This window comes from Arvicanthis niloticus, chromosome 30 (assembly GCF_011762505.2).
Source record: "Arvicanthis niloticus isolate mArvNil1 chromosome 30, mArvNil1.pat.X, whole genome shotgun sequence".
Classification (NCBI taxonomy): domain Eukaryota; kingdom Metazoa; phylum Chordata; class Mammalia; order Rodentia; family Muridae; genus Arvicanthis; species Arvicanthis niloticus.
The window spans coordinates 2,938,001-3,010,089 of NC_133438.1; the positions used below are offsets into that span (position 1 = coordinate 2,938,001).

General features: G+C 38.9%; 1 protein-coding gene across 1 annotated transcript; it reads right to left on the reverse strand.

The window, feature by feature from the left end:
• Nucleotides 1–5,912: 5,912 nt before the first annotated feature.
• LOC143440641 (NACHT, LRR and PYD domains-containing protein 4F-like) lies at nucleotides 5,913–29,790 on the reverse strand. The gene is given in 10 exon segments (XM_076927430.1): nucleotides 5,913–6,389; nucleotides 10,325–10,367; nucleotides 10,370–10,494; nucleotides 11,693–11,863; nucleotides 13,777–13,947; nucleotides 17,214–17,381; nucleotides 19,982–20,146; nucleotides 20,585–20,743; nucleotides 24,214–25,816; nucleotides 29,492–29,790. Coding segments are annotated over 10 exon segments (3,039 nt in total). The 5' UTR covers nucleotides 29,769–29,790; the 3' UTR covers nucleotides 5,913–6,232.
• Nucleotides 29,791–72,089: the final 42,299 nt, after the last annotated feature.

Below are 72,089 nucleotides of genomic sequence, written 5' to 3' on the forward strand. Positions count from 1 at the left end.
CTCAAGAACCATGAGTACTTGAAGTATAGATTTGTAGACAGAACACTCCCAAGAGATGTGCCGTACAAGACATTTAAGCAATATAATAATTATTGTTATAATGCCTCTCACTATAGCATAAGACATTATCCAGAAGGGCTCAAAAAAACTTTTTGTTGTTTCGTATCTTTTCCACAAATCCCATATCAAAAGCAAGAATAGATCCCATTGAACTTGCCTATCCTTTCTCTGAGTAGGGACCGAACAGCTGTATTAGCAATAACCTTCAATTTTGGGGAATCTCTGTGTGTCTATTGGGAAACAGCTGAAAGTTAAGTAACCCATTCCTGCAGTTGCTATTATTGTTTATAAGCATGAGATTTCTAGTTGGGGCAACATCTGATAATGCAGTATAACTAACTCCACTAAGACTTTTTAAAAAATATGTATGTATAAATTTGTTGGAAGTTTCCATGGAAATGAGTATCTATATAGTGTTTTGAAAGACCACTAGTGTTTGCTATCCCTCTCCATATTCCCTCCTCTACTGTACCTCTCACCACACCAATTTAACTATTTTCCATTATTTCCTTTAATATTTTTACCATAGTATTTTTTCTCTACTCTCTTGAAAATCTCCCATACCAAATTCATTACTGCTAAGGTTATTGCATGCTAAACACACATCCAAAGAACCAAAGTTACCATCCATAAATGAGAGAAAACTGGCAAAATTGTTTTTCTGCATCAGCATTAACAGGCTCAAGAGGGTTTTCAACTCCATTAGTTTATGTATGAGTTTCCTAATTTTGCTTAACAGCTGAAAATATTCCATCATGAAATTATACAACGTTTTCATGATCTCTTCATCAGCTGATGGATACTTAGGGTATTTCTCCTTTAAGGCTATTTTGAACTGAATAGTAATGAAAGTAAACAGTTCATATTTCATAATTATAGCAGAATTTTTGGAGAAAACCATGTACCTGACTATGAATATGGAATGATGTGCCTAAGCTTGAAGTAGCCTTTAGTGAGTGATTGTTATCTCAACTTTTATGGAGTTACTCTTTTGAAGGAGTCTCAGAGCCTTTGCATAACTTAGTCTGGAGTTGGCATGGCAAACCAGAATGTCTGTGGCTGAGAACTGCTCTGGTGATGGGTCTGATAAGACAACTCCTAGATCAGATTAGAAGTTTTGGTAAGCAGAAACTGACTTGCTAAAGATGCCTTTTTGTGTAACAATATAAAGAGCTTCTAGAATCCTCTCAGGGTTCAGTCCTAAAGAGAAGCTAATCCCCTGCTCCTGAGAAGGCTAAATTAATCATGCAGTGGTTCTCTTTTCTGCAATCATTTATCTTGAGTAAGCTAGAACACTAACAGGGAACCAAAACCAATTTCTCTCAACATTTTCACAGTACATGCAAAAATATGTTACAGATTGTCCCTCAGTTTATCAAGACCCTTCCCAAGTATCCATGATTTTAATATCAGAAATTAACTACCTGAATAGCACAATTCTGTCCAGAAGTAACTGGACTGTCCAGAAGTAACAAAAGCCTCTCAACTGTATTCTCTCCAACACAACCAGATCCTATTTAATAGTCATTCCCCAATTAACCTATACAACTAATCTATATTTCACTGCTCCTCTCAAGAATTCTCAGACTCCAGACAGGTACTTCTGCCAATCAACAGCCTAAGATTTCCTATCTAATGACTATTCTGGAGGGTGGGATCTCTCTCTTTTCCTGATCCTCTTCCCACTTCTCTGCTCTTTGTACTCTTCTTCCCAGCTACAAGGACCATAAACAATATAGTTTCAAATATACACCCAAGAACATGTTGTTCTTAACTCCTTAACTTCATTTCTGTCCTCAGGAAATCTATCCATCTATCCTAACAGATTTCCAATCAACTACCAACTGCCCTAGCAAATACAGGGACCTGCCCAGCTATTTCATAAGAAACAACATCCTGTTTCCTTAGAATCTCCATGCTTCACAGAGTACACTGCCCTATCAGATGGCCCCACAGAACATGAACATCAACTCACACAGTCTGCTCTTCCTGGCTTTGACAAACAAGCCAGATTCTTTTGGTCTCTTAACAACAATGCCCCAATGCCAGCAGTAAGAGAGACTGAAGGCCACTTCCCCAACACTCAGCAATCCTGTAATAAAACAAAAAGGTAGGAATGTAGGGATTCTAGGCAGCTGGAGCATGGTGAGCATAAAAAGCATTGCCCTTCTTTTCTAGTCCCTCTGCCTTGTTAAAAAAATATATACATTCTTAAAACTAGGCAACGAAATCTATTCCTTTATTTGGCCACTTCCTCCTCCTCAGGCTATCAAGTTCCAATTATTAAAGTATTTAAGTATAACAATCAAAAGCCCCCTTTGGCTCACCTTATTAATGTGCCCAGATAAAAGTAATCCTTCACCCTAACACCAGGTTTTAACCCATTTTACCTTTATAAAATGGCATCTGCCTACGGGCCACTTCTGTCTTCTCTCTATCCAGAGACAGTCCTTTGTCTCCCCCCAACTCCTGCCCTCAGAACAAATATACCTCCTCCCTCTTTTTTCCTTCATCTTTTCTCTCAACTTCTATCTATATTTGTGTCTTCTTCCCTTCCCTCTGTCCCTCTGAAGCAAATAAATCTCCTTTGTGCTGAGAACTTGGTATTAGGTGTCCTGAGATGATTCTTTTCCCAACACATAGCACTTAGAAGGAAGAGTCAGGTGTATTACCAATCAGGCACCTCCATGGCCAGCTGAAGGTCCTCATCAACAGCAGGGCCATTAGGCACCTCCATGGCCAGGCCAAGGAGCATGACATCAATTGGACTATCATGCATCTCCTTGGTCAGTCCTAAGGAATCTGTGACAACAGGACTAGTCAACACTAGCTGCTCAGAGGTGAAACATTTCCATTGTCAGCCAGTGTTGCATGTCCTCCTATGGATGCACCACATACCCGATCAAAAGCTGTGCTTCTCCTCACACCTCTCTTTCTTCCCTTCCTCCACACAGAGGTGGCTTCTGTGTTCCCAAACTTCTCATTTTAATAAACCCAAGACCAGTCACATGCTGTAATTTTGTCAGATTTCACCACTAGATCCAACAAAGGGGATCTCTGTTGAGTCTGAGGTAAGCTTTGTCTAGAAATTACTTTCCAGGAAAACCAGAGGTAAACCTTGTCTTAAAAACAAATGAACAACAACAATAAACAAACACACACACAAACAAAACCAAATGAGAAAAAAGAAAAATAAACCTGAACACTTTAGAAAATAGATACAAAAATTTAGTATCTGTACTCTACATGCCAGGATAAAAATCATAAGAGTTAATATAGAAACATTCTCATTTATTACTTCTTTGTATATTTTGTACAATGTGTTTTTTGATCATATTCACCTTTGACAACTCCTCCCAGATAGTGTTTCCCTTCTCTACTGCTGTGAAGCAGTTTTCTCAAAGATTAATAATCTGCCACCTGGGAGAGAAACTTCATGAAACACAGGATATGAAAGCAGCCTGAAAACAAAAAGATCTTTTAGGACAGGATTTTTACAAGGAAGTGACACAAGAAAGTGTTCTGTGGGGAAGCTGAGACACTCCACTCTGTAGCAGCTCCTTAAGATAGAAAGTAACTTACTCAAAATAGCTCCAGAAAGACCAAATACATTAGTGTCCCCTTCCCCCACTGAAGAGTAACAGTAAAGACTATGCAGAGTCCAGCCCCTGACTCTCAGCCCTCAAGCTTTAGAGACCATGCCAGCAGCTTGGAGACAGACACATGCAGAACTGCCTAGAAGAAACAGAGACCAGCTGGGTGTTAGGAAAGGACACTCCAAGCTGTAAGATGCCTGCAGGCTGGTCAATGTGATCCAGGTTTTTAGCTTTGGGTTATGAGCTCCCACCCATGCTGGGGTGAGCTTTGAGATGTAACAGACTTTGCATCATATCTGCTTCACTGAGTAACCCCAATAAAACTCACTGGCTCAGCCCATGTTGGACTCAGGTGGTACATTCTTTGTGTCATCGGTCCCTATCTGGGGTGAATAGAACTAGTTTCTGTCTCTCTAGGATTGGGATAACCCAACATGTTGTCATTAAACTGTGTCTAGTTTTTGAATAGATTTATGTACTATTTCTGCTGTTTCTCCATACTTTCCACCTTAGAAGTGGCCACACCTTTAAAGTAATTTAACTCTCTCTCAGGAGGTATTAGTTGCCAATAGATCCTACTGGACCTCTCCTGGTGGGAATTCATGCCTCCCTCCCTTAAGTTGGGTATTTTTTCTTGAGACAGGATCTCATGTAGACTACACTAGCCTTAAACTCCTTATGCACTCAAGAATAACCTCGAACTTCTGAGTTGTGTGCCTCTTTCTCCAGAGTACTGGCATCACAGATGTGTGATACCATACCTGGTCACATGAATTTGTTTTTGTATATTTTGTGTGTGTGTGTGTGTGTGTGTGGTCAGAGGCCTACTTTTGGGAGGCAGTTTTCTCTTTCCACCAAAGGAATGCCAGAGAGGGAGTTAAGGTGATCCATCGTAGTGGCAAGAGTACTTCACCATTGAGCCATCTCACCAACCCCCTTTAAACATTCAATATCATCAATAAAATGGTATTAATTTATGCATATATATTTCATATTTATTTTGCTTTTACTGTGGCCACATACGGATAGATACATTCTCATGTGCATATGTACATTTAAACATGTTGTATATGGTTTTTTCCCACTCACTAGCTGTGCTGATAGACATATACAAATAGCTATAGGGCCAGACCAACAATATTGACAACTGGAAGACACAATGTCATCAACATAACTGAAAATACTTAATGTTATGTCGTTGAAGGACTTGGTTAAGTATGTATGAATGGTGATGTAGGATCATCCACTATCTTATGACAGGTTTAGTTGTGGAATTTATAGAGAGAGCCATAGTACAGGCTGTGATTTAAAAGACTATTTGCTCTTTAGATTGGTAGGCAGAAAAAATAATTTCTATAAAAATGTGCTTTTTATATGTACAACACTTATGTAGGCCAAATTAAAATGAAATCCCAACATGGAGAGTGGAGTTGGGCATGAAATTCCATCCCTATTTAAGGAGCTGTAATTGTTAGCTGCAGAAAGAAAGGCCAATGTTATTTAAGTACAGCCGCACTCTACTAAAAAACCACACATTCAAGAATCCTTGCATAACACATATTGGCATTTATGGAAAAGATACAGATGACACAAAGTTGAAAAAGAAAGATGGTTGTGGGAAAAGATAAAAGCGGGGGAGGGTGAATATGATCAAAACACATGGTATGAAATTCTCAAAGAAATAATAAAAATGTAAAAATGTGCTTTTTAAATTCATTCATCCAGAAACAGAAGAGAAAAGTTCAATTTAGGTTACTAAAAGGACTAAGACTCAAATCATATACCTTTCTCGGGATCTCAGTAACGCTATCATCTTTCTAAGTCATGACAGATGAAAGGTTAGAAATGATCCAGCAGTTAAACTCACATACTTTTCTTGCAGGACATAAGTTCAGTTCTAAATAACCCATGACAGACAGCTCATAACTGCCTGAAACTACAGCTCCAAGGGATCCGAGGTCCACTTGTGGCCTTTGCAGGTACCTATGGCTCAACCTATGCTCAGGTATACATACACACACACACACACACACACACAAAACCTATGTGTGCATTAATATTTTCAATTAGAAGTCAGTAGATGTGGAAAATGACTATGTTATTCTTTAATACAAAACAAAAAAAAACAAAAAACAAAACAGCAGCAGTTTCCGTTATCTGAGTATACAATATATGTCCCACTGCTGAAGGCTTCCAATGTATAGCCAAATAAAGTTTCCCCCAAAACTTTTTGGGTACCATTATTGCCTGGACCTACACTGTAGTTCCAGTAATCCAACAAAAGGCAAAATTCTTGTTGTGAAATTCTAGGGCATTACTTAAAGATACTTAATATTTTATTGAGTGTTAAGAAACTTGTGTGGGAAAAATCATTATAAGGTAGTCATTATAGCACCAATATTTTTGAATGGCCTTTATGAACTGTAGTTCAAACAAAAAGCCACATCTATCTTGCAAAACACCTATGAGGTACAAAGAAATCATTATCTCATTGGAATGTTAGTGATCTGTAATTTTTTTTATACACTGGAACAAAATAAAGATCCTCCTCTCTTTCTTTCGGGAGTTGTTTGAGGTCAGAATACATTCACGTTTCTTGCATCAGAATTTCCACCCTTGTTTTCTGCTTCTGCTTCTGCTTCCACATTACTTCTGGCGGTCAAGAAGTGATTTTTCTTTTTCTCAGGGAGCAGAAATGTCTGGAATTCATTATCAAAGTCAGCAATTCTCAGTCTAGAAAGATGTAAAAAAAATAAACAGCATTAATTAATTCACTCTTCTATGATTTAAAGGTTTTTTAAAAATGTGTGTGTGTGTGTGTGTGTGTGCCTGTGTGAGTTTATTATGTTTACCAGGTGTGTGCAGGTGCCTGTCGAAGTCAGAAGGCGCCAGATCCCCTGGAACCAGTGTTATGTAACAGTTGTAAGCTGCCATGTTGGGTGCTAGAAATTAAAGGTAAGTCCTCTACAAGAACAGCAAGTACTCTTAACTAAGGAGCCACTTCTCTAGACTCTCACCTTTCCTTTTGTGTTTTTCAACTTCGCATTTTCCCTCCATAATTATTTCTAAGGCCAAGTTCAGGAGATGCTGATGTTCCCTCTGATGGGGTGAAATAACTATGCTACGAGATGCTGTGCTGATACATGTTTAGGATCCAGACTCTTCAAGTAAAAACTTATTTAGGGGCTGGAGAGATCACTCAGTGCTTAAGAGCACTGGCTGCACTTGTAGAGGACACAGGTTTAATTTCCCACTACAGCTTACAACCATCTGTATCTTCAGTTCCAAGGCATCTCATACCATCTTTGGCCTCTAAGCCAGAGTATACATGCAGGCAAATTAGCCATACACATAAAATTTTAAAAATTGAGGAAAGAAATTTAATTTGTTTTCTTGTGTGTATGTGTGTTCGTGTGTATCTCTGTGTGCACATGTAAGTGTGCATGTGTGCATGTGTGTGCCTGCCAGAGGTCAATAACAAGACTTTTCAATTATCTTCCACCTTAAGTTTTGAGACATTGTCTTTCAACAAACTTGCCATTCATGGGCTGGTTGGCCAATAACCTTATGGGAACCTCCTTCTTCCTAAGGTTATAGACATATGAGACTACAATCAATATTTTTTAGGTGGATGCTGAAGATCTGAACTCAGGTCCTTCTATTTCTGCTCTAAGAATGTTACTTAACTGAGTCTCTTAGCAGTTTGTGTCTTGGCTATCTCTGTGCTTTGAATTGTACACCCCAACTGTCTGACTATGGTCTATTCAGTTTGATATCAACATCCAGAATGGTGGTAAGATTCCAATGATACCACCTAAACCTTAGGGTTTTGCACACAAGACTTGAAAAAGGATTGAGGATTTTTTTTTTATTAAAGCTCAAAACAATAATTTTTTTTCATAATTTTTCTGTCTGGTCTTAGCCCTTTAGCTAACTGTTCTCATACATGTACATCCACACACATAATCACAGTCACAAAAACCAGACAGACACACATGCGTATGCGCACACAAACACACACACACACACAGACACACACACACACTCTCTGCTTCCTCTCTCCGTTTTTGTTCTGTATTAATTCCTTTTTTATTATTGAAATAAAATACCATGACTAACCAACATTCAGGATGAAGGGCCTATTTGCCTAAAAACCCCTACAGTTCCAGCAGGGTATGAGTCTATCACCATGGTGGCAGAGAAAAGTGAGAGGAGGAGCAGGAAGCTGAATCACATTTTGAAACACAAGCATGATGTGGAGATAACTCACTGCAAATGGAATGAAGTGAATCTTTGCAACTTCAAAACCTGTCCCATGATATACATTCTCCAGCAAGGCCACACCTCCAAAACATACCCAAATAGCAGTATCTACTGCAGATCAAATATTCAAACATCTGAAACTATGAGAGAAAGTGTTTTTATTCAAACCATCACATTATGTATATTTTTATGTTTCAAGTAGTTTTGTCCTGTAGGAATGAATTATGATCCTAGGACATATATTAATTGTAGAATATGTCTTTCTGAGACTTTCCATGGTGGAGTAAGAGGGAACCAGAGAAACTTACTTGGTTTTATAATATCTATCACATTATCTGATTTTTTAAAATTTCTGATGTCAAATAATGCCTGTTACTTTGTAGATCAAATCTGAGGAAATGATACCTTGCCCCAGGGTACAGAGTAAACAGGACTGAATTGGAAACAAATACAAAGCTAGAAGGCTCAGAAAATTCCATAACTCACCTCTTTCTACTTCCTTATGCATCTACTCCAGCTTGGTACCCAAACTCCAACCAAGACAACTTAAGGAAGAAATCTTGCAAGTACTCAATATATCGAGAGGGTGGGGGAAGTGGGGGGGGGAAGATGGGAAGGGGAATTTGCAAGACTGAATCTTAAGGAAGTGAGCATGTGTTTTCTTCCAGGAGAGACAACTAAAGTCATGAATATTATAATCCAACATCTAGTAGACATATTCAACCTGCAACTCTTGGATCACTTGCAGAAGATTGCAGCTCTGAAAAGGCCTAGCACAAAAGAATAAGTTGATTCATAACAATACAATTTTTTTTTGTAAACCAACTGCACAGCTTTTGAGTTTGTGTGTGTGTGTGTGCGTGTGTGTGTGTGTGTTTCATGTTGGAATGTCAAAAGCATGTTGGAATGTCAAAAGTTTGGACATTCTGATAAGGTTTCCCTTTCCTAGAAATGAGTGGTTAATAACTACTTAAAATGATGCTGACCTTGAGGGCCAGGGAAGATTGCTTTCCCACTGAAGTGTTTGCTACACAAGCATGAGAACCTGAGGCTAATTCCTAACACCCACATAAAAAGCTGGAAATAGTAACATGTGACTGTACTCCACAAACCAGTGAAGAAGAGACTAACAGGTCCCTAGCACTTGATGGCTAAACAGCACTACAGAATTTGTTACTCTCAGCTTCCAGTGAGAGATCTCATCTCAAAAATAATTGAGATGGATAGCATCTGACAATGGATGGCCACTGAAGGTTGTCCTCTGGTCTTCACACTTGTGTACACAATCCATACACACATGTACATCTGAACTCACATACTTTCACAAAAAATACCTTGATCTCATATGGATATGAAGACCATAGGGGAAAAAATAAACCACAGAGATAAAGATTTTTAAAAAGTATATTATATAGTGTATATCATACTTATAAAATACCTTATGCTCATATAAAGTAGCCTGAATGACATGTATATTTACAAGCAGACCACCCTAGTTCCCTTGCCCTAAATGTCCTCAGGTAGCCCCAGGTTGGCAAAAATTAGATCACCTAACAAAGACAATTTTATATGACAATGTTAAATGTTAATATGTCATCTCATATAATTGATGAGTACTGTGTTGGAAGAAAAAAGTGAATAACTGGACATGCCTACATATTGTAGATCTAAACAATCTTAAGTCAGAACTATCTGCATAAACACAGTTATATTTACAAGCGTATTTATCTTTATAATTGTACTTAGTATCACCAGTACTTAGGCACTCACCAGTCACAGGGCAAGGAAGGGTTTTATACTTAATCTAATATTCACGCAACATATACCCTCAGGCAGTGAGAAAATGCTATTTGAATTTATTTTTAATTACATTTTAATAAACTTTTATAGAATTCCCTCCCTAAACACCACTTAACTCTCCATAGCCCTTCAATGAAAGGTGGAGTTTCTTGATATGGTATGCTTACTGGTGCTACAGTTGCAGGATTATTATAGGTACAACTAAACACCTTATTGTTGAGTTACTTGCATTTACTGTGTGTATTCGGGCAGAGGCCAGAGGCCAACCTCAGTATCATTCTGGATTTTTGAGATGAGGTTACTCATTGCTTCTGGAACTCACCATTATAACTAGACTGGATGCCCAGTGAACAGTAAGATCCTTGTATTTACCACTCCAGTACTGGATTACAATGGGAAACCCCATGCCTACATTTTAAATGTAGATTCTGGGGATGCAACTCTCATCCTTATGCTTATGTAACAAGTACTCTGTGAACTGAGACATCCTCCCAGCTATTATTTCTATCTTCAATGATTATATTATTAGCTGCATATTTCAGATCGCATTTCATTCCATCTTATCCCTAAGGACTCATCTTATCAAGGGGAAGAGTCCAGCTCACCCAAGTGCATGAAGGGAACACTTTTGCTGTTTCAACACATCTTAGATAAAACCATCTGACTGATTTCATAGGCATTCCCCGTCAGGGTAAACTTCTTCAGGGTCTTACACTGGATATAAGCGAAAGAGAGGTCGTCCCTACTGGCATCAGTTATCTCACAGGTTTCCAACCTATAACAAAAAGGAACAGTTCTATATCAGGGTAAGAAGAAACATATGTGGGAGGTGACTGACTCACTTAGACTATGCTCACTCCATACCCTCTGCTGACAGTCTCTCAAAAGCCAAGTGTTCACAATAAACTTTTCCTTCATTGGCAGATGTGACCACAATAGTTTATTCTCAGTATCAGTGTCTATTGTGAACTAATAGTTCCACTAATAGACTTCTGTTCCAGCCCTTGAACATGGGATAAAATTGGACCTTGCACTGGGAAATACAGTGAAACAAGGGTTGAGAAATTCTAAGCCTACACCTCAAGCACCTTGAAACCTTTGATTTGAACCATTGAGATTCATTCTGCCATGAACTACACTACATACAACCAAAATTCATGTGTTGAAGTTCTAATCTCTAGTGTCCTATGGGACTGAGTTTTGAGATAGAGTCTTTAGACAGGCAGCTAAGTTAAAGTGAGGACTACCAGGTGGGATCTAATCTTATAATTTTGAAGAAACAGGGAGTAAATAACCATTTTCTCATCATTGAAAAAAGCCTGGAATATACTCCTTATATAGGTCCTCTAAAGGAACCATCCCTGTTGATACATGTCACTTTTAGCCTCTCCAATTGTATTTATCAATAAATCCATATTATATAATCCACTAAATCTATTTCTGTCTTGGCAGACAAAGCAGTTGTCATATCCCTAAGTCCAAGTAAGTCAAGGAAATATGGTCTTGTCACTCTTGTTATCTCCAGTGGACATCCATCCATGCATGCATGCATCCAACTATTTATGCATGCATTCAATATCCATTAATGTCCCCATTCTAGTAAGAGCTATCTATCTATGCAGGCTTCCATCCATGAAGACAGGCATACATCTATACTTGCAACCATCAATCACCCACCCACCACTGCTAACAGCTATATATTGGAATCATATTTTTATTTTATGTACATTTGCTTTTGCCTTCATGTATGTCTGTATGAAGGTAGTGGGTCCCCTGAAACTAATCACAGACAGTTGTGAACTGCCATGTGGTTATAAGGAATTGAACCTGAATCCTCTGGAAAAGCAGCCAATGCTCTTAACTACTGACCCATTTCTCCTCCCCCCCTATGTAGTTTTAATTTACTTTTCTGCACATTAATTGCCCTCTTTTTGCCATCCTCAAAACACAGCTACAAACTTGATAACACCCACCTTAGCTCCTCTAAGTGGCAGTTGGGATGTTTTATAGCATCACACAGCAGCTTCACACCAGTGTCTTTTAGCTTATTGTTTGAAAGATGTAGGCACTTCAGGTTCTGGTTGTTCCTCACAACTTCAGCCAGGTCCTGGCAGCTGCTACTGGTGATTCGACAATGGCTCAAACTTCAAGAGAAAAGTCACAATACAGTGGTTACTCTCTGATCTGAAGAGGAAACATTTCACAATGCTCAATGATGCCTAAAAGTGAAGACAGCACTCAGTATTTCAGAAACATCTTCTTCTCAGTGATCCATGGACAACAATAACTGAGTATACTAGGCATAGTCAGATATTTAAAATAGCGTATAAGATCAACTACACTACACTGTAATGGAAGTTAAAATTGGGGATTGGAAAGGTGGCTCAGACGTGAAGAGTATACTCTTCTTGCAAAAGACCCAGGTCTGGTTTCAGAAACCATGTCAGGCAGCTCACAAACATTTCTAACTCCAGTCCCAGGGGATCCAATTCCCTCCTAAAGCTTCCTCAGGCACTTGCACACACAAACACTCAGAAGCACATACACATGAGGTGAAGCAAAAATAATCATTTCAAAAGTTAAAATAATGTTATGTTAAATAATACTTTTAAGCAATAATAGAATATAGGTAACTCATAAGAAAATGGGACCCTGGCATTATGGGTAACCCAAATCATGTATAAGGCAAGGTTAGGAAGGACTACTGTACAGCTTTCAAGGTTTATACTTACATCAAGGGAAGAAAGAGGACATGGTATCTCATTCTAGACCAGTTTGGCCAAAGCAACTGAACAAGTAAAGCACAGAAAACAGAGTCCATTTTGTGTTGGCCAACTATTCCTGAGTATGGAGCCTACCTTAGACCGTGGATGATATACTAAGTTTCATTCCATTGGAGAAAACAGATTTTTGCACTCCCAACAAATTTTTAATACATATTCAGTATTTTGAGAATCAAGAAGTAGTTTACACTTTTAAACTACATTGTCTTCTTTCTTTATAGTGCTGGGGAATCATAGATACATATAATGTTTTCAAAATATATCCCATATGGCATCTTAGTGGGCTAATTTAGAAAGCCATTATAAGAGGGGAAAAACCCACTATACTTGTGTTTTCATTTTGTTCCTTATCTTCTTTTTTAGAGAGGACAAAAATGTTGAGAATTCATAACAGGCAAGGTAAGAGTTTTCTCCCAAGTCCCTCACATCTGGATTTGTCACCAAAAGCCATTTAATCCTACAATACTAATCCACTTGGCATGATCAAACCAACAACCACATTAAATTACCCCCAAATTTCTCAGATTTATAATTTGAAATCAAGAATTCTGCCATTTCTATTCCTGTAACTGTTACACTGCAATTTACTCTTTCAAAGTAGAATTTTCATGCACACTAATTAATTCACACATGTATTTTAAAGTCCCTTCTTCCATGTCTTCCCCTTTCTTTGGACTTGAAATGTCTTCTACAGGCTCCTGTATTTAAACAGTTATTCCTCATATGGAGCCAACGTTTTGGGAAGTTGTGGGATTTCTGGAATATCAGGGTCTAACTGGTAGATGTGGGTCATTGAGTGTGGGCTTAAGGATTATATCCTAGACCCTGATTTTGGTTCCACACTCTGCTTCTTGTTCCACAAAAATGAGAAGAATTTTTAATACACACTCCTACCACCATAATCCCACTTTACCATAGTTTTTCTCTAACAGTAGAGATTAGACCATTCCATAACATGACTTACGATGAACCCTGCATCCCTGTGATTTTCATCACAGTCACAGTGATTACAAAACACATCACTATCTTCTAGCACCCACTCCAAACATCTTAACCACCCCCTGTGCTTAAGTCACAATTCCTTTCTTTCTCTCAATCCTTTGTGTCTATATTCTGAAAGGCTGCCTACCATATACCAAAACCATGACACAGAGGTCAAAGTACAGATCTGTCCTAAGGAAAGGGTCTTCAGGAACAAGAGGTGAGTGACTCTACCTTGCAAAGTTTCAAGAATCCTAAACAGGGCCTCGAAGAACAAGCTCAAGGAAACCTACCATAGTGACTTCAGGACACAGTGTGGGAGAGTCAGAGCCTTACAGAGAATCTTCATTCCTTCATCCTTCAGGTCATTGGCGCTGATGTCTAGATGTCTCAGGATTTTGTTCCGCCTAAGAACATTAGAAAGGCGGTCCCAGCATTGCTCACTAAGGGAACAGTTGATCAACCTGTAGGAAGGCAGGGCATGTGAAGGAGGAAAAATGTAACATTTCTACAACTTTACACACTATAACAGGAATAAAATATTCAAACAAGAGGAGGAACTACTGGTTTATCTGTTTCTTCTGATTCATGTCAGAACTGGTATTGAAACTGGATGAATTATTGAAAATACTTATGTTTGCAAGACCTTACCTGAAACTAAACTAAATCCTTTATATTAACAGTGCCTCAATCACTGTCTCTAATGACATTTTTGAAAGCTACATGATTACTGTAATATGTAGCCGTATGAGTGTTATCTTGTGTAATGAACTGCATGAAAAGTATGTTTTGAAAAACAATGTGTATGTGCTTTAGTCTCAATTCTGTTGCTGTGATAAAAATCATCCTTACAAAATCAATTTTGGGGAGAGAAGCTCTAATTTCGTTCACTATTTCAGACTGTACTCTCTCACAGTATGAAGTCAAGAGGACAGAAACTTCAAACAGCTTGTCACATCATATTTAGAGTCAAGGGCACAGAGAATACATACATGAATGCCTAGGTTTTCCACTCTTAAATAATCCAGGACGCAAATTAATGATAATGGTGCTGCCTACCATGGCTCAGTCTTCACAGACTAATTAACATTGTGAAGACAATCCCTCAGTGACATGCTCACTGGCTCCCTGATCTAGACACTCCTTCATTGAGACTTACTTCTCAGGTGATTCTCCATGTGCCAGGTTGACAGCTAACACTAACCATCATAAGATGAAACATATAGGAATTCAGAATATAAAATCACTTGGCCTCATCCAAATTTCTAAATTATCTTTCTCTGCTGAGGTCTAAAAAGACCTTAATTTTCTTCCATGTTAGCCTACCTATTTCTTTTGACCAAAATTACAAGAGAGGCACATTCAGTATAAAATGAGGTCAACAGATTTATAGGCATTGTACTCTGTTAATGTTCCAGTTGAGAGTCCATTCTGTATTCCAAGAACAAGTTATTGACATGGTGCTATGTGCCCGTTATACAAACTCTAGTCTATTCTACAATCTTTTGAAATTTAGCACATTTATCTTTTGGCATGTAAGAGTAGCAGGGGTATGTGTACATGTGAGGTCAAAGTCACTGTGGATGTAAAAATTGACAGGTACTCAAGAGCTTTATGTAGGATAGTACAGTTTAGCATGTTTCCAAACCTGTCCAATCCTTCCCATGTACTAGTTTCAAAATCCTCGTGTCTTCTTACAATATACAATGCAATTTAAATACCAACTAACTATTCCACCATGTTGACTAGAAAAAAATAAAAAAATCTAAAAGTGTTAACTTCAAAACTAATTTTAAAAGTTAAGTGATTCTTTTTGTGTATGTGTGTGTATATGATGTGTGTAGGTAAATACTACAGTGTGCATGTGGAAAGCAGAACAGTTTTGTGGAGTTGGCTCTCTCCTTCCACTTTTATGTTGGCTGTCTTGAAGGTTAAACTTGAATTTGAAATCCTGTCTCAGCCTCCTGCACAGTTGGAACTATAGAGATGTGAAACCAACCATGACATATATGCAGGAGTGCATGTTTTTGTGGGGAGCCGACAAAAAGCAGCTATCATCCTTGCAGCCATCTTGAGCCATATACCCTGATAACAGACTTGATTACAACAGCCTACAACAGCTGAGCACACTCTGATAACATCTTGTTTTAGATACCCAGGATCTTCCCTTGGGTGACTGAGACTTAAAGGTGTGTGACTTAGGGGTGTACTTCAAGATCAGATTTAGAGACAAGGCCTAAGTGCATGACTTAAAGGCGTGGCTTAGAAGTGAGTAGGAATTAGGCATTGAGGAAGAAGACACTTGGACTAGAGAACTCGGAAGAAGAATTATTAGGTATTAGGCACTTGGCACTTGGAGGAAGAACTTCGAAGTAGTAGTAGGCACTTGAGACTCGAGATAGGCTAGTAGGAATTAGGCACTTGGAAGAGAACAGAGAATTAGGCATTAGACATTAGGCACTTAGCACTTGGAAGAAGTAACTTGGAACTTGGAAGAACTAGGGACTAGGAACTCAAGGCTTCGGACTTGGACTAAGAAGAGAGACTGAAGAATAAACAGGATTGAATCACACTCTGTCTTGTCTCCATTCTTCACATCCGTCCTCACTCTCTCTCTTGCTGAACCCTGACTCACAGACTGGAGCAGCTTGGGGCAGTGCTGGCTCTAACAGTTCAGCCCCCAAGGCTTTTAGCAGTGCGGGTTCAAACATCGACAGAGCGGTTCACAACATTTTGGCCCCCAAGCGTGGGGCAGAGTAGAGCAGCTCTCAACATGTTTTAACGATTTTATTTTTAATTGTGCTCATTTGTGAATGATATGTATGGGTCTGTCCATATGAGTGAGGGAGCATGTGGAATTTGATGCCTCAGAGCTACAGCTACAAGTATTTGTTAAGTTGGGTACTAGGAAAGAAGTGGGTTCTCTGGAAGAGTAATGTACTTGTTCTTAATCACTTAACCACCTCTCCAGGCCCCAGTGCTTTTCTATGTCTTTTAGGTTTGTGCTTTGAAACTGCTGCAATGGGACTGCATCATTGGGAAGATATCACAACCAATTAATTTGTCTATGTGTGTCTGAGAGAGTGCCATGGTCTCTGGGCAGGATTCCTACAGAAGACCTTGTTCCGGTCAGCAGGTCAACACAGAAACTATGACAGTTATAGAAAAAGAAGGCAGAACTCCCCAAGCACAATTTGGCAGCATTCTGAGCCCAAGGAATAAGAGACTGAGTAACAGTCCTAGCCCGTTATTGATGCAAACAATACTCTCATATCATACCTATCAAGAGTCACAGACATCTTAGACAGGCATCCTTTTCCCAGAGGGAATGGTCTGTCATTCACTGTTGTGGAATAAACAGTCTGGTCTGTTGAAATTAGGCTCCAGTGTCTTAGTCTGTCCCTTGCATCTCTATGGTGAGTCAGAAATGTAACAATGTGTATGTTTCATGTGTGCTCCTTTGTTTGGAGGGTGGAGGATGATGCTAATGACTTCTCTGATTGCTCTCTGCCTTGTTTTGATACTGGGACTCTGCAATATGGCTAATCCTTAAGTTTGAAAACCCACCACCAATGACAGATATTGAGTGCTGTTGTTGTCAGCAACAGAATGTACCATTTCCCACTGAGCCACTGCCCCAGCTACATAATTAGCAGATTGTAGTAAACAAAGGCAGGCTTTATACTATTTTCACAGTTCTGTCCAGGTTGCAACTCCCAAGGCCACTTACACTAAGGACTCCAGAATGCAGTTTGGGTGGCACAAAGCCTTGCACAGTGAGGATATTCCTTGTTTCAAATTGTTGGATGACAAATTAAGAACTTTCAGTGTCTTGCTGCTCATCAGGACAGGGCCAAAGATCTTGCAATCATCAGGTGAAAGTTTACAGTGTGCTACTCTGTAGGAAAAAAATAACATCATATTCGTCTCTGTCTTCATGACATTTTCTCTTGTTATTCACATGAAGGTTTGGGACCTTTTACAACTTGGCAATGTTCTTTATCAAACAACAACAAAAAATGATTTGTTTTTAATGCAAATGAGTGTTTGCCTACGTTTATGTATGCATCAAAATCTATTGCTGGTGCCTAGACACACAATAAGGGGATGTTATAGCCCCTAGAATTAGGTTGCAAGCTGTGGTGCAGAGTGTGAATGCTTTTCTACATGAGGAGCAGGGGCTCTTAACCCACCCAGCCATCTTTCCAGATGAGTTTTAAAATTATATTTATTTATTGGTGTGTCTATGTGTGTGAATCCATTACGATACCAGATGTAACATATGCTATCTCAGTAAATTGTGGTGTGCTGTTTAAACTTGCTGAAATTGAACTCTGAGAGCAAGGAGTTCTTTTCTGTACCAGGCTCCAGTATGTTTATTGCAAAAGTCCTCTAACACTCTTTGTACAGAGATGGGCTGGCCTGTCTGGATCTGTAATAATGAGTAGAGATAAAAGTCACACAGCATAGCCCAAAAGTAAAACCACTGGGTTCTTGAAAATGGTTGGATTTTAAGCCAGTACCAACCAAAGTTACTATTGTTTATGCCACAACATGATAACGGCATACATCATGAAAGAGAAGGAAGGAAGGAACTCATGGATGGAGAGAATGCTATACTCTACCTGCAACTCTCAATGCAGAACTCCGGAAAAATTGTTTCAAAAACTCCCCAGTTATTTCTGCTGGATGATCCAAAGCACCTTTCTTACTCATGCTATTTGCAGATATTATCTATCTGCTGTTTCTTCTTTTACTTGGGGTCCAAAATATACACCCTGTTCTTCATCTAAGATCAGAAGATCAGGACTTCCTCTGACTGCTTCAGTGAGGTTTTCTGAGTCAATTTCTGCTGGATGTATGCAGTCTTTAATATGATCTCCCCTTTAGTTTTCTTTCTCATTGGGCTATCTTAGACTCTTCTGATAATATTTTAGATCTGATGTTAATTTGCTAGCTATTTGTGGTTACTTTCTGCTACTTACTACTTAATTTTTTAAAATTATTCTTGCTTTACAGCTCAATAAACTTAATCATCAAAAAACAAAAGCATAGTTATCATAGCACCATACAGAATAACAGTGTCCAGGGCAGCAAAACAGTATAAAAGTGCACATATCAAGAATTACAGTCCCCCATATTCATTCCCACCCCTCCTGTCTGTCACTAGCTGAAAACCAGGAACCACTATCCTTGCCTCTAATACTACAACCCTGTCTATCACTGAACTATATGTGAAGCACATGGCATCCTTTTGAATCAAATTCATGCCACCAACAATATCTGAGATCCAGCTAGATACAATCAATAGCCATGGGTTTCTCAACCAGCTTACAGTTAGTCAGAATTTCAGCTTTTCAGGTATGAACACCTGGCATGAACGGTTAAGGAAGTACCCATCTTTCAGCTAATGAAGTCATGTAACCATAGACCTTACACTTACCAGTGAGAGTTCTAAGGTAGGTCAGAAGCCATGAAATCTGACCTGAAGCCACAGTTTCCAAAGTAGACATACCCATCTAGAAATTAACTTTCACATTCCATAATCAGTTCATTTAAGTTAATTTAATTTAGACTTCTTTTCATTTCATATGGGAGTGTTTTGTCTGCATGTGTCTGTTACCACATGTCTAACACAAGCCTGTAGATATCAGAAGGTATAAGGTCATCTGGAACTAGTGTTACAGACAGTTGGGGCTGAGAATTAAACTGTGGTCCTCAGGGAGAGCAACAAATTGTCATAACCCAGTGCTTTAAATTATTATCAATCACATTCATTTATTCACTTACATTATGTGTGCATGCTCAAGTGCATACGCTATATCATTCAAAAGACAATGTGGCAAATGTGGGACAAAAGGGAACAACTTGTGAAAGGTGGTTCTTTCCTTTCTCCATATGGGTCCTGGGATAGAACTCAGGTTGTGGAGTGGGCAGCAAGTGCCTTAATCCACTAATCCATCTCACTGACTAGCTGGGATCGGTTCTTAAAGTAAGAAAGTCTGTACATAAACAGTAGCAAATAGGACAGAAGTATACTGATGGCTTTCATACCAACTTGATACAATCTACAATCACATAGAAAGGGAGTCTCAATGATGAGTTCTCTCGATAGGGAAGACCTGTGGGCATGTTTATGGGCAATTTAAGTTAACTGATGTGGTAAGTCTCACCCACTGTGGAGTTCACCCTTCCTCAGGAAACAGAACCCTGACCTATAAATGAGTAGAGAAAGTTAGCTGAGCACTAGCATGTCTGCATTCACCCACCACTCTTTGCCCCTGATAGTGCATGTGATGTGGCTATGTTCCCAATGATTTTGCCCCCTGGCTTCCCACAGCAATGGCCTATAAGCTGGAATTTTGAATCCAGTAAAAGATATATTTTTTTTGTCTATTATTGCTTACTTTGGAGCATTTTTGTCATAGTAAGATGGATCAAAATTAATATGCCTCCTTTGAGGGTAAGTCAGTGAGCTAGGAGAACACAACGACTTACACAAGTTCTTCTATGTTGCACTCTGCCTGGTTCAAGACACCACACAATAGTTTCACCTGACTGTGGGAAAGGAAGGAGCAGCTGAGGTCCAAGTACTGCAAACGGCAGTTCTGAATCAACTCAAAGAAGACGTGATTATCACCAGAGAAGCACACATTATTTGCCCTGCAGAACAACAACAACAAAAAAGGTATCCATCAACTTCTATCCAGCCCACACTCTTGTCATTGGCAAAATCCTCTATCCCGTAATGACCACATAACTCGAATTTTGTAGCCCAGTACCACCTCATTGGTTCTCAAACTGGGCAATTTTTCTCTTCCATGTGGAACTCTAAGAAACATGTTGAGGCAAGGATGGCTGTCACATGAGGAAGCTACTGGCATCTAGAAAGCAGAGCCCTGTGCATGTTTTCATCATTGTACAATTCATGGGACAGCCCTCAGTGAAGAATGGTCACCAATAGACATTAGAGGTGTCAAGATAGTAAGATTCCACTTTAGACTATATAAGCCTTCATTTATGCAGTTATTTGAGGGATGTTGGAAAGGCTAGTCTGTTACTCTGGTGATATGACTAAATCAAAGTCTTCTTTCAACTTACACAAGTTTCTTAAGGGTGAAGCTGGGGTACTTCAGAGATTCATACAAGATTCGAATGGCTGGCTCACTGAAATGAGTGTCTTTAATTTGGAGTACTTGGATATCTTTATTCCTTCCAAACACAGAGCATATATCATTCCAAGAGACGAGTAGCTTTTCCCTGTTACAGAGGAGAAAGGAATATATTCCACTGTTAGTTAATTCAAGGGGATGGAGAGATGGCTCAGAGGTTAAGACCATTTACTCTTCTTGAAGAAGACACAAGGCCAGTTTCCAGCACCAAAGTGGTGGCTCACAACCATCTATAACACCAATTCACAGGTTATCTGACACTTCTGTTGGGCCTTGGACGAGGTAACTCCATTTAACCTGTTAGCTTCAGTCACGTAGGACACAGGTAGAGGGTGTAATTAACAAGTCTCTACCTCCAGAGATTTAAATATTAGTGAATTATCAAAAGGCCAGGGGCGTAGCTAATTAAGTTATTCCCTCCCCTTTTTCCTTCCCTATAAAATGAGACTCCCCTGGCCTTTGGGGGCGGGGGGGGGGGGGAAGTGCGTACCACTTACATCCATTAACCATGTCATGAACAATAAAGCTTTGGAAAACCAGACTCCACGTGTCGCATGGTCTCTCCGCCTGATTCCCAGCTTTTGGAACCCTGGAACCTTGCCGATGCAGCCACCGGCCCACCCACCGACAGCTGCGTGAATGTGGGACCCTCCGCTGGCGATGTGGGAAGCCCACCCGGGACCCTGATGCCAGACTGCCCTGGGACCCTGCCGCCGGACTCCCTCCCCCCGCCCACGAGATTTCTTCTCCACATTCTTCCATCCACCATGGGCACTGTACGTACACCACATACATGTAGGTAAAAACATGTATACCCATAAAATATTAACAGATGATAAAACATTCCAGAGCTTTCAAATTTCACTCTTTTACAAAAAGTTAAGTCAAGCCATTCACAGCAAATATAGATAACTGACTCGCATACTAAGTAAGGGCAGCGAGCTAAGGTCATTTCATATTTGCCATTCTTAGCCAGATATATGGCAAAGTCTGTGGGATTCTAGATGTTATAGCTTGAATGTAGAGATGCAGTTAATGTCTACTGGAAAACGGCCAGAGGATTCTGAGAACCCTATGCATTGGGGATCATGCTTGTCTGGGGCTTTCACCTATCCACCCGACTTCCACAACAGCATAAGATAACCCAGATGGCTTGGCAAAGCTGAAGTTGAAAAATCCTGCCTTACGGATAGCCTTGGTAGTTTTAGAATAAACCAATGAGGCAGGGTTCCAGAGCTACTGAGTCAAAACCTAGAGCAAGGATCTCCTCACTCAAGCTTCAGATGCCACTACTTAGTATGTATCTTGGATAATATATGTGACTTTTCTGCTAGTTTCCTCACCTCTAACAGGATAATCAGATTTGCCTTCTAGCATTGCTTACTGTGTGTGTATGTGCTACATCATTGTATTGATGTCAAAGGATAACTTGTGGGAATCAGTTTCCTACCATGTGGTCTAAGCAATTGAACTTAGGTCATCATTCTTGAGGACAGCACCTTTTTTTTTTTTTTTTTTATTTGCTAAGCCATCTTGGCAGCTCACCTTACATGTTTCTGAATATGAGTCAATTTAGAACATTTGTGTGTGTATATTTATGAGAGCATGTGTGTGCATGTATGTGATTGCATATGGTTCTTAAAAGCCATGTCTCTTGCCTCCTTAGTGCTGGGATTATAAGTACATACTGCTAGGCACATCTGGTATGTATGTATGTATGTATGTATGTATGTATGTATGTATGTGTTTATTTACTTATTTATTTATTAATGTGGACTCAGGAGATGAAACTGAAATTCTCATGCTTGTGCAGCAACTGAGCTATTCCCATATCCCTACAACACTTAACCTTTAAAATTAGCTTGTGGCTAGGGGATCAAGAAAGAGTCTGAGTGGGATGTTCATATCTCAGAAGGGCAGCAAACACACACAGGACATAGACCATGCCACTCCATGCTCACAGAATGGTGGATTAATATCATTACTGCTTTGATAACATGGAGACTATAACTAAGAGAAGGAAACTTCCCAAGGATAAATTCCAGGGTTCTTAAACAGTCAACTTAACTTACTATATTACTGTAGAAAGATCAGAGGTTTAAGGCAGCCTTGATTACAGAATGAACAGAAGGCTAAACCATGTCTCAAGAAATGTGATGCCCTAGATTCTATTAGCAAGATGAAAAAAAAATGTGTCAAGAGATTATAAATTATTGTATACATGTATTTTTGTAGTTTGATTTTTTTAAAGACAGAAAGTCATTCTTTAGACCAGTCTGACCTGAAACCCACTTTTTCTGTAACCCAGACTAGTTCAAAATTCTCAGAAAACCTCTTGCCTCAGATACCCAAGTGCCACAGCAATAAGCATGAGAAGCTCCCACCTGGGTAAGTTTGATTCCATAGATACACTTATGTATTTTAGGCCTGCCGTTTATATACTTTCTATATAAACAAAGATGACTCTGAGTTTCTGATCTGCCTCCATTACTCAAAAGTTTGGAATAAATACATGTACCACTATAATCCAGTTTTATAGGATGCTAGGGAAGAAATCCAGGGTGTGTGCAGTATAGCAGGCAATACTCTGTGAACTGAGTTACTTTCTGGGTTCCTGTCTATATGAACTAACACAGCACTGTTAACCCATGAATAAAAACTAATAACTAACAAAACATGGCTAGGCAAGAAAGCACATGCCTTTAATTCCTATACTCTGGATACAGGCAGATGGATATCTGAATTCCAGACTTTCCACAAAAACATAGTGAGATCCTGTCTCAAAACAATTAACAAAAATAAATATTAATAAGGTCAAATATCATGTCTTTAAAAGAGTCAGTCTGGGGCTCAAAATGGCATCTCTTGGACTGGAGACATTTTGGTGGTTAAGAGTGCTCATATTTCTCCTGATATTAAGAGTTTGGATCCCAGAACCACATCTGGCATTTAACTATAGCTCCAGGGGATCTGACAACTTCTTCTGGCCACTGAGGCCATCTCCACATGTGTGCATACTAACATGCAGCCACAAATACACAAAAATAAAAATGAGTCTTCAAAAAATAGAAACTGTTGTCAAACCAGGTGAATTTCTTGTTTTTCCCTTAAAAGTTCTATTTTACTTTTAATTTTTTTTAAATCATTTCATTGAAATAGAATTATATCAGTTTCCCCCTCCTATCCCTATTCTGTATCACTAACAATCAAGTTGATAGCTTTTTTATTGTTTGTTTCTACATACACATATATGAATATGTATATGTTTATGTACATGCATACACAATACAGACATATGTACAGTCACATACACATCCATATATATACATATATATGTATGTATATATACATATGTATATGTGTGTATATACACACACAGACACACACACACAACCTGTTGAGTCTGTTTTTGTGTTTGTGTGTAAGTAGATTCTAGGCTGACCACTCACCATTGGACAAACAGTATGGGTGAGTTTTGAATCTCTCTATATAAAGCATAAAAATACAGGGACAGATTCAGAAAAGTGGACTGAAAAGAAAGATAGTGAATGGACTCACATGTGCCTCTGGTCTACTTCTTCATTCAGGACATTGTAGGTTGAAAAGGATACTTTCTTCAGAGTAGAACAGTGTTTCAAGCAATAGGCAGCAACAATAAAATCAGAATAATTCTTGGCCACAAAGTTTATCTGTTGCATACAATTTATTTCTTTCACTAGAAAGGCTTCATCTTCCATCTCAAACAGACAGGAAAACAATTTCATGCCATCTATCTGTTCTTCAAGCTCTTCATTGCCTAAATGGGTTTCCAGGCACAGTTGTAACTTAGGTTGTATTTCCTTGGACAACTGGTGGCCAAAAAACACCTCTAGCTTTTCTTGTTCTGATTTCTGTAAAAGGCCAAAGATGAAACAGCCCAAAAAATTCCACTGTGGTTTTGCTTTCTTTAAAAACATAAACAAGACTGTCTCTATACTTTTAACATCCCGGCTAGGGTGGTCCACATGGCTCTTTAGCAGATAAAAGATGGCAGCACAGACTTCCTGAACAGATCGGTGGAGGAATATGTAAGAATTTTTTAACTCTCTGCTCTTTCCAAGCATTCCAATGTCTAATAGTGTGGGGATGTCAGAATCCATGATCCCATTTCTCCTGAGAGCTTCCACGCCAAACACAAATGTGTCAGTCCACATGCCCTCAGCAGCTAGAGAACATAAGCCCTGCAGCTGGTCTTGGCTTTTCTTACTTGCATATTGGGCACTTTGGGGAATGAACGAATTGAAGATGTGAGTGGTATACAGGGAGGTGGTACGTCGGCAGATGGAGACTAGATCTCTTCCCTTCTCTATCTCTTTCTTTAGACAAGTAGCCACCATCCAGCAGACCAGAGGGGCCTGACATACAGTGAACAGCTGCTCATTTTTTCTCACCAAACTGAAGGCCTCCTGGGCTCTGTTCCTATCTTGGAACAATCTGTAAAAAATTATCTTAATAGCTTCCTCATTGAATGCAAATGCTGTTTTCACATCTGTGCACTGCATCTTGTCCTCTATTTTCTCAAAAGTCTCTGGAGTAGCAGAGATGAGGAAAGAGGATTCAGGGAGCATCTTCCTCCTGAGCAAACTGCTTAGCAGTCTACTCACTGGCTGCTTCTTCATGCAGTTATCACACAGCTCTGATTCCTGTTCAGACATATCACATTCCATCACTTCAAAGCTGTCTATGATAAATAACAGTTTCTCAGGTTGGGATAGGATCTCCGCTATAGGAGCTGAGGGGCTGGGCCACTCTCTGGAGATCAGTTCAGCCAGGCTAGCTGTCTTCAACTGCTTCATATCTTGACAGCAGAAGTAGAAAGTGTAAGAGAATTTGTTTTGAAACACCAGGCCTTTCGACCAGGCCAGCATTAAATTTTTCAACATCATTGTCTTGCCAATTCCAGCCATGCCTTTTAGAAACACCATGTGTGGCTTCTTCTCAGTTCCCTTTGATATGAGAAGGCCCTCAAAAGTATTACGGTCATCCTGAATGAATGTTCCTTTAATGAAATCTTGAATAGTAGTGTTAAACGTTTTGGACAAAACATGGGTCAGCTTCTTCTTCAAATGATCTCGATATAACTTTGGGTTTCCTGAGTCAGTGAGTCCAATGGAGGAAGAATCTACAACATATCAAAGTTATGTTAAACATTCACCTATAGATTGTCTGATTTTAATTCCCTTAATATATATTTTATTTTTAATTATGTGATAGTGGGTGCCTATGGAAGTCAGAGGTATTAAATATACCCAGAGATGGCTTTACAGCTATCCATGAACAACAGTGCATGGGGGCTTGGAACTAAACTCAGGTCTTTTGCAGGAGTGGAATGTGCCCCTAGCCACTGAGTTACTTCTTCAGCTCTTGTATGATGTATGATTTTAGGAGTTTGCAAGCTGTGTGCCCAAAACAATGCTTGTTTATGGAAGAAGATTTTCACTGGCCCTGGAGCACAGTTGCATTTCTGTGTGTGTCAGGAATGTTATACTGTTAAACTGTCACGTGCTCTTTCAGAAGCTGGCATGTGAACTGTGGTTTTCCCTTTTCCCATTTCAGATGCAAGCATTTCTACGTCCAGTGCCTCCTTGAGTTCTTGTTTGGGAATGGGCTGACTCTCAACTCTTGCAACAGGAGCAAAAGAACTCAATTGTAAAAGTATCACACCCCTGAGATCAGCTAAATCATGAACCATTTCTAGGAGATTTTATGACTATATACCTCATGATATAAAATGGCCTGCAGTGAGAAATGAAGTAGGCACTAGAATAATGGAAAGCTCATCTATGGAGAGACAGCATTGGGAACACTAACTGGCTCTAATTTCCTTATATGGTTTCTGTTGAATGATGCAAGAGCACAATTTTATGATGTTCTGTGGGCCTAATTTGACAATGTAACTTCTTACCATTATTTGTTTTTGTTTTTTTTTCATTTGGGAATATCACTTCAGAGGATACTCTCTGCTCTGCATAGAAATGACAGTTGGCTGCCTTAAAGAGGATTCCACAGTCAATTTCTACAAGTAGTTTTGATGGACAAATTTTATGGTATTTTACTATGTATGTATGTATGTATGTATGCATACATGTATCTATCTATCTAACTACTTATTATTTATTACTTATTATTTATTTCTATCATTTGCTATTTATTATTTACTTTGACTTGCTACATACTTAATAAGTATATTCATTCAACCAAAAGCATGGATTTTATAGATAATACTCTGAACCAAATAATTCACAGCTGTTCTACTAGGACACTGGAAACACAAAGCAGGTGTGGCAGACTGCATGGCTTCCACAAACTCACACATGAGTGTCTGTTACCCGCTGCTACATTCTGGATCCACACGACTAACAGGCTGTAATTACACATGGTTTCCATGACAGCACAAAAATGAAAAATGGTATCACTATCATCAGGAGTTTGATGACATATTAATGAAAACAGGTTCCATCACACTGACATTAAAAATATAAAATAATGGGGCTGGAGGGATGGCTCAGGAGTTAAAAGCACTGGATAATCTGGAAGAAGTCCTGAGAATGGTTTCCAGCCCACACATTAGGTGGTTCACATTGCCTATATGACTCAGCTCCAGAGGCCCTGGCTTCTGCAGGAACTGCACTTACACATTCACATGCATATGTGCAACCTTTGAAAACAATCTTAAAATTTTTCAACATAAACAACCTCCTATATATATGGCATAAAAATAAAACAAAACAAAAGACGGTTAGAGAGGCCAAAGAGAACTAGATGGAGGACAAAAAGCAAAGGGAGAATCACAGTGCGGGAATATTGTATGCAAAACACAATGATACACACACACACACACACAAACTTAATACTGAAACATATTCTATGCCAAGTATACCAATTAAGTTTTAAAATGTGCTTAATAAAAAATAAAAGGGAGGTTGAGCAATCAGGAAAAACTCAAGAAAATCAAGTCAAATTGTATACCGTCCTAAAAGGTTTTAATTAAATTTAAGAATCAGCAAATGGGGGCTGGTAAGTTGTTTTAGGGGCATTTGTCATCAAACCTGAAGACCTAAGTTTGGCCCTTGACACCCAAATGACAGAAGCAGAATTAACTCTCAGAAGCTGTTTTCTGATCTCCACTTGTGCACTGTGGTATCTGCAATTTTGTGTATTTGTACACACAAAAAAATAAATACAAGAAAAGTCAACAGAAGCCAACAGGTTGCTTTTCTTACTGCTGAGAAAAAGAAGAACATGGAATGAAGAGCCTAAGGATAATTAGAAACAAAATCCAGCCTAACACACAGAGGAAAGATACAAAGAAATATACACAAGACATATTAAGATTAAACACATAAGGCTCAAGAGATGGCTCAATGGTGAAAAGCACCCAGAAGTCCTGGGTTTAGTTCCAAGCATTCTCATGGTAGCATCCATCTTCTGTAGGTCCAGTATCAGAAGATCTGATGTCTTCTTCTGGCCTCCAAGGGCATGGGGCACATACATACACATGCAGGTACTCTCACATACACATAATATAGTTTCTAACTGTTCTCATTTATTTTGATCATGAATTAAAGATTTAATATGTGCAACTAGAATCCCAGAACAAGGTGGCATAGAAGAGACAACCTTTAAACAAATATAAACTGAAGAGTAAAGAAAATTTTCTAGCCACAAATCTAAGATTAGCAGTAAATCCCAAACATAATGAGCACAGGAAAAAAATGAAATAAGAAAATGTACATCTAGGCTTATCATAGTAAGACCGTGGAATGTCAAAGACAAAGAAATGAATTAAGCCTTAAAGCATCCATGGTATCATATACCAGGATAAATAAAAGTGTGACTTTTAGGATCATAGTGTTTATGAAGCATGGCTTTTCTGTTCTAAGCTTTTGCTTGTTAAAGCAACAACAAAGACTGAGAAATTTTATTTCACAGTGTATTTCATAGCTGTTTCGAATACATATGTGATATGTATGTGGGAGGATAAGTGGGGAAGGACTACAGTGTACATGCATGTGGAGACCAGAGGTTCACACTGGGTGTCTTCTTCAGCTGCTCTCTGCTTTTAAAAATTTATTATTTTTTTAATTTTGGTGAATAAGTGCTTTTGTCTACATGCATGTATGTATACCAGATGTGTATACTACCCTCAGAGAATAGAAGAAGGCATTGGATACCCTGAAACTGTAGTTACAGATTACTTTGGACTACACTGTGTAGGTTCTGGAAACTGCACAGAGGTCCTCTGTAAGAGCAGGTGTTCTTAACCACCGAACAATCTTTCCAGCACCCACTCCCCATCTAATTTTTGAGCCAATTTTTTTTTTCAGCTAGCATAGAATATAACATGCCAAGCTAACTGGCCAGATTGCTACCATGTCTTGTTTTTATGTGTTTGCTGAGATAAAGTTAGATTCTCCTGTTTACCAAGCAAGTACCCTGCAAACGGAGCCTTCTTCCTAGACCCCATAAATATGATTTATTGCAAGTGTTTTCTGTTGATGGTAGCCCAAATCCACAGTGCTACCATTTCACTCTAAAGTTAATTCTTCTGTTTAGCTTTGAGGAGAATATTATTAATGTCTTGGGCAAAAATTTAACCATCTAAGTTAGGGCATGATACACTCCACTCATACATTTGAATATACAGCCTAGATCTAACATGTCTATATGAAGTTGCCTCTTTTTTCAAGGACAATAACATGACACCTGCTGGCCCTATGGTAGATGGGCATGAAAAACAGTTATCAAAACTATGACAGAAACCTCACTCTCTGTAAAGCAGCTTTGACCAACTCACCAGCAATGGCTCTTCTTGCCCTCTCAGTGAGATCTTTCCTATTGATCTTCTGGAGGATTTTAAGGGTCATATCCCATGCTTGATTCTTCCCATAACATTTCAGAAGTAAGTTGGCAAGATCTTCCTGAGATGCTTTCTTCACTTCGGTCCAAGAAATCTGTTTCAGCTTCAATTCCATAATCTCCTGTATGAGGAAGTCCTTAAACTTCATGAATTCCTGCTTTTTTAGTTCTTTCAAGTACCAGATAAGGCCAAAATCTGAAATTAAAGATGCCATCTTGTCTTCAAGAAGATAGACACAGGATCTGTGGGGAAAATCAGGCAGCAGCTGAGTTTCAAAATAGGGGAGGGGAGGTACAAACGCCTGGATAGATGGTAGAGCTGATTTGAAGTGTTTGCTTTAGAAGTGTAGGGACATAAGCTGGGACCTCAGCATTATTGTAAGAAGTAGTGTTTGCTGTCACACAATCTTCACCCTACTGCCTACAAGTTGTGCTGGGGTAGTAATGAAGAACTTGTGGAAGTGGCCAACCAATGACTGGTCCAACTTGAGACCTATAACATGAGAGGGAACCCATGCCTTCCACTGTGTTGATGACCAGGAACCAGAGGCTGGTCATCAGACATCAAGAATAGACCCAAACACAATTAGAAAAATACAAAACAAACAAACAACAAAAAACAGAAAAAGAAAAAGAAAAACTTTAGAAAGAAAAAAAAAAACAAGAAAACAGAAAAAGTCAATGAAACGATTCCTAATGATTCTGCTATATTTATAGACTGCTGTATGTCCTAATAGTCTTCAAAGGCGTCATCCAGCAACTGAGAGGGGCAGATGCAGAGACCATAGCTAAACAATAGGTCAAGCCAGGGTAACCCCACAGGAGAAGGGAAGAAGGACTGTAGAAGCCAGACGGGTCAAGGACATCATGAGAACACATCCCACAGAATCAACTAAGCAGGGCTCACAGAGGCTCATAGAGACTGAAGGGACAACCATGGACCCTGCATGGAATCTACACTAGGTTCTTTCCTTCTATGTTATGGTTGTGTAGCTTTGTTTTCTTGTGGGATCCCTAATAGTGGGAGCAGGGGCTATGTCTGACTCTTCTGTTTAAACTTGGGAAGATTTTCCTGCTAGGGAGTTGTCTCACCCAGCCTTGATATGAGGGTTAGTGCCTAGTCTTATTGCAATTTGATATGCTGCTTTTAGTTGCTATTTCTAGGAGGCTTGCTCTTCATTTATCTATTTATTTTAAAGAACAAGGAGGGAGAAATGAATATAGGGGAGAGGGGAAGTGTGTGTGATGGGGGAGGACTTAGAGAAAGAGAGGTAGGAGAACCTGAGGTCAAGATATAATAGGTGTAAAGACCACCTTACCAAGCCAAATTTGATGAGCTCCAGGTTTATTGAGAAAGTCTCCAAAATCAGGTAAAGAGTAATCAAGGAATACACCTGATGTCAATATCTGGCTTCCACACACACCCCAATCCCTATCTCGATACATACATTTGTTCACTTATCACATAGTACACTATTCATTGTAAGTGTTAAATAAGGGCAGGGAGTTTTTCAGTATGGGTTCATTTTAACTCTCACCTCATTGAAGCAATAATTAAAACAATAATGCAGTACTTTTCAGTGGTCTCAAAGATGAAGTGAGTTAATACAGTTTCTCATGTTTTAGTGACCTCCTACCATAATGTTACTTTCACTGCATCTTCATAATCGCAATTTTGCTACTTTATGAATACAAATATAAATATCTGTGTATTCCTATGATCTTTGCTGACCCCTGTGAAATAGTTATTGACCCCAGGTTAAAGACCACTGCAATAACACCTGGAAAACAACAAACTGAGATTTACTACTGGAAAAAATTACTGATGGGGCTGTTGTGAAGGTTCAGCAGTTAAGAACATTTGGTCCTCTTATAGAAGACTAAGGTTTGAATTCCAGTACCCATGGTGGTGGGTCACAGCTGTCTGTAACGTTAGCTCCAGGGGATCTGATACCCTCTTATGGTCTCTGCAGGCAGAGCACACATGTAGTGCACCTACACACACTCAGGAACAGGCATACACATAAATGTTAAAAGAATTATTGGTACCTCTCACACGGTGAGAACACATGCAACAGAATAGTATTTATGATGCTATTATGATAACAGTATTATGGTGCATGATACACTTCTGGTATAATACATATATAAATATAACCAAGCAGTTGGGTCCAGAGCATGGCCTGGGATCCTAACTACTTCTGATGCTGAACGCTGGAGGATTACAATTTCAATGCTGTCTACAAACACAGTGATGTCAAGGCAAGCCTGGAAAACTTAGCGAAACTGGGTTTCAAAGTGGGGCAAGAGAGATGGCTAAGTGGTGAGGAGCACTGGCTGCTCTTCCAAAGAACCTGATTTCACATCCTAGCATCTACATAGTGGCTTACAGTGATGGTTTGGCTAGAGGGTTAAGAGTGCCTGCTGATCTTGCAGAGGACCCAAGTTTAGTTACTAGGATCCATATCAGATGTTTCACAACCACCTGTAACTCGAGCTCAAGGGCATGTGATACCTCCTTCTGGCCTCCCTGGACACCAGGCATGTATGTTGCTCATGGACAAAACACTCATACACAGGATAAATGAATAAAGTAAGATATGATTTTTGAAGTAAAAAAAAACCAAACATAAAAAGAGGGCTGATTTATGGATCAGTAGTAGATTGCTTGTGTAGTGTGTGCACTGGACAAGATTCAGTATTTAGTACTACAAAACCAAAACAATCAGATATGACAAAACCATCCAAAGCAAAAGAAAGCTTAACATAATTATGATGTCCAAGAACACAGAACGGAGGACCCTCACCAGATATCAGATAGAAATAACAGAATCATACAGAAAATATGAAAATCTTAGCCTATATCCACCTGGCACATCTACAATCTACAGGAAACAGACTAATATGTAAGGAGTGGGAATGTACATGAAGTGTCCTTTCAACAAATGGTACTAGAACAACAGTCCACGTACAAATAAAATGAACTGGCTCCTGCAGAATGCCATCTGAAGTGTCTTCTGGTCCTCACATATACCTGTGCACACACATGCATTCACACTCATGGAAGGCCAAACATTATTCATCATTAATATGAAAATGAAAACAGTGAGATATCCTCATATACCTAAGGAAATGAGCAAGGACTATGGATGTGGATCTGATGGTACACTGTTTGCCTACTAAGCAGGCAGCTCTGGTTCTGTTCTAGCATCAAATGCACATGAATGAATGAAGTAATATAAAACCTACTGTTGGGGTCCAGGAACTGAGGAGATCCAAGACGGCAGCTCTGCCCCCAATCACACAGAACTCAGAGGAAGCAGGGCTCCCAGGAACTACTCTAACCCAGGCAGTATCTTAGGTAAGCAGATAGCAAGACCCGCCCCAAACAGGGAGTAACTAGGACCCACAAGGACCCAGGAAGTCACTCCCAGCCAGGAGCACTGGTTCCTTCCTGTATGGGCCAGAGCACTGAGCAGATCTTGGGTGGCAGCTCTGCCCCCAATCTCTAAGAACCCAGAGGAAGTGGGGATCTCAGGTGCTCTAACTCAGGCAGTATCTTAAGTAAGCAGACAGCAAAGTTCACCCCAAACAGGGAGTAACAGGGACCCACAAGGAACCAGGAAGTCACTCCCAGCCCAGAGCCCTGGTTTCTTTTTGTCTGGGCCAGAGCACTGAGCAGACCTTGGGCGGCAGCTCTGTCCCAATCTCTAAGAACCCAGAAAAATGGGGCTCTGAGAGCTCCCAGATGCTCCCCAAATGGGCAGCATCATGTCTGAGCTTGAGCACTGAGCAGATTTTGGGCCCCAGCACTTACCCCAGTAGTTACACCCACCCCACAAAGTTCTGATACAACCAAGATAATAGAAAAGACAGACTCCAGTCAGGGACAGGGCAGGTAGCACTAAGGAGATACAGATGGCAAAAGGCAAGCACAAGAACATAAGCATCAGTAACCCAAGGTACTTGGCATCATTAGAATCTAGTTCATCCCACACTTGAAAGTCCTGAATTCCCCATATCACCAGGAAAACAAGATTCAGATTTAAAATCACTTCTAATGATGATGATAGAGGACTTTAAGAAGGACATAAATAACACTCTCAAAGAATTTGAGGAGAACACGGGTAAACAGGTAGAGCCCTTAAAGAGGAAACACAAAAATCCCTTAAAGAATTACAAGAGAACACGACCAAACAGGTGAAGGAATTGAACAAAACCATCCAGGACATAAAAATGGAAGTAGAAACAATCAAGAAATCATAAAGGGAGACTACGCTAGAGATAGAAAACCTAGGAAAGAAATCAGGAGTCATAGACACAAGCATCACCAACAGAATACAAGAGATAGAAGACAGAATCTCAGGTGCAGAAGATACCATAGAAAATATCAACACAACTGTCAAAGAAAATGCAAAATGCAAAAAGTTCTTAACACAAAATATCCAGGAAATCCAGGACACAATGAGGAGACCAAACCTAAGGATAATAGGTATAGATTGAGAGTGAAGATTCCCAACTTAAACGGCCAATAAATATCATCAACAAAATTATAGAAGAAAACTTCCATAATCTAAAGAACAAGATGCCCATAAACATACAAGAAGCCTATAGAGAGCCAAATAGACTAGACCAGAAAAGAAATACCTCCTGTCACATAATAAGCAAAACACCAAGTGCACAAAACAAAGAAAGAATATTAAATGCAGTAAGGGAGAAAGGCCAAGTAACATAAAAGGCAGACCTACCAGAATTACACCAGACTTCTCACCAGATACTATAAAAGCTAGAAGATGCTGGACAGATGTCATACAGACCCTAAGAGAACACAAATGCCAGCCCAGGCTACTATACACAGCAAAACTCTCAATTACCATAGATGGAGAAATCAAGATATTCCATGACAAACCCAGCATTACAAAGGATAATAGCAGGAAAGCTCCAATACAAGGAGGGAAATTATACCCTACAAAGAGCAAGAAAGTAACCCTCTTCCAACAAATCCAAAAGAAGATAGCCACACAAAGATAACTTCACCTCTAATAACAAAAATAAGAGGAAGCAACAATCACTGTTCCTTAATATCTCTTAACACCAATGGACTCAGTTCCCCAATTAAAAGACATAGGCTAATGGAATGGATACATAAACAGGACCCAGCATTTTGCTGCATACAGGAAACTCACCTCAGTGCAAAGGCAGACTCTACCTTATAGTAAAAGGCTGGGAAACAAATTTTCAAGCAAATGATCCTAAGAAACAAGCTGGAGTAGCGATTCTAAAATCTCCAGCCAGAGAACACAAAGGGGGGGACTCATGGCTCCACCTGTATAGATAGTTGAGGTGAGGGTGACCTTGCCAGGCATCAATGGAAGTGGACAGCCTTGGTATCTGAAAGTTTGGATTCCCTAGTGTTGGGGAATTTCAAGAGCAGGGAGGTGGGAATGAGAGGATGGGGGGAGCACACCCTCATATTAATTGGAGTGGGGGAATGGGGTAAGGGGTTAGGCATCAGTGGAAGTGGAGGGCCTAGGTGCCTGAAAGTTTGGATTCCCTGATGTTGAGAAATTTGAGATCAGGAAGGCAAAAATGGGAGGATGGTGGGAGCACACCCTCATAGAAACTCCCAGAATTATATGGATTAGACATGACAGAGGAAGGCCGCCAGAAGACTATATTCCAGAATTCAAATAAACAATTATCTTGATACTAAAATTTGTTTTGAGAATTTTTGTATTGCAGAATACATAGCCTTGGTGTATCTACTCATCAGGCAAGCTGAGCAGACCTGCTCGAACCTCCAACATCCTGGAATTCCAGCTGGATGCAGTGAAGACACAGTGTCAGAGGCTTATCAATTTCCTCTTCCCCCAACCCCTCTTCTAATATCTCAACATCCATAATCAGCTTGAAGAAGTTAATGAAGAGTCAGCGCCCCTATTCCCTGGGCTTGGGGACTAAGGTGGTTAATATTGGGCTGTCTTTCTAAAGAAAAGTAGTGGTTTTGGTGGAACAGGGAGGATTAGCTAGGATTTATTGTATAGCCATAACCTACTGGTAGAAATATGTATAATTGTTATTAAGATGAAGTTATAATTTCTTAAATGGTACAAAATTTACTTTGATTTCAAATTTAAGGTTTTTATTCGTACTAGCTTCGTATTGATATAAAACTGAGATGAATATTGTTACTCTAATAGGCATTGAGCCTGTATAACACATTTAGGAATACAAGGCTTAGACCCAGTCCTCCTTTAACTTTTCTAACTTATTTGAGATGGTTAGCCTGTGAGTTAAGGGCCTATAGCAAATTCATGGCTTTAACTTTATTGTTAGGGTGTTTTCTATATTTTCTTTAGAAATAGCTGAGAGGAGTTAACAGACAACAGTCTAGATCGCCTTACATAAGTAGTTGGTTTTCAAAACATCAGAAATCTACAGAATTGACGTTACAAACATTTCTGTATTAATGTTCATTTTGATTAGAGACCTGTCTGCTCCTTAGAATCCTTTCTTGGATTCTAAGAAGAAATTGATCATTTTTGGAGTTATTGCAATTGTGGTGAGTCAGCCACTAGGGAAGAATTGCCTCTTTCCATCTACAGACAAATCACTGTCCAGAAAAGGACACACTTGCAGAATAGTTGACTGATTGTATCTGCCAAGACAGAGTAATCAACCATTAATAATTCTGCATCACTAGGTCTGTCAGATGATCCTGAGCCAGAAGGCTGAAGATCAGATGCTCCAACTTTCTGTAGTATAGGGACTGTCCAGGTGTTCAGCAGTCTCTATAAATTGACTATGTTTTAGAAGCTCTGCTTTGTGCTTCTCATAATTTCAGTCAACTCAGTCATTCTGGATTTCTGATGGGGTTGAAAACTTAGAGTCTCATAACCAATCCTTGCTATTTACTTTGAGAGAAAAGATTTGAGAGGATGGTTTTCAGCTGACATTCATGCTAAAGCCAAGAAAAAAAAAAAGCCAGGTTCAGAACTAAGTCTTTTATTTAGGAGAGACAGAGGTTCTGCTTAGTCAACAAAATGATGGACTGGGTATTAGGTCTATCTTGCACCTTAGTGACATAAATTGGTATAGTTATGCTCTAACTGTATTTTGAGAGAAAAGTTGTATTTTAACAGGAAGGGTGATATGTAGGAAGAGCTAAGGTGGGAGGAATAAGGAGAGGAGGAGTAAGGAGAGGAGGAGGAGAAGGAGAGGAGGAGCTAGGTGATGAGAGAGAAAGAGAGAAGGGGGCCAGACATGGAGGCGGATGTTCACATGTCTCTGACAGTCAATTATAGTTGATATATCTAGGTTGGGTATTAGGTTACACTTCTAATTGATATTGAGCATTACCAAATTTATAAAGCCATTGGTTAACATTAAAAAAAAATTGTATAAAAGCAAAAAGGAGAAGGGTGTATGGGATAGGGGTTTTCTAGGGAGGGGAAATGGGGGAAGTGGATGGCATCTGAAATGTAAATAAAATATCCAATAAGACTGGACAAAAATAAATACCTACTGTTGGTTGGATTTTGGAATCACATGTGAGTACACAATGGAAAACCTACTATTATGAGCAAGGGTCTAATGATAAAGATGTTCCTAGGCATTTGCTCACCACTATGCATAATCTACAGACAAATACAATGAATCTACTAAAAATTGCAAGTACGCAATCCCTACTTTACTAAGAAGCAACTTCAGCATAAATTAGAAATCACATACAAGTGAATGGAGGAGGGAGGCAAGGAAGAGGAAGGAAAGGAGGAGGGAGGACGGCACAAATCCAACTTGGCTTCACATCTGGCTTGTTCTGAAATTTATTACTTTGTTGAAGCCACAAATACCCTGGTTTTGCCTTGGATAGGAGATGGGGAGAGGTGGATTTGAAAAGAATTCCCCATGTAGCTGCCAGCGTGGTGTGTTGCTGTGTCCCTATCATTAGTGACAACCCAACTGGATCAAGACACTATATAGGAAGGGGAAAGGGGTAAGAACCCAGACCAGACTTCTGCTCAGGCCACCAAACCCACAGCAGCCCCTCATCTCTCATGGTCACTGTAAGAAAATTGATGTGATTCATTTTCAGTGTGCTCTGAACTCAGAGATCAAAGAATTACATACTGAAACCAGGAGAACCTAAGCCCCCTTCTCCTTTAACTAATGGGTGGCTGTCAGTTTGTGAGGGAGGAAGAAACAGGAGAGGAGAGGGGAGGGGAGGGGAGGGGAGGGGAGGGGAAAGGAGGAGAGGAGGGGAGGGGAGAGGAGGGGAGGGGAGAGGAGGGGAGGAGGAGAGGGGGAGGGAGGAGAGGAGGGGAGAAGGGAGGAGAGGGGAGGGGGGAGGAGGAGAGGGGGAGGGAGGAGGGGAGGGGAGAAGGGAGGAGAGGGGAGGGGGGAGGTAGAAGAGGGGAGAGGGGGAGGGGAGGGGGGAGAGACAGAGAGGGGAGAAGGGAGAGGGGAGAGGGAGACAGAGAGGGGAGAAGGGAGAGACTGAGACTCAAAGTAAGGAGATTCTTTGAGGACCCCAACAGGTGTAATGTTTAAAAAGTAAAATAAGCCAGGCAATGGTAACACACAACATTGATCCCAGTACTCTGGAGTCAGAGGCAGGAGGAGGAGGTCAGCCTGACCTACAGAGTAATATCCAGGACAAAGAGAATTCTTGTCTCAAAGAGCCAAATTTAAAAAAAAAAAAAATCACCAGATGGTGCATATGCCTTTAATTTCAGCACTCAGGAGGCAGAGGCAGGTGTATCTCTTGAGTTTGAAGCAGGCCAGTGCAACATAAAGGAAAAAAGAAAGCCAGAAAGAAAATGAAAAAGAGAATAATGAACGTTTAAGAAGCATTAGCTAGCATCCAGATACCTCACCACATATCCTGCTGGTATTAAATCAGGGACAGTCACAACTCTCAACCCACTAAATTGATGATTTTGTTTATATATGCAGGTTGTTGGAAAAAGACATTCTTCAACTTCCATTTTTGTTTATTTAAAAGGTTTTTGATTCCAGCGTCAGAGACCAAACTCAGGGCCTTGAGCATGTTAGGCAAGTGTGCTTACCACCAAGCTAAACCTTCAACCACAAAAGGAAAGGTTAAAGGCTAACTTTACCAGGTGAAACAAATTCCTCTCCAAGACTCCAGGTTCCAACATCTTCTATCAGTAAGTTGGGTCAAAACAAATTCATTTTGTCTCTCCAGAACTTATTTTACACATACCACATCCACACCACTCAGAGGAGCAGGGAATTCAGAGTATGCATGAACACAAACATTTGTGCCAGAACCCCAAGTGTTTGAGGCACAGGCTTCATGCTGGAAGTGGTAACAAATATTTAATATGAAACCACAGCCGGGCATATAAAAACAATTTACTATAAACATTCAATGGGTTTGTTTGTTTGTTTGTGTAAAGAAAGAGTTTCTCTCTATAGCCTTGGTTGTTCTGGAACTCATCATGTAGTACATGCTGACCTGGAACTCAGAGATCCTCATGCCTCTACCTCCCATGTGCAGAGATCAGAGGCATGCACCACAATTCCTGGGCTACTTTAGCTTTGTTTTGTTTTGTTTTGGGTTGTTTGAGACAGGGTTTATTTGAGTCACCCTGACTGTCCTGGAACTTGCTCTGTAGACCAGAAAAATCTACTGATTTTGACTCTTTTTTTACACGGTTATTTTATCTAATTTTGGTGCTGGAATCAAGGGCATGAGTCATCACACCAGGATAAACATTAAAGTTTTTATGTTGCACAACAGTATCTTGCTACTGTTAATTTCCTGACTTTGATATAGTATGGTTCTGAAAAACAGTATTTTTATTTTCAGAACACAAACCCTTAATTACTTGGGGTAACTATTACAGGTATATTTGCAGGTGTCTCTGTTACAAAATGGCATAAAGTAAGTGGTTTAAAAGGACACAAATTCAGTTAGGGATATGGGTTGGTCAGTAGCATACTTGCTTAGTAGATACAGAGCTCTGGGTTTTCTCTCTAGCAACACAGAAAATCAGATGTAGTGGCACACACCTGTGGTACCAGAACCTGGGAGGTGAAAGCAGGTCGAGGTCATCTGTGGTTACACAGTGATTTCTAAGCTAGCCCACATTCTTTGAGACTGTCTCAAAAAAACCAAGCAACTCCAATAACATCAAGACCACAAAGAAGATTCGTATTGCCTCCCCCTTTCCAGGCAAGGGTCATCAGCTTCACACTCCCTCCCTCAAGGAACCCCTGGCCTGCCCCTTGAGCCCCTACTTTGTTGAAAATTTTTGTAGTCTTTTCCCTGCAACTACTTAACTCCAGTATCTCCCTTGATTACCACATTGCATTTTCCTGCTGTTCCTGTCTCCACATCCTTACTCTTAGAAATTGTAATTCAACCTACAATCTCTTTTCGCCACCTTTGGTGGTATTAGAGGTCAGGTATTTGGTATATTTGTTTCACTCAGGGTCTACAACTCAACACTCCAGCCAACTGTGAAGACAGTTTTATTGCAATCCAAGCAACCTTGTCCATGCATTTACCTAATAGCCAAGGGGAAAAAAAATAATGTGAGTGTTTAAAGAGTGAACTCAGGTGAAAGGCTTAGACCCAAATACTGGATGTGTCCGTACCTGCCTGCTTTTCCGTTTGTTGTTTCTCGGCCTCACACCCATGAATACGAATATGAATATATAAATATATCTGTACCCTTTACATTCTCAGATGTCCAACCCTCACGATGCCTACATGTTATTTATTTTCCCTTTGTATCTGGGAGGCCTCAGGAGTATCCGTTCCTCCGAGGTCTCCAGCCTAGCTAACAATCTCTTGTGATCCGTCTACTTACTTTGAAGTCGGAAAAAGTCAGATACAGTCCGGATGGTTGTCTATGGATCCAGCCGGAGCAAGTGTTGGAGGGTTCGGACAAGTAATGATTTTTTTTCCTTTAAAAAATAAAAATAAAAGGTAAAATAATTAAAGTATTGCTACGTGCCTTGGCTACCCGGCTAAAGTAAAGCCAAATAACCATAACAGAGGATACAAACTGGTTCTGGTGGGTGTAGATGTGAGGGAGGCAAAAGGAAAGACAAATGAAGGACACACGCCCCTTACTCAAATTACAAAGCAAATAAAAAGCATACAAGAGCAAAGAAGCAGAAGACGGAATTTGCTGACTCACTGCCCTAGGACTTCCAGCTTAGTCCTTTATATATGGCAGCTGGAACTGGGTAGAAAAAGTCTAAGGTGCTACATGATTGGCCAATACGTCATTCCCTCTTATTGGTTGGAGGCGGGGAGATAGGAAGGAAATGATTGAGGTTGGAGGTTGGGTGTGTGACTCTCAGCCCTCAGATCCTGGGGTTCTACAGATTGCTGATATTGCAGTGAATCAGGATATAGGCTTCCTGATGAGCTCCAGATAAGGGACCTCCAAGGCTTCTGATTGTACAGATGCATCTCTTCATTCTCTTTGCATGTGGTTATTATAGTATGTGTGTCATCACTATATCACATTTTAAAAGTGTGTATAAACAAGGGTAGGCAGTCTCTCTGTCTTTGTCACGCCCCCCACCCCCAATGTAGTCCAGGCTGGAACTGAATTCTGGCTTGTCATGTGTCAGCCTCTTGAGTGCCAGGACTACAGGTGTGTACAACACTTGTAGCTATTGTAGCTAAATTTCAAGTTCTAGCTATGATTACCAAGGCTATTCCCTTCCCTGGCTTAGGCTGCCCAATGTCAACTGCTATTTGAAAATATTAAGTGGGGAAGGGGTCAGCTGAGACGACTCAGCTGGTTGTACTTGACATCAAGCCTTGAAGATCTGAGTTCATGGTGGAAGGAGAAATTTATTCCTGCAAATTGTCCACTGATTCATTTATCACATACACACAATTTATAGACGGATAAATAAATGTAATAAATATCTTAAAAGTTAAGTGATAAATCCCCAAAATAAAGAACTCAATATTATTAAATAAGTTTTACTGTATATAGTTAACATTACTCTAATTTATTGTCATTAATTATATTAAAAGTTATATTGTAAGTCATTAATAATTTGCTATGCTTAATGTATAAATTATACTTCTGTCAGTAAATATACGGAAAAATGTACAGGGATCTATTCTATCTTAGTCTCACACATCCACTGGACAGCTTCAAATGGACATAGATGATCAATGTAAATAAACTGTAAATACAATACACATATATGTGCATGTATATAGATATATATACACACACATGCATATATATATATATATATATATATATATATATATATGGAACATGTCCAGTTTTTATATTGACTTTGTGTTGATCAAATCAGCCTTATATTTTTTTTTTATTTGTAATCATGGCTGACTGGATGTGGAACTCAAGCATGGTCCCTGAGCGTGTCTGACAACTGAACTAGACCTCTACTCTGTCCATTGTCCAGTGTGCTCTAGTGTTTTCATTATAGTGCCATACCCCCAGCCAACCCCCCACCCCTAAAAAAAAAAAAAAAGAAAAGAAAGCTGCTGCTTCTGAACCAGAGTACCAGAGTTTGATCCTGGGGATGCTCTTTGTGAAAGGAGAGAACTGACTCTCCTGAGTTGTCCTCTCACCTCCACATATAGATATAAAGACATGTACGCATGTGTGTGAACGTGTATACACACACCCACACAATTAAAATAACAAAGGTATAATCTTAAATGAACTTTTCTTTCATCATGAGGATTTTGCTGCTTCAGTTTTGGAACACTTTATTGTTTTTGTTTTTTTCTCATTTATAAAGTCCTGGGAATACAGAAAGATATTACATCTTTTGTATTTCCCTCCTTTGAGTCTACTGAGAGGGCCATCATTTTTTCCTTTGTGGTGCATGATGGGAGAAGTCACAGTCACCAAGGATACTCAGAACACTTGGCTGATTTCAGCAGACAGCTGCAGGTGGGAGCAGGTCCTCAGTGATGGTTCCAGATGCCAGGTGATTCTAGAATGCTGGATCCTGGGTTAAGGATCTAGATCAGTGTTCTCAACCTTCACTGATGCTGCTGTCCTCTCATGCAGTTCTCCATGTTGTGGTGACCACAACCATAAGACGATTTTCCTTCCTACTTCATAACTGCAATTTTGCTATTTTTATGAATCATAATCTGATAGGCTGGATATCTGATATGGTGAAAAGTAGTTTGACCAACCACACAGGAGGGGTTGAGACCTACAGGTCTAAAAACACTGATGTAGGAAGTTTGTCTACACTTCCTTCACCACTCTAATCCCACACACTGCGCATGTATTTATTTATGTTTAGGAAAAATTATTTATTTTTTTATTTAATATGTAAGAGAGAGTAATTTCTGGAGTCAGTTCTCTCCTTCCATGTGTTGGTCCCCGGGAATTAAATTCAGATCATCAGGCTTGATGGCAAGCACCTTCACCAAAGGAGCTATGTCGATGGTCCTCCACAGCATTTGTGACTTCTCTCAGATTTACATGGAAACTTGTCAGGTGATGACTTAGTCCTTAATGTAGTTTATGGCATTTCTAGCTATATGAAATTGAGATTATGTGTGGAGAAGTTCATTGACTTCTCTGCCCTCCAGATGTCTCACTTCGAGGTTCTGGCCTGATGCCCCAGGGGTTCTAATAATTATCAGCTGGATGTGGACCATTTTCCAATTAGGAGATGCTGTGAACACAAGCAATGAGCAATATTTCTGGGGTGTCCAGCCTAGCTCAGAAATATACAGGTGTGACAGTATTGTTGTTGTTTATTATATTCTTTGAGGAGTTGCTGTGGCCTTGGAGGCAACACTAAACAGAATAAGTAGGATGAATTTAGATATTTAAGCATATACAGGTAATAATAACAATTAAATAAGAGGTCATGATTTCAAAAAGGAGCAGAAGAAGAGGTATGTTAAATAGATTAAAGAGTAAAAATGACGGTATGTAATTATATTTTGATTTAAAAAATAGCTAAGAGAATGAAAAGACGGGAAAATCTTGCAAATTAAATATGGTTTTTAATTAAAAGTTATATACAGATTATCAATGTATTCTCAAAAACTAATTTTCAAACACTCACATTTAAAACTAAGTGAAAATTTACCAAGGTGTAGTGGCATATGCCTTTAGTGCTGGACATTTGGAAGACAGGGGGAGGCTGATTTCTATGAGTTCAAGGCCAGCCTAGTGTACATACCATGTCCTAGACCAGAGAGGGTTAAACAGTAAGACGTAGTCTCAAAAACATTTTTTGAATAGATACTTTTTCAAAAACGATACAAGTCAAGCATACTAAAAGATGCCCAAAAATCATTAGAAAAATGAAAACCATAGTGCCACAGATTTCTCTATCTATGAGAGTAGACAGAATACAAGAATCCCAGTAATGGGTAGGGGGAAATGACTAGGTGTTAAAAAGTAGGTGCCAGACAAGTGAGAAACCTCAGTAGAATGGCATGCACTTGGAAATATGTAACAGGTACTGGTGATACCCAGGAAGCCTCAAGGCCGGCATGCACTTTGGTATGCTAATAGGCTCCACTGATGGCAATTTGTCCCTGCTGCATTTTGGAATCTGGAAAAATTGGACCTGACATATCTGTCTCTCTGCCTGTCTCTGTCTTTTTCTCTGTCTTTGCCTATGTGTGTGTGTGTCTCTCTCTCTTCTTTTTGAACTAAATAAAAAAAATGAGAATTCCTGATATTTATGGGGGTGTGGAGGAATTTGCACTCTCACAGATTTAAACAATACAGTCAACTCGAGTTCACAGCCTCTTAAACATCAAGCATATTTCTATCCCCAAGATCCAGCAATTCTATTTCTAGGTATTTAGAGATAAATGAAAGCATATGCTGCAATGAAGACTAGTATATAATGATGACCAACTCTACTAGCAGTTGACCAAAACTGTAAAAGAGATGTCTATACTCTGAAGTAGTCACACAATAGAAAATACCCGAGCAATAAAACAATATGTTTTAAAGGGAATGCTTAGTACATTTATCACATATATGTTGAAAGAATTTTAAAATGATTACACTGAGAAAACGAATGTCTCCTATATGAGTCTATTTAAATAAAATTGTTTAAATGCACAAAAGAAATTCAAAGGAAAGCAGTTAAATGAATTAAACAAATACAGTCTGAAGACTTTCTGATATTATGAACAATTTCAGTCAAATAGTTATCAAACTAGGAACCTTGAGTAAGAAAAAAAATTAACACTCTCATACTCTCATATCCAAGCTAATAGATTCCAAAGTGAAAAAGAAAAATCTTGAAAGTCATTTATTTATTTATTTATTTATTTATTTACTGTTTTAGGTGCATTGGTGTTTTGCATACATGTACATCTATGAGGGCAACCTGTCACCCAGAACTAGAGTTACAGACAATTGTGAGCTGCCCTGTGGGTGCTGGGAATTGAACCCAGGATTTCTAGAAGAGCAGTCAGTGCTGTTAACTGCTGCCCCATCTCTCCAACCCACTAATTCTTTGACGTATATACAAATTCTAGCCATGCTCCTTTGCTGATGCCCCAGAGTCCATGTAATCTCTGTCTTCACTCTTTACCATCCATTTCCATATTTTTCCTTCATTTCAGTTTAGCTAGACTTATAACATCAATCTTTTAAAATATTTTGAGTTTATGTTTGTTCATTGCCTATTTTATTTACTTAAAAATCATTTCAAGAAAGTCTCTCAGGTGGCTCAGGTTGGTCTTGAGCTCTCTGCATAGCTGAAGATGACTTTGAACTTCTGATTAGCCTTCCTCTTGTTAAGTGCTAGAGTTGCAGACTTATAGCACCACGCCTGGGATTGCAGATTATGTGCCCCCCCACTCCCTTGTTTATGTAACACTTCAGACTTGAACTCAGGACCTCTTGCATATTGGGCAAGCACTCTACTGAGCTGTACCCCAATTGCTCGGTTTTTATCTTACTTATTCACTATTAATATTTCTTTCTTATATTTGTTGATTTAGTCACGTATATTCTTTGATTATTAAAACAATTTTCATTGTGTATATCCATTGTACATGGCTGTGTTAAGGGACATTTGCATGTAAGCATATAGTACATTAAACATATTCTCTCCCATACTGTGGTACACTCTCCTTTATTGTCTCTGTCTTAATTTTTTAAGTGTGTTTCAAAAAAACATGAGTTTTTAAAATTTATGTGCTTTGATGTTTTGCCTGCCTGTATGTCTGTGCACCACAGGCATGCATTGTCTGCAGACACCAGAAAAGGTCAATTGATCCCCTGAGATTGATGATACATATGGTTGTAAACTGTCATATGGTGCTGGGAATTGAATCCTGGTTCTTTGGAAAAACAGCAAGTGCACTTAACTACTGAGCCATCTCTCCCAGATTTTTAAATACATATTTATAAATAAGTAATAAAATAATGTATGTAATACACACACACTAACAAACACAAAATATTTACTTTTGATTGTGATCCTAGCCTCTAACGGCTGAATCATCTCTCTAACCTTCGACCCAAAATCTGTCCAGCCTACAAGATATGCAAGGATAATGATGAAGCAGAGAATTATAGAAGGGCCAACCAATGATTGGCCCAACTTGAGATGCATACCATAGGAGAGAGCCAATGCCTGATGCTATTAATAATAATAATGCTTGTAGACAGAAGCCTAGCATAACTGTTGCCTGAGAAGCTTCACCCAGCTGATATTGGAAAAGGATACACAAACTCACAGATAAACATCAGGCAGAGTGTGGTTTATCCTGTGGAAGAGTGAAGGATAGGATTGAATGATCTGGTGGAGTCAAGGGCGCCAAAAGAAGACCTACAGAGTCAACTAACCTGGACCCATGTCGCCTCACAGAGAATAAACCACTAACCAACAAGTATGCATGGACTGGACCTTCCCCACACCGCCAACCTACATTTGTAGGAGTTGGACAGTATGGTCTCCGTGTCAGTCTTCTAACAATTGGAGTGGGGACTGTCTCTCACTATGTTGCTTGCCCATCCCCTAGTTGGACTGCTGAGACAGACCTCCGTGGGAGAGGATACACTTAGCCCTGCTGCAGCTTGATATCTCAGGTCAGGTTGGTACCAAAAGAGGACTTCCCATTTTCTGATGAGGAAAGGAGTAGGTAATGACTGGAAGGATTTGTGAGGATGAGACTTGGGAGAGAAGTAGGGAGACTACAAATGGCATAGAAAGTGAATAACAAATATAATAATGAATAAATATATAAACCAAGGAAAATATTTATTTTATGATTTGTGTATATGTATGTGTGTGTAGAGGGCATTTGACTACTTGAACGTGGGTGCATACAAAGACTAGAAGACAGCATTGAATCCTCTGGAACTGCCCTTACAGATGATTGTACCGAGCCTCGGATGGATATTGAGAGCTGAATCCTAGTACTCTGCAAGAGCAGCACGTGTTCTTAACTTTTGAGCCTTCCTTGCAGCTACTTAAAATAAAAAGTTTAATTGGCATTTGAATTTTTTTTTTTTTTTTTTTTTTTTTTTTTGGTTTTTTGAGACAGGGTTTCTCTGTGTAGCCCTGGCTGTCCTGGAACTCACTCTGTAGACCAGGCTGGCCTCAAACTCAGAAATCCACCTGCCTCTGCCTCCCAAGTGCTGGGATTAAAGGCATGTGCCACCACCACCCGGCGAATAATTTTTTTTTAATGCTGACATTTTATACACATATGCCATGATACTTTCTTTTGTTCACTCCCCTCCCAACACCCTGCTCCCTAACACCTGCTCCTTTTATGTCACTTCCCTTTGTCTAAATAATGTTTCCTGTTTTCTTTCTTTTCTTTTTATATAAAAATGCTGTGTTTCATCACATAACATGCCCTGATTTTGGTTCCCCCTCCATCGACTCCTTCCAGTCCGCTACACCTTGATCCACTCTGTTTCTCATTAGAAAGACCAAACAGGCTTCTAAGAGGTTATAATAAGGTAGGACAAAATAAAATACAATAAGATTAAGATAAAAAAAAAACCTATCATATCGGAGTTGGACAAAATAAACCAGGAGAAGAAAACAAGTTCAAGAGAAGGCACAAGAATCAGAGACATGCTCATTCACACAGTCATGAATTTCGTATAAACACTAAACTGGAAGCCATAATATATACACAAAGACCTGGTGCAAACCCTCGTGGGCCCAGTGCTTTCTGCTTCAGTCTCTGTGAGTTCATATGATCTTTGCTCCTGGTGATTAAGAGGGCCTTGTTTTTTTTTAGTGTCCTTCAACTCCTGCAGTTACATTCTTTATACCTCTTCTTGCATAGGGTTACCTGTTGAGTTCTCAGGGGAGGGATTTAATAGAAATAACTCTTTTTGGGCTGAGAATTTCAACATCTCTTACTCACTGCATGATGCCTGGCTGTGGGTCTCTGTATTTGTTCCCATCTCCTGCTAGAGCAATTTTCTCCAATGATGTCTGAGCAAGGCAGTGATTTCTCATGACAGCAAAACGTCATTGGAATTCATTTTACTGCTACCATTTCTTTTGGAATAGTATTATTTGGTATGCTGTGAGCCTGGCCCGTCTAGCCAAAGGTCCTTGGACACCCAAGCAAGCTGGGTATGGGTATGAGTTCCTTCTAGTGGAGTGGGACTTAAGTCAAATCAGATACTGACTGGTTACTCCTACAAACTTTGTGAGACTTTGCACTAGCATATCTCGCAGGCATAGCATTATTATAGATCAGAGGGTTTGTGGCTTACTTGGTGTTTATGGTTTTCTTCTGGTAGCATGCAGAGTGACTTTCTGTACTAAAGACAATATAACACTGGGTGAAGGCTCTATGAACACATCAGCTTGACTTCTCCATGTTCATTTAGTTGCATAGGTATTGTTTTCCGCAATGGGCCTTGCTGTCATTTTGTGGAGAGCAGGCTATAGTCCTGACAACATCCTAGATTGTTTGGGGATTCCTTTGTGACATCTCTGGACAACAACTCAATTACATGTACCTCATCCCAGGACTGGAAACTTCATTTGATGACAGGAGCAAGGTGGGGCTCTGTCTCTCCCATCATTTGGTGACTTCATTTAGATCAGTTTGTATATGTATATCTGTTAGGAAGCGTCTAATGTATTCGGTGTCCATATTACCTCTCAAACGGCCCTTATATTGCTCTCTCTCCCTTCTGCTTCTCCACTTGACCTTCCCATTCTACTCCCTGATTAATCCATAACTATTTCATATCCTTTTTCTAACCAGATCTAGAAGCAGTCCTCAGTCTTTTACTTCATATCAATTTTTTGTAGTTCATCTAACTGTAGCTCATTGATCATTGACTTAACAGCTAATATCCACATACAGCTGAATACATACCATATTTGTCTTTCTGTTTGTGTTACAAATCAGCATGATTTTTTTTTAGTACTACCCATTTACCTATTAGTTTCATGACAGTTTTTTTTTAAATTAATTTTTCACATTTGCTGCCAGAGGAAGCCTCACTAATGATAACTGGACAAGATACCAACTATGAGTATTTCACAATAATGATAGAAGTCATTTTTATTATTATTATTATTATTATTATCATCATTATTATCATTATTATTAGCCTGTTGTGTTACCCTAGCTCTCTAGGCAATCTAGTCTCTGGTTCTGGGACATCCAGGCAATGTTGGCTGTGGGCTCCCTCCCATGGCATGGACCTCAAATTAAACCAAACATTAGTTGGCCAAACCCACAAGTTCTGTGTTACCATTGCCCAATCACATTTTGAAGGATGTCACTTTTTATTTTCATTAGTGGTTGAATAACACTTCATTGTGTAAATGTACCACATTTTCTTTATCCATTCTTCTGTTGAGGGACTTCTAGGTTGTTTCCAGTTTCTGGTATTAAGAATAGAGCAGCAGTGAACTTTCTGGAGCAAGGGTCTCTGAGTTAAGATAAAGCATTCTGTGCGTATATGCCCAAGAGCGCTATAGCTGAATCTTATGATAGATTTATTCTTATCTTACTGAGGAACTGCCACCCTGATTTCACAGTGACTGTACAAGTTTGCCTTCAACCAGTAATGAATTAATGTTTCCTTACTCCATATGGTGGTCAGCATGAGCTGTCCCTAGTTTTCTTATTCTTGCAGGTGCAAGATGAAATCTTGAAGTGGTTTTGATTTGTATTTCTGTGATGGCTAAGAATGTTTAGTATTTAATTTTATGTATATCTTTGTGGCTTTTTAATACTCTGTCCTTCATCTTTTGAGGGTGCATTACTCACATTTGGTGACTTGTGAGCATCAATCCCCTCACTTCTCTATGCTTTCCATCTTGTGGACCATTTGTTTTATGAATCATTACTCTGTTATACCCAGATTCAGTTTGGTTTGAATAAGAAATAAAACTTCATAACGTTATTATAAGTATTTTAATGATCTGTCTTGCTTCACATCCACCTTTTAATCACACATTACTCTCAATAAAGAAAGAAGTGAGGAATACATTTTCTTTTTAAGACACAGTGAAATGACTTTCCTAAAAACTGTAAATAAGATAACATACATCTTTGGGGGGCGGGATTACACTATTTTCTTTTTTTATTGACATTTTATTTATTTACATTTCAGATGCCATAGCTTTTCCCGTTTCACCCATCCCATCCCCCCTCCTCCTTTTTGCTTTTATACCATTTTAATTACATGCATATATCAAAGTCAGTTCTTGATTGAGGAATTAGCAATACAATAGGTGCAAATAGTCAAGGAACAAGCAAGACAATAAACAAAATTCCAGAACACTCCCATGATTACTGTGTCTAAGGGGTTATCAGGATGACCAAAATAAAAAAAAAAGCCAACTTTTTTATCCTTGGCCAAAGTTATTTTCATATCTGAAGCCTACTTCCTTGTTGTTAGCATTCTGTCTGAACCCCACAGTTACCTAGCTACAGCCAGGTATGCTCCTCCCAGAGTTACTTAGCAACAGCTAGGTAGGCCTGGCCAACTATAAAAGGGGCTGTTTGCCCCCTCCTCTCTCTATTGATCTCTTGTTCTCTCTTGCCTCTTGCTTCTCCCTGTCCCATCACCCCTTCCCCATCTCTCCACATGCTCATGGATGGACTCCTCTTCTCTTCTTCTCTTCTCTTCTCTTCTCTTCTTCTTCTTCTTCTTCTTCTTCTTCTTCTTCTTCTTCTTCTTCTTCTTCTTCTTCTTCTTCTTCTTCTCTCTCTCTCTCTCTCTCTCTCTCTCTCTCTCTCTCTCTCTCTCTCTCTCTCTCTGCCTCTACTACCCTCATGACTCCCCTTCCCATGCCCTGAATAAATTCTATTCTATACTATACCAGTGTGTGGCTGGTCCTTCAGGAGGAAGAGATACCTCTGCAAGGGCCACGATGAAACAACCCCTTCCCCTATAACTCACACACCTACAGAATGTATTCTCTTTATCTCTTTATCTTTTTTAAACACACCACTTGTTCTAGCCTAAGATTTAGATTCCTGCTTAAAATTACTTCTTTGTTATAGCCTAATGTCAGATTTCTGCCTGAAGCCCACTTTCTTGTCCTTGGCCAATGTCATATTCCTACCAAGCAGCCCATTTCCTTGTCCTTGACCCATATCAGATTCTTGCCAAGCAGCCCCCCAAAACTCTCCATCTCTAGCCCTTTTTTATTTCACAAACAAAACTGAGCCTGTCTTAGGTCATTCTGCCAAGAATGCCTTCCTTACCCATTGTGGAATATGCATTATCAAAGGCAATGCATTTCTGTCTTAGGTTGGTAAGGCTCTGTGCTGAATCTTATGCGTCCTTGGCTTGCCAACCTGTTAATTTAATAACTCTGTCTGGGGATCCATTTTCAGTTTTAAGTCATATGCTTTGACTGCCAAGATATTGAAGTTTTTAAAGACAAGCTTTAACACAATGGGCAGGAATAAAAGTATTCCCAGGATAAAAATGTGTGATCAAGCTATGTATGCCATTCTTGAAGCTTGACCAAAATAGAAATACTGACCTCAGGCCATGGGTAATGTTATCAGCAGTATCTGCAACATCAAAGCTCAGCAAACCAGCACTCTTTAAACTTATAAGCTCACTATGCAAAGTTAAAACACCCAGAGAGGTGTTAGAATTATGCCAAATGCATTGCAAGTATCTTTAAACTTTTTCCTAATTATAATGACTACCACTGTAAATTTAAGAATTAACAGTAATTCAATGGTATTTGCCATGACACTCAAGATGGCTCTTAAACTCTGAACCTCCTTCCAATAATTTGAATAGGATAAAGAGCATCAATCTGTTCTTCCAAATGCCTATCTAAATCCTCTTGTATATTCAACACATTAGTAACATTTTTTGCTAAATGATTAGCAAAGGTAACTGTCTTAACTTCTTGAGTCAAAACAATTGCAGAAGCAGTGGTGCTAGCAATTAATGTAATTAAAGCTGTTATACCAGCAATAATCAAGCCCACTACCCTCTTGCTCTGCTTAAAGCCTAACTCACTTCTTCCAGTACTTGCAAGTCTTTTTCCGAAGTCCAAGGTTCTGTAATACTCAGGGCAATAAAACAAAAGCTGATTGATAGACCTCCATAACTGACAAGCCAGGTTTCAACACACACTAACACAATTAGATGGTATTCAATCAATGCAACTTATATTAAATACTGTAGAAGAAACAAAAGTAATTTTAACTTGACAAAAGAGCCTTAACACATGTACTAAAACTTGTTTGAAACCTAGATCCTGTCCCAACTTTATCTCTTGCTAACATAACATCATAGAGAACTGCAGCTAAATTCCAAATATGACTCTGAAAATGTCCAGAAACAGCCTTCCAAATGAAGACTTATTTCCAATATTGGATTGATTTCAAGACTAGTCCATGATTGAGTCTGAATAATTGATCACATTTAAGAAAAATACAAGACATTATAACTTTTCTTTTTGATTCTCTGTTCAACAAGGGCTAAAAACTTGAAGCAAGGCAGCTTGTCCCATCAGGGGCATAGGTAAGCAAAGGTGGGTTGGGAACATATATCCAACAGTTACCATTGTCAGGGCACTGAGCAAGCTCACAGGTTAGCATCATTCCTTGTCCTGGCATCAGCATGTCTCACTCATCACTCTGGCAGTCACCATGCTCCTTCAGCATCCTTCAAAAAAAAAAAAAAAAAAACAAATATGCTCTCTTCTCCATATTAAATACCTGACTGGGATCATGCCATGTACCAGAAAGTGTATCCTTCCCTTTCACCTATGCATAAGTATGCCTAGTTGTAGAGTGCCATAGACACTCAGCAGAGAGTTCCTTGGCATCCAATTTTTTTTTAAAGAATTAAAATAAAAAGAACATGATTTAAGTAAATTTGTTGTATATGGAGATATACCTCCCCCTATTTTATTTTATGACAATTTTGTTTTAAAGTTCCATGGACCCCTTCCACAGTCTGCTGTCCTTGACAATTATAAGGAACTCCAGTAATATGTGTAATATTAAATTGCTACCAAAATGTCTCATACGTGACTTCGATAGCCAGTTCCATTATCTGTTTTTTATTTGTTTGTTTGTTCTTGTTGTTTTATAATTGGATACTTTATCTACATATCAGATGTTATCTCCTTTCCCAACCCCCACCCCCAGAAACCCCTTATCTGATCCTTCCTCCTCCTATTTCAATGAAGGTGTGCTCCACCCATCCACCAATTCCCATCTCCCTGCCTTTGAATTCTCCCACACTGGGGCATCCAGCCTTCATAGGACCAAGGATCTCCACTCTTACTGATGCCCAACAAGGCTATCCTCCACTACATATACAGCTGGAGCCATGGGTCCCTCCATGTGTGTTCCCAGGCTAGCCTTTTAGACACTGAGAGTTCTGGTTGGTTAGTATTGTTGCTCTCCCCATGGGGCTGCAAGTCCCTTCAACTCATTCAGTTTTCTTTCTAACTACTCCATTGGGGGCCCCATGATCAATTCTATGGTTAGCTGGGAGCATCCACCTCTATATATGTCAGGATCTGGCAAAGCCTGTCAGGAAACAGGTATATCAGGCTCCTGTCAGCATGTACTTTTGATCTTCACACCAGTGTTTGTATTCGGTGATTGCACCTAGGAAAGATCCTCAAGTGGGGCAGTCTCTGGATGGTCCCTCCTCCACTCTCTGTTCCATACATTGTCTTTGTATTTGCTCCTGTGAGTATTTTGTTACTCCTTTTAAAAAGGACCAAAATTCCCACAGTTTGATCTTTCTTCTTTTTGGGATTCATGTGGTCTGTGAGTTGTATCTTGTATATTGTGAGCTTTTGGGCTAATATCCACTTATCAAGGAGTGCATACCATGTGTGTTCTTTTGTGATTGGGTTACCTCACACAGGATGGTATTTTCTAGTTTCATCCATATGCCTAAGAATTTCATGAATTCATTGTTTTTAATAACTGAGTAATATTCCATTGTGTAAATGCACCACATTTTTTGTATTGATTCCACAGTTGAAGGACATCTGGGTTCTTTCCAGCTTCTGGCTATTATAAATAAGGCTGCTATGAACATATTGGAGCATGTGACTTTGTTATATCCTGGAACATCTTTTGGGTATATGCTCAGGAGTGGTATCCCTGGATCCTCAGGTAATACTATGTCCAATTTTCTGAGGAACTGCCAGACTGATTTCCAAAGTGGTTATACCAGCTTACAATCCCACCAACAATGGAGGAGTGTTCCTCTTTCTCCACATCCTCACCAGCATCTGCTATCCCCTGAGTTTTTGATCTTAGCCATTTTGACTGGTGTGAGGTCGAATCTCAAGGCTGTTTTGATTTGTATTTCCCCGATGACTAAAGATATTGACCATTTCTTTAGGCATGTCTCAGTCATTCAGTATTCCTCAATTGAAAATTCTTTGTTGAGTTCGGTATCCCATTTTTTAATAGGCTTATGTGATTCTCTGCAGTCTAATTTCTAGAATTCTTTGTATACTTTGGATATTAGCCCTCTATCAGATGTAGGATTGGTAAAGATCTTTTCCCAATCTGTTGATTGCCATTTTGTCCTATTGACAGTGTCCTTTGCCTTATAGAAGCTTAGCAATTTTAAGAGGTCCCATTGATCAATTCTTGATCCTATAGCATAAGACATTGATGTCCTGTTCAAGGACTTTTCATCTGTGCCCATGTATTCATGGCTCTTCCCCACTTTCTCTTCTATTAGTTTCAGTGTATCTGGTTTTATGTGGAGATCCTTGATCCACATGAACTTGAGTTTTGTACAAGAAGATAAGAATGGATCAACTTGCATTTTTCTACATGCTGACATCCAGTTCAACCAGCACCATTTGTTGAAAATGCTGTCTTTTTTCCACCCAGTGGTTTTAGCAACTTTGTCAATGGTCAAATGATCATAGGTATGTGGGTTTATTTCTGGGTCTTCAATTCTATTCCATTGATCTTCTTGCCTGTCTCTGTACCAATACCAAGCAGTTTATATCACTATTTCTCTGTAGTACAGCTTGAGGTAATGATTCCCCCAGAAGATCTTTTATTGTTGCGAATAGCTTTCACTATTATTGGTATTTTGTTATTACAAATAAATTTGAGAATTTTTTTTCTAACTTAGCAAAGAATTGAGTTGGTATTTTGATAGAGATTGCATTGAAACTGTAGATCGCTTTCAGCAAGATGGCCATTTTTAATATGTTAATCCTGCCAATCCAGGAGTATGTGAGATCTTTTTAATTTTTGAGATTTTCTTTGATTTCTTTATTAACTTGAAATTGTTGTTGTACAGGTCTGTCACTTGCTTGGTTAGATTCACACCAAGGTATTTTATATTATTTGTGACTATTGTGAAGGGTGTCATTTCCCTAATTTCTTTCTCATCCTGTTTATCCTTTGCATAGAGGAAGGTTACTGATTTGTTTGTGTTAATGTTATACCCAGCTACTTTGCTGAAGTTATTTATCAGGTTTAGGAGTTCTCTGGCTGAAGTTTTGGGGTCACTTAAGTATACTATCATATCATCTGCAAATAGTGATATTTCAACTTATTCCTTTCTTATTTGTATCCCTTTGACTTCCTTTTGTTGTCTAATTGCTCTAGCTAGGACTTCCAGTACTATATTGAATAGGTAGGGTGAGGGTGGGCAGCTTTGACTAGTCCATGATCTTAGTGGGATTGCTTCAAGTTTCTCTCCATTTAGTTTGATGTTGGCTACTAGCTTTCTGTATATTGCTTTTACTATGTTGAGGTATGGACCTTGAATTCCTTATCTTTCCAAGACTTTTAACATGAAGGGATGTTGAATTGTGTCAAATGCTTTCTCAGCATCTAGTGAGATGATCATGTGTGTTTTTTTTTTTTTTTTTTTTAGTTTGTTTATGTAGTGGATTACATGGATGGATTTCTGAATATTGAACCATCCCTGCATTCTTGAGATAAAGCCTACTTGATCATGATGGATGATTGTTTTGATATGTTCTTGGATTCAGTTTTTGAGAATTTTATTGAGTATTTTTACATCAATATTCATAAGGGGGATTGGTCCGAAGTTCTCTTTCTTTGTTGTGTCTTTGTGTGGTTTAAGAATGAGTGTAATTGTGGCTTTATAGAACAAATTGGGTAGTGTTCCTTCTGTTTCTATTTTGTGAAATAATTTGAAAAGAATTGGTATTTGGTGTTCTTTGAAAGTCTGATAGAATTCTGCGTTAAAACCATCTGGTATCTGCTCCTGATTTAACTTTGTTACCTGGGGAAATTGTTCATTTCATCCAGATTTTCCAGTTTTATTAAGTAAAGGCTTTTGTAATAGGATCTGTTGATCTTTTAAATTTCCTTAGTTTCTGTTGTTATGTCTCTTTTTTCAGTTCTGATTTTGTTAATTTGGATACTGTCTCTGTGCTCTCTGGTTTCCCTTGCTAAGGGTTTATCTATCTTGTTGATTTTCTCTAAGAACCAGCTCCTGGTTTTGTTGATTCTTTATATAGCTGTTTTTGTTTCTACTTGCTTGATTTCAGTCCTGAGTTTGATTATTTCCTGCTGTCTACTCCTCTTGGGTGTACTTGCTGTTAGTTGTTGTTAGATGTCTGATTGTAGTTTACAACAGACCACTCCAGACCACATGGTTCCAAGGAGGGGAGATTTATTCATGCGATAGGGCAAAGGTGGGGGAAGAAGATGGAAGAAGAGGGAAAGAGGAAAAAGAGAAATAGAGGCCAGCCATGACCACATGGAGAGAGAGGAAGAGAAGTGGGGGTTGGGGGGGGGAGAGGACAGAGAGGCTAGAGGCAAGAGGGTAAGAGATTAAGAGAGAGTAAGAGAGTAAGAGAGAAAGGAGGGGGCAAATAGCCCCTTTTATAGTGGACCAGGCCTACCTGGCTGTTGCCAGGTAACTGTAGAGGTGGAGTTTAGACAGAATACTAACACTTGCTTCTTTTTGTTCTAGAGCTTTTAGGTGTTCTGCAAGTTGCTTCTGCATGCTCTCTCGAGTTTCTTTTTGTAGGCACTTAGAGCTACAAGTTTTCCTCTTAGCACTGCTTTCATAGTGTCCCATAAGTTTTGTCCCATAAGTTTTGGTATGAAGATCCATCATTTTCATTAAATTCTAAAAAGTCTTTAATTTCTTTATTTTTTCCTTGACCAAGTCATCATTGAATAGAGCATTGTTCAGTTTCCATGTGTATGTGGGCTTTCTATTGTTTTTGCTATTATTGAAGACCAGCCTTAGTCCATGGTGATCTGATAGGGTGCAAGGAATTATTTCAATCTTTTTTTATTTGTTGAGGCCTGTTTTGTGACCAATTATATGATCTATTTTGGAGAAGGTACCATGAGGTGCTGAGAAAAAGGTATATTCTTTTGTTTTAGGATGAAATGTATTATAGATATCTGTTAAATTTATTTGGTTCATAACATCTGTTAGTTTCACTCTGTCTCTGTTTAGTGTTTGTGGACAATTTTCTTTTGTTCATGATTTTCATGGAATTTCTTTGTTTTTCCCTCCCTTTAATTCTCAACTGGTATAGGCTTGCTGTTAACTGTCTTCATTCTATTGTGTTCTGTCCCTTGTATCCTAGTCTTTCCAGAAATTTTATTGAAGAGCTATGAGCATTGGTCAAAGGTGCTTTCTGCATTTAATGAGATGATCATGTTTTGGTTTGTTTTTCTTTCATTTTGTTTGTATGGTAAATTACATTTATTGATTTATATATATTAAACCATTCCTACTTCTCTGAGATGAAGTATATTTGAGCATTGTTATGGTCTTTTATATGTGACTGGATTTTGTTTGAAAATATTTTATTGAGAATTTTTGCATATTTGTACATGAGAGAAATTGTTCTGCAATTCATTCTTTTTGGGGCTTTCTCTGTGTAGCCCTGGCTGTCCTGGAACTCCCTCTGTAGACCAGGCTGGCCTCGAACTCAGAAATCCGCCTGCCTCTGCCTCCCAAGTGCTGGGATTAAAGGCATGCGCCACCACTGCCTGGCTTTTGGGATGTTTTTAAAAATGTAGTTTATATAGGTTTTCTTTTTTTTTTTTTTAAATGTGGTTTGCATACTAGGGTAACTGTATTCATAGGATGAATTGGACAAACTTTCTTTTGTTTACTGAATAATTTAAAGCGTGTTGTCATTAACATTTCTCTTAAATTCTGGTAGAATTCATCTGACCCCGAGTTTTATGATGTTGTTTTTCATTTATGTTTTGTTCTTCTGTTTTGTTTGTGTATTTGTTTCAGAGACTTTTAATTCTTATTTATATTTCATTATGGTTTGCAGGTCTGTTTAAATTGTGTTTCTCAACTTGATTTAACTTTAGTTACCTGTATGTCTAGAGAAACTTTTCCATTTCTTTTAACCTTTCCAATTTGGTGAAGTATAGGATTTTAAAGTGTATCCATAAGATTCTCAGATGTATCATGGATCAGTTGTGCATCAATCTGTTGTTTAATTTTGTGAATTTGGATGTTCTCTCCCTGCCTTTTCATTCAGTTGGTCAAGCATTTTCTAGTTTTATTGATTTTCATGTGGAAGCACCACTTGGTTTCATCAATTCTTTGTATTTTCTATTTTGTTGTTATTTCTATTTTACTGCTCTCAGCCCTGAGTTTGAATATCTCTTGCTGTCTATATCTTTTCAGTGTGATTTCTACATTTTGTTTTAGATCTCATATGTCTATTATTAAAGTACTAACATGGGATTGGTCCTTTTGTTTTGTTATTTTTTTCCTTAATGTTGGCTCTTTGCACTATGAAGTTGCCTCTTAAAAGCAACATCCCTGTGCCCTGTAAGTTTGCATATATTTTATATAGATTTCTATCCAATGCTTGAATCTCTTATTTTATTCCTTCATTTTTATCTTGATGTTTTATTCAGTAGTGACTTGTTTCTGAGAGTTTTTAAACTCTCTGTTTTTATCCAGTTTTAAAGTGTGATGGTCAGATAGTCTGCTGTTTGTAATTAAATTTGTTATTTGTTTTTTATTTGTTTTTAGTCTGCTTTGTTTTTGAATGTGTATTCAATTTTGAGGTAAGTTTCAAGAGGTGCTGAGAAGAATGTTTATCTTTTCATGTGAGTGAAATATTCTATAAATATATTATGCCGATTTGGTTTATAATATCTCTTATCACAAGTTTATCTCTAGTTACTGTCTGGATGACCTGTCTCTTTTTGAGAGTGAGCTACTAAAACAACCCACTATCAATATTTGAAGGTCAGTATGTATTTTTAGCTATAGTAGCATTTCTTTTACAAACATGGGTGTCCCCAAGTTTGATTCATAGATGTTATAAATTGAGATGTCATTTTGAAAGTTTGTGTGTGTGTGTGTATGTGATTATGTAGTGTTCTTCTCTACTTCTTCTGATTAGTTTTGCTTTAACAAATATTTTGTCAGTTATTAAAATGGCTATAGCAGTTTGCTTCTTAGATTTTTTTTTCTGTTGGAATATCTTTTTCTGTCTATTTATACTAAAGGGATAGCCATCCTTGAAGTTAAGTTGTTTTCTTGGATGTAGCAGAAGATGCCTTTTATTTTTCCATTTATTTTTTGCTGGGATCTAGTGGATATATATTATCCTTTATGTCATTGATTGTGTTTTCTCACTGCTATTTTTGCATGTAGGTTTAGGAAATTATGATTGTAGGTACAAGTATCTAGTCTATTCTTTGTTGCATAGATGTGATGTTCCTTGGTTTCTATATCCTCTCTGACATGAAAAATATGCTAGCCATGTATTGCATTGTAGAAAAATTATTCTGGGATATTAATAAGTGTGGCAACTATGAATTCAAGAAAATAGCTTCCAAGGTATTGGGATTTAAATGGTAATAGGCTAAGTGAGAGGAGATTCTGAGGAGTAAAAAAACAGGTGTTTATCATGACATGCTTAATCCCCTGAGAATGAGGACAAAGACTGAGAAGCACCAGCCTGTGGTCTGCTTCAGGGCTGGCTATGGGGCTGGAGGATTTGACTTGGCTACAGTGTGAGTTGGAGATCTGCATTTATCCTCCCATCTTTATTGTCTGGACTGGTCTGTGGGTTCCCAGGGAATGGCAGTTGAAGCTTGGGGATGGGACAGTGCAGTGAGTTGGGGGAGTGATATTTGGAGGAGAAGATTTATGTGTTCCACTGTAGGTGAAGCAGAGAAGAAGGGAGGCCTCAGCTAGTGCTATGATGCTGAGAAAGGGATTTGACTGGGGATTGGATTTTGAGAAGCTGAGGTAGGGGTGAAGAGTTGAAGTCAGCCTGTCAGCTTCCTTGGCTGTAATGGCTTTTGAGTTTCCAGAGAATGTTGTTTCATTTTGAATGTATATCCCTTTCACCATATTAATTCTGTCAGCCCAAACACACAATTTTAATTATTTATAATCTTTTCTGATTTCATAGACGTTTGAAATATTCATTGTGGAGATACTTTACTCTTTGTTGAAGTATATCCTTAAATACAAATTTCATTGGTGCTAATAAAAATGTAATACTTTTAAAAATTTCTTCCATTGAGACTATAGTTTGCTATGTAAAAAGACTATATAGATATAGATATAAATATAGATATAGATATTAGATATTGATATAGATATAATGATTTTGTATCCAAAAATTTTCTGTTTATTATATCTAAATGTCCTATAGTAGAGTGTTTATAGAACCATGCTATACACAAGTAAGGATAGATAGATATTTTTCTTCCCTATTTAAACAATTCTATGTATTTTTAATGACTAATTACTCTAGCTAAGCTTTTTGTAAAATGAATCAAACACCCTAAGTTAAAATTTTAAACACTTCTGTGTATGATAGCACATTTCTTTTATACCATCACACAGGAGACAGAGGAAATCATATATCTCTATGATTTCCAGGCTTGCCTGGTCTGCATAATGACAACCTATCTTGAATTAATAAATACATAGGTAAACAAACAAACAAAGAATAAACAAATTTCAAAACAATGAAATTATAGAGAATACTCTTTAAGACATTGATGTAGTTTGGAACTTTCCTTTTTAATTAAATTATTTTATTTATTTACCTACCAAAATTTGCCCTGTGTCAGGTTTCCTCATCCCTGAGCTCTGCTCCATATCCATCCTTACCCCCATCCATCTATAAGAGGGTCCTTCCCTACCTACCCACTCTCCTCACCACCACCAACATCCCTCTTAACTGGGGCATCAAGTTTGCATGGGCTTAAGCAGATCCTCTTACACTGAGCCTATACATGTCAGTCTTCTGCTACACATGTGCCCAGGGCCACAAACCAGCTCATGTATATTTCTTGGTTTTTGGCTTAGTCTCTGGGAGCTCTGAGGGGTCTGGGTTAATTAACACTGTTTCTTTTCTATGGGGTTGTAATCTCCTAAGGCTCCTTCAATACTTCTTCTAACCATTTCATATTAGTCTTTGACCTCAATCCAATGGTTGCATGAAAGTATCCATATTTGTCTAAGTCAGTTGCTTTGTAAAGCCTGTTATAAGACAGCTGTGCCAGGCTTCTATCTACACATATAATATGGCCTCAGTAATAGTGTCAGGATTTGGTGAGCATGCATGAGATGGATCTCAAGTTGGGCCAGTCACTGTGTGGCCTTTCTTTCAGTCTCTGCTTCATTTTTGTGCCTGTATTTCTTTATACAGGGACAATTCTGTGTTAAAAATTTTGAATATAGGTGGGTGGATCCTTGCCTCAAATGGGGGCCCTATCTGTCTACTGGAAGTAGTTTCTTCCCGTTCCATCTCCCCACTTTTGGGCATTTTAACTGATGTCACACTCATTGAGTCCTGGTAGCCTCTTACATTCCTAGTCTCTGGAACTTTCTAGAGGCTACCACTGCCCCCTAACCCCCACTGCTGTATATTTCAATTCAAACTTCTGGCCCTCTATGTGTCACTCATGCTTCTCACTACACTTAATCCTGCTCCTTATTTCCCCTCCTCCTTCCCTCTACCACCCTATTTCCTTCCTTCCTCTGCCTCCCATGATTATTTTGTTTCCTTTCTACGTTGATATTAGGTATCCACACTTGTGCCTTCCTTCTTGTTAAGCTTCCTATAGTCTGTGAGTTGTATTATGACTACTCTGAACTTTTTGGTTAATATCCACTTATCAGTTACATACCATGCATGTTCTCTGGGTCTTGGCAACCTCATTCAGGATGATATTTTCTAACTCTATTCATTTGCTTGCAAAATTCTTGATGCCCTCTTTTTAATGACTGAATAGTATTCTATTCTGTAAATGAACCCTGTTTTCTGTATCCATTCTTCCATTGAGGGACATCTGGGTTGATTAGAGCTTCTGGCTATTATAAATAAGGCTGCTATGAACAAAGTGGATCACATGTCCTTGTGGTATGGTGGAATATCATTTGGGCATATTCTCAAGTGTAGTATATCTGGGTCTTCAGCTAGAGCTGTTTCCAGTTTTCTGAGGAGTGACCCGATTTATTTCCATAGTGTTTGTACCAGTTACAGTCCTATCAGCAATGAGGTGAGGGCATAGAACCCATGCACATATCTATAAACAAATGAACTAATAATTAAAATTGGCTCATATACAAAATGAAATGGTATTCAGCTTTAATGAAAATGAAATCACAAAGTCTGCAGGGAAATTGTGTACTTAAAGAATATATCATATTACAAAATGTCTCCCAAAGTTAGGAAAAACAGAAAACCTGCATGTTCATTCTCATTTCCAGATTCTACTTATAAACATCTGTGAGTGTAGGTGCACTATAAGAGTCAGAAAGAAAATAAAGACAAAATTAGGTGGTGAGGAATGTCTAAATTGAGGCAATAAGACAATTGTGACATAAACTATGTGTCTGTGTTTATGCGTGCATTAACTTTGTCAAGTATTTTTGTTGTGTATAAGGGAATAAATATGATTGATTATGAAATAATAAAACCTTAAACAAATCTCCTGGACTTAGAATGATGTTACTAATAGCAAAACATTCACTGAGATATATAGAATTTGGGATTGGCCAATGTATTGAATAGCTTCTTTAAACTCACTGTGTCATGTTTTTATTTTTAAGTTCTTTACATCAAAATTACTTTGACTTAAAAAAGTCATTCACCATAATTAGGCTGCTTCATCACAGATGTGTAGAGATGTTTCAACTTATATTCATAAAACATATAGTTTTATTATATGTATGGACTCAAAAACTGAAACTACAACATTATCTCATTAGAAACAGGAAAAGGTTTTGATAACTGCTGTCATTAATTTATCATAAAAGTCATGGAATGATGAGACTAAAGGAATTATAATCAAGTTAATAAATGTTATGTGTAACAAACTAAGGCCGACATGATGGTAAAAGGGGGAACAAACATTCCACTACTATAAGGAACAAAACAAGATTTTCTAGTCTCTAAATTGTTATTCAACAAATTATTTTAGTGACATGCATAAGCTAAGAAAGTCAGACACAAGAATGAAAGCAAGGTATGCAAATAAAAAAGAGGTCAAAGTATCTCTATTTACACATAATTTGATTAATGTGATTTTATCATACAAGACCTCCACAAATCTCCACCTAACACTGCTAATGATGCCAAATTACACAAAGTATTTATAAATCATCCAACATATTAGTAGGCATATAATTTAAGAGTGATAAGTGTGTATGTGTGAGAAAGAGAGAGAGAGAAAGACATTAGAGAAGAGTGAGAAGTAAAGATCAGACAGAGTGTATGTGTGTGTGTAACAGCAAGCTTATTTAATATATTCCATGCATATGTCCTATAGCTATGTCTATAACTTCAAGAATAGCACTGAAGTACAAATTGTTGTCTTTATAACTCATAGAGCAGAGGCAGGCAAGACATTTCTTGCTTTAGGAAAACATATCTTTGACAATTCAAAATGGTGCAATGTGTTTACTGAAGTTTCTTAACTATGCTTAACACCCTTTAAATTTCCTGTACTACATATCTTAGTAATATTAGTGCATTAAATCATATTTAATTTATTTTAATTTATTTATTTTATGTACCTTTGACCAAAATATCAGAAAAACAAATTGAAGAGAAATTTATGTTGGCACTTTTTAATGTCTCATGCAGCTTAGGTTCTACACCCATGGCTGGGTTGCTGAAGGAATAAAGAAAGGAAATTCTCACAGACACTTATAAATAAATCTCATCATATTCATTGGGTACAATACAAAACATGTCTATATGTCTATAGCACAGACATGTACTCCACTATGTTCGTAGCAGACTTATTCGTAATAGCCAGAAACTGCAAGCAATCCAGATGTCCCTCAATTGAAGAATGGATACAGAAAATGTGGTTCATTACAGATTGGAGTACTGTTCAGCTATTAAAAATGAGAAAATCAGGAATTTTTCCAGTAAATAGATAGAACTAGAAAATATTATCCTGAGCGAGGTAACCCATTCTCAAAAGGACATGCTTGCTGTACTTACTGATGAGTGGATATTAGCCAAAAAGTTCAGGATACCCATGACATAATACACAGACCCAAAGAAAGTAAAACGAAGCTCCAAGTGAGCATGTTTAAATAGGATCTAGAAAGAGAAGCAAAATTGTCATGGGAGACAGAAAGAGAGCAAGGGAGTTGGATGGGGGAAGAAAAGGGGATGGGATATAGAGACAGAGTCAAGTGTGGAGACAAACAGAAAACCAGAAGAGAGGGCTAAAGGGCAGGAAAATGAATGGAGATACAAAGATGTCAAGGATTTGAGGTGAGGAAAACCTCTAAGAATTCCCAGAGACCTGGGACAGAGTTTCCTAGGACTAAATCTGGATGACCTTACCTCAAATGCCCAGCAATGGGGGATACGGAACCTGAAGAGACCACCTCCAGTAGTTAGTCTAAATTCCCAGTTGAGGGATGGGCACACAAACCCACCTAAAATTTTTTGACCCAAAATATTTCTACTTAATAAAAATTCAGAGACAAAAATGGAGCATAAACTGAAGAAATGACTGCCCAGTGATTGTTCCAACTTGGGATCCATTCCATGGGTGGGCACCAATCTCTAACACTATTATTAATGCTACATTGTACTTGCAGAGAGGAGCCTAGTAAATCTGTCCTCTAAGAGGCTCTACATAGCAGGTGACTTAGACTGATACAAATGCCTACATCCAAGCATTGGACAGACTTTAGGGATCTCAACAGAAGAGTTAGAGGAGGCACTGAAGGAACTGAAGAGTTTGGTCACCCACAGGAAGACCAACAGTGTTAAATAACTTGGACCCCTGTGAGGTTCCAGAGATGGAGCCATCTACCAAAGACTGTACATTGCTGTTCCAAGGTCTCTAGGACATATGATATAGAGGGCTACCTTGTCAGGCTACAATGGGAGAGGATGCTCCTAATCCTGAAGAGACTTGATATACCAGAATGAGGGGATGTGGTCCGGGTCTCTCTATTAGAGGCAAAGGAAAGCAGAGATAAAGGTAGAACTCTGAGGGTAGGGAACAGGAGCAGGCAATATTTGTGATATAAACAAAAACTTATTAATAAATAAAATTAAATATGTGAATAAGTAATAATTGCTTTTCTACACCTTTGGCCAACCAAAATATCAGAGTAAACAATTGATGGGAAATTTATTTTAGCTCATACTTCTTCTATGAAGCCTACTTATGTAACTGGCAATTATTCATGTATCATGCAACTAGGGTTCCAGATCCATGGCTAGGGGTGGTGAAAGAATAAAGAAAAGACATTCTTGCAGACACACATAAATTCATCTTGAATTGCTGATGTTCTCTGATACTGCTGCCACTGAAATTGTGAGCCCATCATAATCTTTAGTATAATACAGAGTAAGGTAGTAGCTTTTGTACATAGCAGGTTTTTGTAGGTGAGGAGTCTCACGTTGTAAACATCTAGGATGAAGAAGCCCTAGTTGGTTGCCTCTCAACACAATGATCAGTCATTAATAAAATATTATAGTCAGTCTCCCAAGGAAAGCTTTGCCATTTCTTGTGTATCAGTCACAAATGGGTTTTGGCTTTGCTAGTTTACCATAGGACAATTCTTTTTTTTTTCTACATATTAACAGGTCATGTCCACACCAAAATGCATTTCTGTCTAGTCTTCCTGTCAGGATAATAATGGCTGCATAAAAGAATTTAAAAATGTTTCTGTTTTACGCAGAAATGTGGGGCTGTAGCTCTGGTGTGGGCATGGGTCCTGTTGGGCTGAGTTATGGATCCAGCATGTCTGCCATGGCTAAGGCAAGCAGAAGTGTGGGAATTTGACTGAGTTCACTCCACACGGAGCTGGGCAGATGCCGGGCTAAGGGAAGCCACTGAGTTCCGTTCCGGGTGTGGGGAGATCCCAGTCTGAGGTCCTGTAGGGCAGAGTTCTTGGATTGGGTCTCCTGGCTGAGGGGGCTGGCCAGAGACCTACTGGTCTCAGCTCTTGGGCACCCAGACACTGCTGGGAGACCACAGAAGGACTGAGACAAGGGAGGGGGGCAATAAGGGCTGGACCGGCCTGCAGCTGAAAGGGACTAGGGAGAGAAACTCCTGCGATGACTGATGACTTGTGCTGTAGATGAGACTTGCTTGGCTGGGTCATGGCTGGTTTGGTAGTTTGCTTGATTGACAGGCCTCTGTGACTGGAATGTAGAGAAGTCCTCCAGTGGGAGATTAGGTGGTAGCTCACTGGTTGAAGCCCCCCTCTATGGTTCTCCACAGCAGGCCCCAAAGACAAGAGGAAGTCCATGGTTTTAAAAGGTTTATTGTCGTGGCAGAAAGTAGATGAAGCTGTACCCCGTGTTTTCAGGGAAGGCCTGAGATTAAATACTTTTTGTAAGTATGAGGAGTGTCTGGGAAGAAAAGCTACACCCTCTGGCCCTTAGGTAACTCTTGACAGTGGAGATCTCTTGAGGCTCTGCAGCCTGAAGTCATGTCCTCTACCTGTGTTACCTGTGCTACATGACCTAAGGCGACAAACCTTTTTTTGGGAGGGGCTGTGGATAAGTGAAAGGAACCAGGGCCCAGGAGCAAGGTTGAACACCTACCATCCCTTTAGGGTATCTAGGGTTTGAGGCCTGCTATCAACCAGGTACCCAGCTGCCTTTCACAACCCACTGCCCCACACAGAAATATATGTTTAGTTTTAAAACTTTATCTAACTACTCAGAACAATTGGGGTCATAGATCATAAAATAGAATCATCTACTGTTACATTACTAAACCAACATGATTCCTAACAACTCTTTAATTGTTTATCCTATCATACAGATAAGTATAGGTAGGTCCCAGCCCATTGCACGTGTACACTGTGATTTACAATAGATGAAAACCATTGGAGAGAACTGCAAAAGACCAACATTCCAAGAACAAGAGGCCATGTGTTCCCAGACACTTTTTATACATCTGCACATTTTGATATACCAGCTATATATAGGTTCAGAAATCATAATGGAAAAATAAGTTGAAATGCTGGGAAGGACCAGAGGAAGAAGAGGCTTGTTGTGAGAATGCTTCTCCCAGAAGTATCAGAGAGACTTCACACATGAAGTCTTATCAAGAGGGCTCCCTAAGCAACACCTAAACAAGAATGATATTGACAAATATCATAACATAAATAGGGTGAATATCATTTAACCACAACTACAGACAGAATTAGAGACAACTAAGGAATAATGAGATTTGAAGAAATAATGTTGCCCAAAGAAGAACCTATAAGTTGGTCATCTACTACCAACTTGTTAGCCCTGAAATCTAATGTGTATTTATTTGTGTTTCTCTGTATGTGATAGTAGTTAAAGAATTAGAGACATGAATTTAAAAGAAATAGAGAGGTGTACATTGGAGAAAAGAAAGGAAAATGGGAAAAAGAGGATGTCAAGGTAGTTATAATTAAATTTCAAAACCAATAACATATTTTTAAAATGTTTAGAAGTTTGTTTCATGACAAAGCTATAAACTGGAACCTTCCAGAAGGAATACTGAAACATACAAACTTGGCAAGCAAACCACCTAATCGGATGACAGTGTATTATTCTTGGCCAAAACATCTTATAGTTTGGGGAAGGCTAGAAGTCAAGACAGAGTCAGAATATGGCACAAATCATATTCTAGGAAACAGATAGATGATTTTTTACAGTAAACAGAAATGAAATTATCTTGTAACAAGATGAGCATTCATTATTAGAAACATCAGGCTGGTTCCTTACCCTGGGAAAGGTTTAATACTCTTATGCTGCTAAAAGGACACAGGAATAAACTTGGAATAGTAATGAACTATTCTCATATATCTGACCTTTATACCCAGATTTTAGTATCTCTCCCAGCCCTCATTAGGGAAGATTTTGTTTGCATTCTATGATGAATAACACAGAGGTCCACATTTATTCAAGGTAATGAAAATAAGAGACTCTGAAATGTCCAGAAAAAATATAGGCTATCTATACCAAAACCCTTCCTTCTAGTAGTTGGGGCTAATCATGGACAAAGAGGCAGAAAGAGAGTAATGTACTTCCTAGTGGTAGATGGTTTGTAGTGAACAGGTCTGTCCAGGAAAAGCAGGGGTCTTGCACATGCAAATTCACTTGTTATGACCAAATACACAAAATATGAACAAAATCAACCTAGAAAAATCCCAGCTAAGTGGAGAAGATGAGGCAGTCCCACTCTCAAATGAAAGCTGATGGCTACAAACAGCTTCTGAGAGAGGAAGTATCAGACTTCTTTAAGATTTCCACCTTTTACCAACTATTCATGCCTCTGCCCTAGGCACGTATAAGCAACATTATTTAGTTTTTCTTTAATTTTTTTTTAAGAAACACATTAAATTTGGAGGAATTTTGATGGATAGTTAAGAAATGAGCATAATTAGAAGGAAACATTCATTTATAGACTTAAGTAAAATACATATGGCTGTATAAAGCACTCAAGCATTTTAAGTAATAAAGATTGAAAACCTAAAACTAAACTATATTGATTAGAGTCGGAAAAAAATCAGTGAAGACAGGAATTCAAATTACCACAGAGACTTCTTGAACTTTCTCATTAATCTACACTAAAAGTTTTTGGCACCTTCCACAAGAGAGCTGGTGAGCATTCACGGATCATGAAAACTTTTTTAAAAACATCGTATCACTTTGGATAATTTACAAGAAACTTTCTCTGAAGCATTTTTGTTAATTAACAACTGGAAAATTTTATGAATGATCTCTTCTCCCAAAGACTGTGATGTCATTTCCAAAGAAGTTCAAATGAAAATTATTGTTCTGGAGGGAGGTTAGGTCACAGAGTCACAGACCTCTACCTCACATTTAAGTGATTCTCTTACAGAACTGTATACTAAGGAATCTAGACGTGCTCAATGAACCCATTGTCCTGCAGTGGCAAGCAGCCATGTAAATATATTTCAGCCTGAGTGGCAGAGTCTGCTGTCGGGCCGTGGACGGCTATCCTGGTTCTTGTGTTGACGTGGGACCCCAAGACTGCAGGAGTTCGGCCACGGCCCCAGAACCCAGGGCCCTGACACCCGGTCTTAAACTTCCAAGTTCATCAAGTAGGACACAGGTAGAGGGCGTGACTAACAGGCCTCCACCTCGAGAGATTTACATATTAATGAGTTATCTAAAGGCCAGGGGGCATAGTTAATTAAGTTATTCCCTCCCTTGTTCCCCCTCCCTATTTAAGCCAGCCTTCCCCTGGTTTTGGGGGTGGGGCGCCCATATCCAGACCCATCTGCCATGCCATGAACAATAAAAGCTTTGGATTTCTTGGACTCCACATGTCTTCTGGGACAGCCACAGCTATGTGTATGTGGGACCCGCCCACCTCAGGACTCCCCACCGCGGGGATGGGGGATGCGCTTGGGTCCTCTAGAGGGAAACTGCCATAGAAAATAGATCCATGGAACAGACAATGAAGGCACAGGAATAATTTCATAATTAAGAAATGATTAAAAGAGTTAATACTGTTTCTCACCATGGGCCACTCTCTGTCTTACAGTAATTTAAGTCCCCAAATAAGGATAACTCTAGGTAACAAAAGGAAAATGCAATCCTTCCCTGAGGGTCCTAAATGATTGTGGTAAAAAGTCAATTTCATAACTCATCTTACCATGCTTGATATGTAGACTAAATTTAAATATTATATTATCATTTAATTTATCATGGTTTCATCACTTAGGAAATATTAGAATGGGAATATAAGTAGCAAGCAGTCCTGTGAAGTGCATAGTGTGAATAAGTTTCCGGTGTGAAAATAATTCATATGTACACTGCATCTATATTCTTATTACAGGCAGTAACTGAGGCTGTATTGAATGATCATTGGTACATTGTCTGGTTTGATGCCTCTTGCTCTAGAATGTGGGATGGTAACGTGGAAAGGATGGTTAATTGTGAGTATTGTGCAGTGACAGCCAGGACCAAGTGTACTGTATCTTGGTTTATTTTCTCTAGCTTAATCATACTCTCAGCCTAACCTGGCATCACATCTTTTCTCCCCGTTTTTTTGTTTAGTTTTTGTTTTGTTGTTGTAGTAGTTGTTGTTGTTCATGAAACATAGGCCCCTTTTCATGATATCCCAGGGTTCTATCCCTCACAGAAATTTGTATGAACATCTAGTGCTATATATCAATAGGCAATGTTTAAGGTTTCACATACATTCTTCAGCTTGTACTATAGTAACTTGTAAGCAGGTCCTTTATTTGAATGCATCATAGGTTTATTATAATAGAATCATCAATATAGAAATTATCAAATAAGCAAGGTGTGTATTGAAAATCTTTAATCCCAGCATTTGGGAAGGAGAGTCAGACAGATCTTTATAATTTTTGAGGCCAACATTGTATTGAGAGTGACAGCAAGTGCTATATAGTGAGACTCTACCACGAAAAAAATTACATTTAAAAAAACAAATATGTGCTGAATTTTTAATTTTAAAGGAATTTTAAAGGAAATATGCCAGTAACTTAATTTTCATCAAATCCTATCCTTATAAATATGTTAGTGTTTCATGTTAAATTTTGTACAGCGTGATAGTGTTAGTAATTCATCTGTATTTCATCCTATAGCCTTTACCTCTGAAGGAAGAATAATTCACATTTGTAGTAGTATACTAGATATAAAGTCCCTCTTGTGCTTCTGAAATCAAACAGAAATGGTAGAGCTTTCTATCAGGTCAGGCCACACTGAGAATACTTCATTTTATTAAAAGCTCAAAGTATTTGCATTTGAAATTATCCTATAAAAATTTTATGTTAAATTTGAAAGTAATTTTTAACTTTTAATGTTTATGGGTATACTTTTGTTTCCTGTACATGACATTAATGTACTACACACACACATACACACACTCCTGCTTCTATGAGGATATGCCCCCACCTACCCCCCACTCCCACCTCCCCACCCTTGAATTCCCCCCCCCTCCCCATTTGGTGTTCAGTCTTCATGGGACCAAGGATCTCCTTTCCCACCTATGCCCAACAAGGCCATCCTCCTCTACATATACAGATGGAGTCATGGTTCCCTCCCTATGTGCGCCCAGGCTGGTGGTTTAGACCCTGGGGAGCTCTGGTTGGTTGGTATTGTTGCTCTCCCCATGTGGCCACAAATCTTTTCAGCTCCTTCAGTCTTCTCTCTAACTCCTCCATTGGGAACCCCTTGATCAGATCAATTGTTAGCTATGAGCATCTGCTTCTGAATATGTCAGACTCTGGCCGATCTCTAAGGAGACAGCTATATCAGGCTCTTGTCAGCATGTACTTCCTGATATCCACATCAGTGTCTACCTTTGGTGACTGCACATGGGATAGATACCCAGGTGAAATGGTCTCCAGATAGCCCCTCCTTCAGTTTCTGTCCCACAGTTTGTCTCTATATTTGCTCCCTTGGGTATTTTGTTACTCCTGGTGGTGCTTGCTGGTAGGATTTACTGAAGGAGGCAGAGGCAGGAGGATCATGAGTTCAAGGCCAGCCTGGGCTAATTAGTTTCAATGTAGCAGGTTTCTTTTAGGCTTTTTTACTATTTAGTGTTTTGATTGAACCAATTCTTGATTCTTCCTTCTATCTGCACTGATTCCAGCTTATGTGTTTAGTGGTGA